General features: G+C 31.2%; 3 protein-coding genes across 4 annotated transcripts; all 3 read right to left on the reverse strand.

Annotated features, from left to right (window-relative positions):
* Window positions 1-1254: 1254 nt before the first annotated feature.
* Window positions 1255-3757, reverse strand: LOC133702260 (probable L-type lectin-domain containing receptor kinase S.7). The gene has a single exon (XM_062126574.1). It carries the CDS (start codon window positions 3480-3482, stop codon window positions 1488-1490), a length of 1995 nt encoding a protein of 664 aa, XP_061982558.1. The 5' UTR covers window positions 3483-3757; the 3' UTR covers window positions 1255-1487.
* A 9766-nt stretch (window positions 3758-13523) lies between these two features.
* On the reverse strand, window positions 13524-23409 carry LOC133678443 (uncharacterized). 2 transcript variants are annotated; one of them, XM_062100747.1, is made up of 10 exons: window positions 22996-23409; window positions 20225-22635; window positions 18227-19547; window positions 16935-17296; window positions 16669-16848; window positions 16020-16183; window positions 15652-15743; window positions 15469-15579; window positions 14342-14373; window positions 13524-13751 (listed from the first exon to the last, which is right to left on the reverse strand). In XM_062100747.1, the coding sequence occupies exons 1-8, from the start codon at window positions 23171-23173 to the stop codon at window positions 15533-15535; spliced, it is 4755 nt and encodes a 1584-aa protein (XP_061956731.1). In that variant the 5' UTR covers window positions 23174-23409; the 3' UTR covers window positions 13524-13751; window positions 14342-14373; window positions 15469-15532. The 2 variants fall into 2 exon arrangements, with proteins under 2 accessions (XP_061956731.1, XP_061956724.1); XM_062100740.1 differs by lacking the exon at window positions 13524-13751 and having other exon boundaries at window positions 13793-14373.
* An 8833-nt stretch (window positions 23410-32242) lies between these two features.
* On the reverse strand, window positions 32243-41893 carry LOC133676900 (NAD-dependent protein deacetylase SRT1). Its single transcript, XM_062098698.1, has 14 exons — window positions 41573-41893; window positions 40568-40597; window positions 40242-40334; window positions 39218-39337; window positions 38550-38650; window positions 38236-38344; window positions 37350-37429; window positions 36323-36401; window positions 34751-34804; window positions 34329-34425; window positions 33815-33897; window positions 33170-33237; window positions 32856-32958; window positions 32243-32748 (listed from the first exon to the last, which is right to left on the reverse strand). Exons 1-14 carry the CDS (start codon window positions 41669-41671, stop codon window positions 32470-32472), a joined length of 1395 nt encoding a protein of 464 aa, XP_061954682.1. The 5' UTR covers window positions 41672-41893; the 3' UTR covers window positions 32243-32469.
* Between the last annotated feature and the right edge of the window lie 21032 nt (window positions 41894-62925).

Below are 62925 nucleotides of genomic sequence, written 5' to 3' on the forward strand. Positions count from 1 at the left end.
ACTATCATTTCCTTTCTCCTCCTTTATTTTTTGACCTTTCTCATCTCAAAGTCTAGGGACTGAAATGTAAAATAAATAAAATTTAGTATTGAAACGTGAAACTAAAAAAAAGAGACTAAAAATGAAAAACTAAAAACTATAGGGATTAGATTCTAGTTTTCTGCATCATAACAAAATCGTACGAAAACAAAGTTTCACATAAACTGAAAAATATCTTTAAGTGTTCCAATCCTCTGAACATAACATTAAAGAATAAAATTATATATATAAAAAACTATACCCAACTTCATTAATTGTAGCAGTTCACAGAGGTGAGTCATAGCACCCCAACAACTACAACCGTGGAAGAACATCTTGCTTTACTTTATTTTGTAAACGTAATGTAATTATAATGCAACGTTGTTTGTGAAATGAAATGTCCGTGTATAATAATTTCCCTATAATGCCCCAGAAGATGGTCCTATCTCTTGCTCACAGCTTCACACTTCAACCCCTACTCTGCACATCATCAAACAGACCAGCTCTGCAAATCCAATGCGTGCCTTTTCCTTTGAGTTTAAATGTCCGGTATTTCAATGGAATCATGATGGATCTTGCTGCATATTTTGCAAGAAGAGAAAGAATGGATCAAGTGTTCTTGTATTGGAGAATACAATCTAAGCGTGTTGTATATCAATATATCTGGTTGCAGCCTAGAAGTGGTTACATTAACAAAGAAAAATATAAGTTCTGGAGATATAAATGAATCTATAGGCATGGAAAGCCAGCAGGTGGCCTTGTTGGTAAGGGAGTGTAAGAAGAAGGGAATTGTTCTACACTGTGTATATCATTCTGCATTGTTACAGTAGTATATATTACATGAGGAAGGAAACACGATCTTATATCTCAGCTAATAAATGCTGAATATCTGCTAATGATTCCAAAGATCAAGTTGAAATATATATGCTAATAAATGTACAATAATCTATGGATGGAATGTGAATATATGCTGCTAATAAGGAGGATGCTGATTACAATTAACCCTTTCCCACACTATTCAGGTCAGTGTAGCCATCAAAATCACCATCTGCCACCTTAAAAGTTCATGAAGTTTCCATGCAAACAATTTTGAAGATGGGTAACCTGTATTTGAATTGAAGCACGTAGAAAAACAGTTCTAAACTCATGGAACCGCAGCCCCAAAATGTCAAAGAGTTTTCTTTACCTTACCGTGTTGCTTTTTCTTAGGATATGATGCTAACGCGGGAGAGAAGATTTCAGGGCTGAAAAAACTTGTTTGATGATGGAAAAGATCAAATACACATTCAAAGTGTTACAAGATATAGCAGAGACTACATAGTTCAATACAATAGTTTTGAACTAAGGCCGAAAGAAACCCTACGGTCTCTGACCACTGAAAACAAACTAACAAATTTAACAAAAGGAGAAAAATTGAAGGAATCAAACAATCAGTAAGAATTGAGTTAGCTATAATGTCTCATATGAGACTAGTCACAATCAGAAACAATGTTCTCAAGCGTGAATGCCAAGCCGCAAGAGAATGTGAGGCTTGGTTTCTTCCTCGGCACAGCAATAGGCTCAGCCTCACCATTGAGGATCTGAAGGACTCTCCTCATGGTGGGCCTCCCCGTGTCATCCGGATTAGCACAACTCAAACCCACAAGTAACAGCTTCCTCATTTCTTCCTCCTCAAACTCTCCATTCAACCTGCTATCAGCTGCTTCAATGATCTTTCCTTCACCATACAATCCCCAAACCCAGTCAACCAAATTCACCATTTTTTGGCTATCTGGTTCTTTCTCAATGGGCCTCTTACCACAAGCCAGTTCAAGTATCACCACTCCGTAGCTAAAAACATCAGTTTTCTCAGTGGCTTTCCCACAATGAAGATACTCAGGAGCTAAGTACCCCATTGTTCCTGCAGTAAGCGTTGACACAGGACTCTTGTCGTGCTCCATTATCCTTGCCAATCCAAAATCACCCAGCCTTGCATTGAAGTTTCCATCCAGCATTATGTTACTAGTCTTTATATCTCTGTGAATGACTTTCTGCTCGCATTCGTGATGCAAATATGTTAACGAAGAGGCCAAGCCAACTGCTGTCTTTTGCCTATGTGCCCAATTTAAAAATATTCCACGCTCAGATCCTTCTTCATATAGCATCCTGTCAAGGCTCCCATAAGGCATAAATTCATATACAAGCAGCACTTCACCCTTCTCAACACACCAACCTTGTAGTGGAATCAAATTCTTGTGCCTCAGGCAGGCTATAATTGACAATTCAGCAAGGAATTCAGTTTTACCTTCATGGGAATGTTTTGATCTTTTCACTGCAGCAATGGTACCTGAAGATTTGAAGAAGGCCTTATAGACATTCCCAAATGCACCTCTACCTATTATTCTGCTTGACTGAAACCCTCTTGTGGCTAATTTCAGCTCTTTGTAACTGAATTCCTTTGGCCCTGTCATTAGCTCTGCTTTCAGGCTCTTAACTCTTTCAATCTTCTGCCACTTCCTGAAAGAAATATAACCAAAAGCCACCAGGAACGTACAAAAGATAGCCGGACCAGTAATCCCAAGACCGAAACCAAGGCTCTTGTGACGTTTATTGGCAGCATTTGATATAGGAATAACAGGTGTTGTTACCGTCACTGAACTATCAGATACATTATAAGGATCTGAATTTGGGCTCGGAGGAAGGAAACCTGAGATTCTAAAGCTCCAATTCGTAACCAAGTGAAGCTCAGTGCTTCCTTCTGTTGAGCCTGAAAACCCCACATACATATCACCTTTAAGATGCTCAGAGAGGTCAATGTGCACAGTTAGTAAGGAATTTATTGGTTTCAAACTTGAATAACTCATATAAACTTTCAAGACCCTCAAATCATTCTTGTAATCAATCCAAGCAGTGATCAAATCTCCACTCTTTAAATCAATATCTTGCAAGATTGGATCAGCAGTCTTGATTGAATTGAGGCTATCAATATCTAAACCAATATGGTGGTCATTTGGATCATTGAAATGGGCATCAAGCCTGGTGTCAAACTCAATAGCCACAAACTTGTTCTTGGTCAATTGAGAAGAATTAACAAGACCCAAGTACCCTCCAGGGCTCCCAAGAGTTTGGTTATCTTGTGAAAGAAAAAAAGACAAACCATCACCAAAAGAGTTTTCATTGGCACTACGGATAGAAAAACTGAACCTTGTTGAGAAAGAAGCTGTGGTATTGGATTCTTGATCAAAAAATGAAATCGGGTTGTTGTAGATTACAGTGCCTGAACTTGAAGAAGGCACTGTGACATCACGTGTGAGGCCAATCACACCATTTCGGAGATAAGAGTCACCGAGGAGAGTGAGATTACGGAGATTGAAAGAAGGGAACTCAAGGCTTACATTCCTACTACTTGCTAACACAAAAGGAGGGTCTTTGAAGCTAAAGAGAACGAAGAGGAAGATGCAAAAATGTATCTTTCTTGGACTCATACCCACTGAATCTTGATTCTCTATTGTTTTCCAAGTTTTAAGAGAGAGTTCAACGAAGAAACAAAATGAAGAATGGTAGACAGTAAAGACTTGTTTTGCTTTCTTGAAGGATAACAAGTTGGTTATGATGAAAGACTAGAGGACTTGACGAGGAGGAAGGAGGGTTCGTGGGAAAAGGGGGTTTAAACGGTTGAAAGACATGGGAGCGTGGGTGATCATCGAATGGCCAAACAAAATAATAATAATAACTGACAATTGGGTCTCAGTTTCTGGACCTTTTGTTTTAATGTCGAAGATGCTTTTGGTGATCATTGATTGTGGTTTTTCTACGAGAGGACTCTTACTACTGAATTGTTTGTTTGACTAACCTAACCCAGCCCAATTGGTCATTGCTGCAGCCTTTATGTAAGCCAGCAATTAAGTAAAAAACTAGCATCAATTCACTGTTAATCTTCTCATATTTTACGGTAGATTTTTCCAAAAAAAAAAAATAATTGCATTCTCAAATATTTTTTCAGATGTATTTGCATCTTTTTTTAATCAAATTTAAGAGCAATTGAATCAAATTTATTGGCTAGAGATGAAATTGAAAAATAAAAAATCAAAGCAGAAAAGACATCGCAAATGAATAATGGTTTCAAAGTTCACACAAAAAGTTTAATTTAGTCCTTATACTTTAAAAACAATAAATATTTGGTATCTCAATGTTTTTTCAATTTAATTTTGGTATAAAAATTTATTTATTTTTTAGTCCATAGTTTGAGAGATGAGAGAGAGTGGTCGCTGGATTCCTGCTTAGAGAGAAAAAAATATTGTTGACATCAATTTCGATCAACAAAACAGTTAATCCTTGTATCAAATGGTTCTATTTGATAAGAGAAGTTCATGTTAGGTGATTTTTTTTTATCTTGAACGTGCCTAGAAAAATAAATCTGAACTCGGGCTGATTTTAAGTTTTTGGATGGTTTCTAGAGTGTTTTCTAGATGTTTTTGGTAAAACAAATGGGTTGAAAATGAGTTTTTGGATTAAAAAATATTTTGCCCTGATTTTCCGGATACAATAATGGCTGGATTTTGAAAAAGTCTGATGACATGTCATCTATTTTTTTTTAATTTTCTAAAACAATTAGGGCAAATGACATGATAAAACATAAAAAAAAGAGCCTAGGCGCGGGCCCTAGTGAACCGGGCTAACCAGACTTAGTAACACTTGCATTTTCTCTTTTTTTTCTAAATTATTTTGTTCTACTTTTTAAAATTAACTTTTTATATATATTTCTTCTCAAAATTATTTTTATTTATATTTATATTAATACATCTTCTCTCTTTTATTTTATTTATAAATGATAGTTATTTTTGTTATTGTGTTTGCATTTAATTTTTTAAGAGATTTTTTCAATTCATCTATAATTTTTTTTAATCTTTTATATAGATGAATTTTATTTTTCAAATTAACAATATTTATTTTTAAAATAATATTTTTAATATGTGCAACCTTGAATGATATTTGTTTCTCCTTTTATTTTATTCATCTAATTTAATGTGTGTGTCTATTTCTTTTATTGTTTGATTGAATAAAAAATTTGTTTTAGTTAAAAAATCTAGCAAACAAAATTGGATAAATGTCCTATCTTGCGAGATTAAATATATTTATCTACACTTGTCTTTTGATTTTTCCTATTTTATTTTTGGTTATCGTTTATGATTTTTATTTATTTATTAACACATATAGTTTTTAATTTATTTGATTACAAATATATATAATTTTTTTAACTATAAAAACATGTCAAAAAATCCTATGTATATAATTATTTTGTTGAAAAAAAATAATTTTTTTATTTGATATTATTACCCCGTACCATTATAGAAGGCAACATTATGATACTATATTGGTGATGAGACAAAGGGATAAAATAGAGATCTAAGGTCATTATGGATATTTGCCGGTAAACTAAAACCATCATACAATAAAAAAAAATTCAATTAACTACAATATTGATTATAAAAATAAAGGTATTAAGTTATAATTGCTGCAAGTTTTACAGGTTAACTAGGTTGATCTAAGTTTTTTTTTTTTAATTGTTTTTTTTTTTCATTTTATCATTCAATATTAAGTTGAAAGGAGATTATATTTTATAATTTATTTTGGTTTGTTTTTTATGAAGTTATTCTAACTTCATGACTCGAGTAATAGATTTGGTTGGTTAACTCGAGTTAAATAGGGTGGTTTTTTCGTGTCCTTTTCGTAGTTGATCTTTTTTTTTCCATTTCATCATTGAACATTTAGTTGGTTGAGAATTAAGCAGTTATCCTAGTCTTATCACTAAGTTTTTGCAAATTAACTTAGGTTGACTCGATTTATTTTTCTAATTGGATTTATTTTCAATTTCATTCTTTAATATTGAATTGATTGAGAACTAGATTTAATGATTTTTTTTATTTACTTTCTATAAGGTTATTATGGTCTTATGACCTGGGTTAAAGATTTGATAGGTTAACTCGAATCCATCTAAGTAAATTCGAGTCCATCTGAGTAAATCCGAATAGATTTAATATGTTGTCGTCTTAATATTAAAAAAAAAAATATCGTCTTGATTTTTATAGTCAAATTATATTTTTATCGATTATTTGAGTTGTTTTCAAATTTGTAAAGTCAATTATATTATATCAGATTAATTTTTATATAATTTAATTTTTTTTAATAAAAAATATATTAACAAATCCTGAATTTTTTTCATATTCAACGAAAATATAATCGGCCAATTATCTAATAGATAACTTTTTTTTTGGAGGCACTAAACTCCACTTGTTGTACCTCGTAACGCAGCTTTTATTTAAAGTTGTTAATCATGGCTATGGGTGTTTGCATAAAGGAGTAGGGTATGGCTGTGGTTGAATCATACTTTTTTTTATTTATTTTTTAGTCATGGATTTAAAACATCTCCAATCCCAAAGTTTCAAATAGATTTGAGAACGTATTTAAGAGTATAGTTATAATTATTTTTTTATTTAAAAATATATTATAATAATATTTTTAATTTTTAATTTTTTTTAATAATATTATAAAATAACAGCGTTGGAATGCGAGTCACACTCAAAGCCGAAATGTGATTTTGGAGGCCTCGCTAACGCAGGAGGAGGCCGAGTGAGGTGTCCAAGACCAAGTTTATTAATTCATAATGGAAAATTGTTGCCTTACACGTCAGTTAGCCGTTGCATGGATCTAAATGTTGCCGGTAACTATATCCCTTTTAATCTCGTGAAAGAATTAGAATAATAATAATCAGCCATCTTGGACTTTTACTTTATCTATGAAAAGTGCAATTTTCAGAAGTTTAATTTGGTCCCTTGGACTTTACTATTGTTATGAATATTGCAATCTTCAAAAATTCATTTTGATTCTTAAAGTTTCTAAAAAAAATCAATTTGATCCCTTAATTTCTTTAATCTTACATTTTTAATCCTTATAGATTTAGGTATTTATGATTTGATCTCAAAACTTCATTTTTTATCACATATTAATCCCCATATGTTTAGAAAAGTTCAATTTGATCATTGAAATTTTTGCAAACGTTTGTTCTAGTACCTAAAGTTTTTTACTTTTATAGTTTATGGACTTTGTAGTTTTAGATATTTACATTTCATTACTAAAACTTCATTTCAATCCCTATATATTGATAAAGTTAACTTTGATCTCTAATTTTTTCATAAAAGTTTTGTCCATATGGTTTCAAGAGTTTATATTTTGATCTTAAGATTTTATTTTTCTCATGCTCGTCCCTTGTCATTATGAAAAGCTCAATTTAAACCCTTTTTTTTTTCTTGCAAAAGTTTAGTTTGATTTTAAAAGCTTAATCACATTAGTCCCTTGATGTTGTGTGGGGAGAGTGAAAGTCACTAGAAATGGGAGAGGAGAGAAAAATATTTTGATAAGCAACATTTCAACAATAAAAAAAATTAATTTTAATATCAATGAGTTCGTTTTGAAGAGAGAAATTCAATGGCGGTGGTTTTGCTCTTTAATCATGTCAAAAAAAGTAGATCAAAGCTGAAGTTTTTTTCTTATTTGATTTGATTTTTATTTTTATTTTTTAGATTGGTTAGATGGGTTAGATGGGTTTTAGGGTTGAAAATGAAATTATTGAGGTTTCTAAGATATTTTTAGCTGAAAACATGTTAGAATTCTGGTTTTGATGATCCAAAAACTTGAAACTTAATTTTCTAGGAAATGACACTTCGTCTATTTAGATGAACGATGTATCATCCATTATATTTATAAAAAAAAACTTTGAAACACAACATGATGTCTTCTTTTTGCTTAAAACAAAGTGCATAGGCTTGGCCTTCCACATCGAGCAGCGTCTAGTCTTTTTTTAAGACTAGGCTTGCAAGTTTGTCCTTGCAAGCTTGACACATTTAGGTCATTCTTTGAGTCCCGGATACATAGGACTTCATTCACTTAGCTCTTAATTCTTTTTATATTTAAAATAAAATCTTTTTTAAATAAATAATAATGATGATATTTAAAAAATTATCCAATTATGTTATTCTCTTTAAATAAGATTAAAGCTTTCATTTTAATATTTACAATTATTTTATGAATATTTATACATAAATTTAATATACAAATTTTCTTTAAGAATATAGCGCATGAATCTAGCATTTTTGTAAGACTAGGCTTGCAAGTTTGTCCTTACAAGCTTGACACATTTACGTCATTCTTTGAGTCCCGGACACAGAGGACTTCATTCACTTAGCTCTTAATTCTTTTTATATTTGAAATAAAATCTTTTTTAAATAAATAATAATGATGATATTTAAAAAATTATCCAATTATGTTATTCTCTTTAAATAAGATTAAAGCTTTCATTTTAATATTTACAATTATTTTATGAATATTTATACATAAATTTAATATACAAATTTTCTTTAAGAATATAGCGCATGAATATTCAATGAGAATAAAATATATATTTTGTTATTGTGAATTTTATATAGCGTTGAAAAATTAATTATATTTTTTTTCATGTAAGTGTATAAAAATTATCAAGATATCATTTTAAAAAAAAACTTTCTTTTCAAATCATGATAAGCTTTTACTTTTAAAAAATATGATCCTCGTAAAGAAGGCATGTTTTTATATATATATAAAAAAAACAAACTAAAAGAATAAGGAAAAAGGGCATTTTGACTATAGAAATATTTTTTTCTCATGAATTTAAATTATTAAATTTTTTGTGGATATTTATTTTAAATAGCTTAACGTTTTTATTAGAAAAATCATGTTATTAATAAAAAAAAAGAGACATGTTTGTCAAAACATAAAAAAATATATATAAATATGAAATGATGATTTTGACTAAAAAAATACAAATTTCTTTTCCATAATTTAGTTATATTTATCATAAATAAACAAGACTTTGGTATTTAGTTGAACCATTCTTTATATCCATGATTTCAGTTCCAACAAACAATTTGTACTACTTTGATGAGCTACCATGGATGGTCATATATATCCACAAGTTAGGTTTTAGTGTAATTCATAATTGAATCCAAACTCAAAACTACTATCCATACCCAACTCATTACCCTATAGTTTTTTATTATCTATAATTGACTATGGTTTTTTAATATCTAAACCCTATATGATCTAGTTCGGATAGTATCCATTACTCGACATTGTTTTCTAAAATAAAATAGTTTGTATATCTTCTTCATAGATATATAATAGTCTAAAAAACCTTCTTGACACTATAATTTGTTCATGCTTGATATAACAACTCTAAAATCTACTAACCTAGAAAAATTGAGGTCTCCTGTATGCTACAAATATTGAGAGAAAAACAAAAGTCTAAGTCAAAATTCGAAGAAAACAAAATAAAAAAAGAATTGAAGGAAGTCATCTTAGACCATAAGAAATTAATGGAAGAAATCCTTTAAAGAGGTTCTTTGAAGAAAATCCATCTGAACACAATAAAGTAATAACAAAATTTAAAAATATCATTTAAAGGATAAACCTTAAATGATATTTTCTACACATAAAAAAAAGGTTTAGGAGTTGATAAAAGAACAAGACACAAAGATAAGTGATAACGGTTGAGATGACATTTGAAAAAAACTAAAGATATATGGATGATGAAGATGTAAATAGATGTTGCATGACTAACACGTGGACTTATCAATTAATTATAAAGCAACAACTATATTTTGAATTGCAAACTTATGGGAAAACGATAGTGTTTTGGTACTAGGCAATTAGTGGAGGAAAATGACAATGTTTTAGAGAATAGTTTTGAAGACTTAGATAAACCAATTCAAGATCTTTTAAATTTTAGTTTAAAGCCTATTCAAACTTTAAATCCTAGTTATTTCCATTTTAAATTGAAAAAGGTAGAAGCATTTAGTATTAAAGAATGTTTTAGACAAGTTGTTCTAGATTAGAAGACCCAGGTTACCTCAAATCCGCCCATATATCTCCAATTCTTATTTTAATTTAGTTATTTTCTTGCTTTGTAATTAAGTCCCCAATTCAATAAATTTTAGAATGTACAAAATTCCTTTTCATTACTTTACTTGACTTTTACATTCTCACAGGAAAGTTATAATTGGTTTCTTACAACTTGGTATCAGAATCAACTTTTCTTAGCAGGGTATAATAGAGAAAACTCAAGTTTCTCAATTAGTGGAAGTTACAGTATCATGAAACAATAAAAAAAAGAACAAAAACAATAATAATAGACATAATAGAGAGTTTTAAAGGATTTTATTCATCAATTACAGAACATCCCAAACAAGGTAGACTAAATAGTCAAGGTACAAGGTAAATGACCCATAAAGTCTCCTCCAAATACCCTCACTATGTTTTTCAATAGCCACCATAGATATGAAACTAAAAACCAAAGCGATCAGCAAATCCAACTTAGGGTGATGAAACAAAATTTTCCTTGTTTTAATGGGGATAATTATGTTGTTTAGGTTTACAAGGCAACACAATTTCTTAACTATCATAACACCCCTTCTTAGTATCTATAAACACGCCCCTCCTCAACATTGATTAATCATAGCAATTTCTCATGTAAAAGGTAAGCCAATTGCTTGGTTTCAAGAGATGGTGGACACATGAATTATTACCGATTAGATTTCTTTAATGAAAGCCTTACAAATTAAATTTGGACAACAACCTATGATGATCTTACATAGGATTTAATCAACCTGAAGCAAATTGCTTTAATGAAAACTTACAAAACTCGGTTTGAATTGAAAGAAATTATCTTGGACCATAAGAAATTAATGGAAGAAATTCTTTAAAAAGGTTCTTTAAAGAAAATCCATGAATAGCAAAGAAAACCAAAATTGCTTTTTTTAGTGTTAGTTTTAGTTCTTATTGTTTTATTTTTTAAAACTATAAATAAAATTTATATCTTGTAATATTGACCTTTAACTTAAAGTCAAAATGTTTCATGTCATTATGAATATGATAGAGCACACAAATCAAAATAAATTATAAAAATTTAAACCATAACATCATAATATAAGAGAATGAAACTAAAAAGAAAAAAAATTTAGCTTCCTTAATTGTATAATATTTAAAGGAAAAAAAGGGCGTTTGTCTTAGTTACACTATAGCACTTCATCATACAATTGAGTGAGATAGCTCAATAAAAAAGAGTAAAAAATCTTTTTTCAAATACAACTACGACCCACGAGTATTGGTATATGAAAATTACCTTAAATTTATATAATTCGTACTCATTTTTCATTTAAGGTTCCTCACTTGACTAGACATTTCGAGTAATGACATCATTTTCTTAGGTTACATCAGATTCCAAGTACTATATAATCCATTTCTTGTTTGCTGCTTGTTATCTATCTACTTACCGATACCTAATAATATTAATAATAGTCATGACGGGATTAAAATTTATGGATATCTCCAATCTTGATGCAATGTATAGCTCTAAGATTTCTCAAGCCTTCAAATTATAACCTTAAACTATGGAAAAGCTCTAAACTAAAACGTTCTTAATAATCAATATCTTTTGATAAGAAATAACATATAAGGTTGTTTAAATAAGAGATAAAATTGACATCTATAAATAGAAGGAATAAGAGGTGGCAAAAAAGAACTTGAAATAGAGAGAAATGTCAAGAGAGAGAGAGAGAGAGAGAGAGAGAGAGAGAGAGAGAGAGTTTTGAGCTGAGTGGATAAAGATTGTTTGAGCTAAGAGGTAAAAAGGGAGAAAGAAAAAAAGAAGAAGAAATAAGACACAACAATTTGAGATGAAGAAGAGAAAGTTGTAGAGCGAGGTGAAATAATAAGCATAAAATTGACAATTTATATTTCTTCGGTCTCTATTATATTTGTTTTTTTTCACAGTCACCACTATCTTAATCTCTAACTTTTTTATTGCATAACACAGAAAAAAAAAAACAAAAACAAAAACACTATTGATTTGGTCTTGTTGTGTTGGTTTTTTGTTTTTAAAAGAAAAAAAAAGGAGAGAAACCCATTTAAAATTAAGGTTTGTTAATTACAGATCTAGTCTGCATTGCTTTTTTTTTTTTTTGAAAGTTTTGTCCTTTGATTTTTTTTCTATAGAAAATTTATGGGTGTTTTTTATACCATACATGTTTGAAATTTTCTTTGGGTAATAAGTGTCTTTTGGGTTTGTTTTATTTTTTTATTTGTTTTGTTATTGAGAAAATCTAGTGGCTTTTTTTAATTCTAATTAGTATGGAAGGTAATAGATGTTCATAGATCACTGAAACCATAACAGGTAGTGCTGAATTCTGATGAAGGAGAACTAATCACCGGTTCATACCGAAGTCTTTATGGCATGTAAAGATTACTAATCACTGAAATCATGTGTGCAGAATTCTAATGAGAGAGCACTCCTAAGATATTTGCAAAGTGGTATATAATAAAATCAAGCATTCTTCAGCAACTAAAAAATCCCTTTTATTTCTGAAAAAACACTCGGCCCAAGTGCAAGAATTGAGCTTGATTCTTCTAGTCACCAACTTAATAGAGAGAGAGGTTATCATAATTCAAACCTTTCAAAATCAAGAACTTTATGCACGTTGTCTACACTCTGTAAATTAGCTAGATTCATGAACAGCATAATGAGATCATATTATACATGGATCGCTGAAAGTCATATCAACAATAAAACAATTTCCACTCCAATTAATTTGAGAAATAGCCATAAATTTGATCCAATAGCCTCTTCGCTGAAATCACATCTTTTGTTGAGCTCCTGTTTTTCTTTTGTTGTTGTTTAGGCACATCCTTGGAGCTGGGAAAAGGATTGAGATTTTATTGAGTTGTTCTCTTTTGGCTTTGTGGTCATCTGTTTTGTCATTAGTTAGTGGTTTTTTTTTAAAAAAAAAACAATTAAAAATTATGTTCAATAAAGACAATTAGTGTTAGAAGTAGGGAAGCTGAAACTAATAAAGAAATAAGTCAGGACTCGATGGATTTTCCTATTGACCATGCATGTAATAAAGAATGATAATATAAAGGGTAGTTCAATTGGTCAAGTTTTGAGTTTGTTTTTCAATGATCACAAATTCAAGTCCTCTCAAAGTCATTGGAGGCTTACATGATCATTAACTTTAGGACCCGTAAGATTAATCAAGGTATACGCAAACTGATCCGGACATCCACGTTACAAAAAAAAATTGTGATGAAACCTTTTCTCACAAAATCTTACTGGGATTTAAATTGTCATTAAGAGATGTTTTTCACTTCTTGATTAAAAAATATTTGTGTTTGAGCCACATAAATTTACTGACGCAATAATTGAAACTTTTCATGTTTGCTTTTATCTGGTTGAACCAGATAGTTTTAGACAAACTTTAATCATAAGTTAGGACTTGATGGATTTTCCTATTGACCATGCATATAACAGCTTGTTTTTGTTAAAAATAAAAAACTGTTTGATGGGTCCGGAATTTTTCTTGAACCAGTACTTTTATTGCGTCCCTGTCAAAATTTATCTCTAATTTTCTGTTGCAGACTCATCATATATGCACATGGAAGATTGGGAAATGACAGCACTAAGCGCAACCATTGGTCAAGGTTAATCACAAGCTAGCCGTTGGGTTTCAAATCAAGAGCAAAAGCAACAAAAGAGATCATCATATGGATAAAAAGCAAATCGTGGGAACGACATAGAAATCAATGAACAACTAGTTTCTTTCTTTGAACTACTCAAGAAATTTTGCCTTGCGAAGTTAAAACTTTCTGGGTTGAATGCTGTACAGAGACTGCAGTAAGAACAAAAGATGGTCTAAGAAAACATGGAGTATTAATAAAGAAATCATGTTTTTACTCTATTACTTAAGTAAGCATGGCCTCAATATAGTCCACTGAGGACAAAATTAAACACACTTGACAATACTGTGAAACATACAGGATTTTAAGAACATTGAAATTAAAGGTAACAATATTAGAGCTACACTTGTTCTCAGTTGAAAGACAGCATTACAATAGGTTCTTGGTCTAGTCTAGGTTGACAGCATTACAATAGGTTCTTGGTCTAGTCTAGGTTTTATCACTTAACCTTCCGCTTGCACCTGGAAATGACAGCGGCAGGACGTTGAACAGTTTAAGACTCCTCTAAATCCTCGGTTAGAAAATGAAAACTTAACAATAATGCCCTGTTTTTGCAACTTCATGTCGATGAACATGAAGCTTTTGTCCGCTTTGACGGCTTACTGGACAACCAGAGGTCCATCAACACAACGAGATGGTTTGTTATGCGTGCTCGCTTTGCTAATCGAGACATGATAAAAGTGTTAACATGATAGCAAACCTAAGATTCTAAGCTACTTATGTGTGCTACGAATTCACCTACCCATGAATTACGAATGAAGTCTTCATCAAAACCTGACACAGAAGAGCAGAAACGAAATTACTTTTCAGTTTTTCATGATAATTAAAAATAAATGGTAAAACACATTACATTACCCACCAAAGTTTAGATTAAGTAAATTTGATTTTTGTGACCAAAATTTTAGGCAAGGTCAAGAATTATGCAATGTAAATCTCATTACAATAAATTTTGCTTGGGGATGGCTTCTGATAAATGATCTCTGATATGACAAATTCCATCAAAGGTGCACTTTGCATCAAAGCATGTCTTTAGTGCAATTGGGCATGCTCAGCATTGTTCTCTAGTTCCCTTACTACTATTTTCAAACAGGAGATTAACAGCATTACTTTTAGTACCAAAGTTGAAATTAAGAAGTCTTACTAAAGTGATGTGACTGTTAAATCCTTGTTGGAATTAGATCAAATTTATTGTTGATAATAAGTGCTAACTGAAGAATTACGTCTATGAAGTGAGTAAGATGAGAATGTTACGTATAAAAACATACATGTCTGTTTAAGTGGATGCGAAGACTGAAGACTTTGAAAACATAAGAAAGGATTAGATGAGAATGTTATTATAAAAATATACACGTTTGTTTAAGTGTATCCGAAGACTGAACTTTGAAAACACAAGAAAGGATTAGATGAGAAATAAGTGCATCTATTTGAAGGTGGAATGGCAACCATTAAGGAAAATAAGGGGAAGCAGATGGTTCTCGGTTTGCCATATTTAACATGGGCCTATCGAGGCACTAATGGGGAAGGATTGGATACAAGTAATGCAAGAAAAGAAACGAAAGTAGACTAAAACTTTTTATGTAGTCACAACAGCTAAGAATGTTTCAATATTATTAAGGCAATGGATCCAAATAATTGAGCCAGCCAAGTTTGAGACTGGGACGCTTTCTTTTTCTAAAAATGTTTGAGATTGAGCAGTTGAGGTGGAAAGCTAAACAAAGGGTGGTGAATTGTTACAGTAAACTGCCACAATGAAGGATTGAAGGTCACTGTCATAAGATATGCCTGGGGATGTTCACAGCAATATGCAATGCCAACGCATCAAAGCTAATACAGTCTTTCTATCTTCCAGAGGGAAAAAAGAAAGCAAACCTTTTACTGGACAAGGGTTTGAAGTTATGGCCGAAGGACCTAAGAAATACAATGCTGTCAAACTTCATTGGTGTGCCCGCTGTTTTTGCTGAAGTTTTCTGGGCAAAAGAACTACAAAGTAGCAATACAGTTTAGTTCAGAAACAAATATCAGAGTTGAAGATACCATACTATCTGAATATACCTTCAGATTTATCGGGAAAGCTGTCTGGGGTGAAAATGGTTCGTGGGTCTATGCTTTGCTGGGAAGAAGCAATCAAAGCTAAATGATTTTTACTGCAGAAAGCAAGAATAAGCTTGTGAATGTTTCATTAACGCATTGAGAAACATTGTAGTCTCAAAAGACAAAATTGGATATTATTTAACAATAAGTATAATATCAAAGGACAATGGCTATTGTCATCTCATCTATTGCAGTGGTTCCCAGAGCAGAAAGACCGATAGGCAAGAAACAGCACTGCTGCATGTGCAAGCATATAGTGTTCTATGTGAATTAAAAGCCTAATTTCATTAAAGGGATTTCTATCAAGATAACAAAATTGAATTGCATACCTGGCCCATGATGGAATAAATTTATTATTCTCTGTCTCATCATCCTCGTCATCTTCATCTTCATCATCCGAACCTTTGTATGGAGAAATCTCATATGCCTGTTCTTGGCTTATGTTAGACATTAAGTTGCCATTCTCAGCTGCCTTGGAAAAGACAGTCATTTCCTACAACAACACAGGAAGTCTGAGCAGGAGTACACCACACGAAGAACATAAACAGAACTATTTTTTATGAGATAACTTTCTACAAGTTGGCTAGTAGTGAGGAAAAGAGTCTTTTATTGTTGTTTCATCCAATCTCCCATGCAATGATCCATTATAAAAATGGCAACAGTAGTCATGCCAATGCTCCATTTGCAAGGAACGTTCTATGCACGTGAAGTTCAGTGAAACCATCAATTTTAAGAATCCTTCTTGATAGCACCAACTTCAACAAGGCAGAAAACAATAAATATGAGAGCAAAAGCACTCACCATTAATTGAAATTAGAAAACAGAAAACTTCTTCCTTCTGGTGAGAAAGGGACAACGATTTGCTTGTTGCCTATGTTCCAATTGGAATTATATGCAACTTTGACTTTATTTTTGAAAACATGAACTTCAAGGCATTATGGCTAAAATTTAAGTAAAAATGATGTTAAGAACAAGTACTTTTGAATTATCGCCACAATCACCCAACTCTGATTTTTCATCGTCAATTGTTGAAACCACAGAAGTCACAGGTTTACTCTCTGGCACCTTCTGAAGATTGTTGTCTCCCTTTTCTTTTTCCATCTTAACATGCTTTCCTGATTTGTCCTTAGATTTCTTGTTCTCGAATGCTCTTTCATCCTAAATTCATTTTCAAAATTAATAACATTCATAATACTGGCAGCTAACAGAAATTGTGAATTGCATTAAAGCATAAGAGATCATACTGCAGCTCGGTGTTTTTTTTCTCTCTCTTCTTTCTCAGCACGTAACTTTTCCTCGTGCACTAGCTGCTGCTTCTGCTGCTGCCTCCTTGCTTCCTCAACACGCTTTCTTTTCCTTTCCCTCTCTTTTTTTTCTTCTTCTTCCCTCTGTCTTTTCTTTGCTGCCATATCTGCCTCTTTTCTCTTATGTTCTTGGTCTTTCTTTTCCTTCTCTAGCTCCCACTGCCTCAAGTTTTGTTCCTCCATCTTTGCTCGCTCAAGTTTCAAGGCTTCCTTCCTCATCTTTCTTTCATTTTCTTTCTTTTCTGCAAGACGCTTTGCAACCTCAGCAGCCTCCAGGGCCTTCACTTTAACATCTCTTTTCCCTATATGGAAGCACCAGTATTTGAAAATCAATTATGGACTGAAACAGAGAAGATGTTGGGATGCTGTAACAAACATACACTATTTGTTCAATGAATAAGTAACATGATCGTAGTACGCCTCTTATTAGGCATGTTTACCATCCTAAGAAAACTGAATAGACACTGAAGTTTTACAGAGAAATGGAACCACTGAAGAAAGGGGAAACCATTTCCAAATAATAGCATGGGATTGCTGTGATATTACAATCAAATGCAAGAACTTAACCTAAAATGACCAAGTATATAAAATCAGCTACATAAAATGAGGCAGCTCATCAAGCATTTTCATTTTTTATAAACCATGACAACAGGTGTTAATAATCATAGTTTATAGCTCGATCCATATTGCCAGTAATATTTCAGTATGCGCAATCTGAACCAATAACATGTTAAATAGTTACAGAGCAACAACAAAAGCAAGCTGAAGTCTGAACAAACAGCAATCCATGTGTGTGTCAGGAGAAAAATACAGCCATATTGGATTCAAGGCTCAGCAAACTTATAATTGAACATGCCTTGACCAATTCTTCAGATTCAACTACATATGAATGCAAAATGATCAAATGTACTCATCCCATTGAAGGATTTTGAGCTGAAAACTGAGACTTCAGAATGGTGAAGGATTGTTCTTATAGGGCCACACTGCCAATTGCGCATTAAGTAATCTTTTCATAACCATGAAAAAATCAAACTGTGGGTCTAAACCTTGTAATGCGACACTGTGCTTTAAGCATATGGTAATACCAAAGCATATTCAAAGATTCACAAAATGCTGAATTTATCTTTTATGGTAGGCCTTTATGGAAGGAAGGGGAAAAAAGTAGTATTTTTAATAAATAATCAATTGATGGGAACAGACAGGACAAAAGAAAAAAAAGATTTAGATGATACCTGTAACAACTGCGGCTGCTTGTTTTTGTTGCACAAGTGGAATAAAAGAAGTAATGTTTGACACAATATTGTTAAGTTTAGACTTGGTCTCCGCAAGACTCAGACCTCCTTTTCTCAGACTGGTTTTTCCAGATAAGATTGGCTTACTCAATCTGTTATGGTGAGATTCGCTGGCTCTTTTGACACCATTTACACCCACTAGGTTCTGATTCTCCTTTGCCTTAATGTCATATTTTCTTCTGTTGCCCTTCTGGTTTCCATGGTTCAATTTGTCCCTTCTACAAGTGCCAGTGTAGCTACACTCTGTGCTCACAGAAGCAAGACTGTATCTATCACTGACTATCTCAGAATCATAAACTGATATTGGAGGATCAGGATTATTTGTAATATCAGCAAGCAACCCTCTTTTGACTGAGCTGATCATCTGTTCTGAACCAACAACATCCTTAAATGTTTCAGGTACCTCAATGACGTTCTCATTTTCTTCACTGATGCAGGGAAGATCTGGAATTGAGCTCACTCTCTTCTCTGAACTACCAGACCTCGATGTGATTCCTTCCCAGAGCTTCCCAACTGGAGACATTAAAGGTTTTCTGATTTCCCACGTGGATGGAGCATTAGAAAAAGCTGGGGAGTCAGAATGCAGCCTCCCATGCAAGGTGTCGTTGACTTTGTCATTGAAACACTTCAAACTGGCCTCAAGTTCCTTGCCAGTGTTACTGTTTGTGTTAACGGTGGTGCTCAGCTCCATCGCTTCTAACACTCCATTTGGGACAGACTGATATAAATTTAGTGTTTTATGTTTGTTATATGCAGTAGCAAAATGGGACAAAGGTGTTTCAAGGCAAACAGATTTGCAAAGCCGCTCCACAGCAATTGCACTTTCTAGTGCATTATCTGAAAGATCCAATTTCTCAAAGTCAATTTCCTCAGTTTCCATACCAAACCACTCATATACAGGCATACTTTGATCGGTACCAATCAAATCCATTGATTGACTATGTGGAGACCTAACTGAATTAGACAGTGATTTCCCATTCCTTCCTACATGAAATCTATTTTCCTGCATGACTGTTTCAGTACAAGTCAAAAGTTCAGAACTTCCCAGTTCAAATCTATCTTCAAGTTGCAGTGAAACCTGGTTCTTTTCTGCAGTGTGCTGCCTTGTTTCATCGAAGATCACAATAGTAGGGTTTTCCACTGGAACTTTTTCCAATGAACTAGCTTGAGAAACTCCAGTGGATAATTTTGTCAAACCTGATGGTGAGCGTGCTCCACATTTATTTGCACTTCCGCTCCTTCCTTCCAAGCCAGGTTCAACCTGTCAGACAACAATTAACCATATGCCCTGCATCAGAGTCCTTAACACAACCAGAAAAACAAATCCACCACAATCAAATTCCATTCAAGCTTAAAACCTATTATATGTATCAATTTTTGCACAATCTCTCAGCAGCACAAGTTAGTTGTAAAAATATTACTAAGTATTTCGATTCAGTTCCTCTAAAATGTCACGCTTTTTTGGTCAAATAAAGGGTTAATGATCACCCAGAACTATTCCACTGATTTGTTGAGAGAAAGTACAGGGTTTGTGTGAAGAGGGAGAGGGCAAATGCATCCAAGTATCTGGCAGCACGATTGTGTAGGATGTTGACATTACAAGCTTTTTATTAAATTTGATCTGGCATCTGTGGGCCATTAATTGGTTTTGTTTGCAGTTTAATTATTTGAACATATGCATAGGCTAATATGTTGCCAGCAACTGCACAAGCTGAAAATTAGTGGACAGATATGCCAATATAATCACATTCCACGGCATGTGGATAGATATTAAGTCATCTACTTGTAACTTACTTATCATCTAGACTGAAAATGAAACAGCAGACTAGCGGTTCATTATCCATTTTTTAATAAGAAAAATTTTCATGAAAGAGGGGAACCATATTCCAGATTTCATCGAAGACAAATTAAAAAGCTCCGCAGTGCAAAAAGGAATACCTTTTCAACTTGCAGTTTTGGTGATGAGAATTCAGGCCATGCCATATGGGGCCCTGAGTTCTGATGAATGTCTTCAACTGAGCTCTTGATAGCATTTGGTTGCATGTCATCCCCCATATGAGACATATAAAACCCTTTTGATATTTGGACAGTATCTGAATCTTCCATAGTATTAATATTTCCATTTACATGATCCGTAACAATAGGCTGAAACGGCTTTCTCATCAAACATGAAGAAGCATAAAAGGAATTAGTCAGTTGACCCGCTATCTTTCTCCTCTTATGCTGAGGCCATGAACCCATGACGTAGCAATCTCCATTCTGGTTTTCAGAAATGGCTGAATTAATTTTCTTATGCACAGAGTTGGTATTTTCATCAACAAAAAGAGCAGTCTCATTAACAAAAGCTTCAGATGAATCATTCCAAGGTTTATCTTCTTTACTAAAAACTGCCTGGTCCTCAAGCAACGGCATCTCAACGGACAGGATGGGCTTTTCTTGGGAGTTAACAGATACTTTATCCAATATAATTGTTGAATGCAACAAGGTAGAAGCCCGTCTCTCTGATGATAGAGACTGTTGTTTGTTCTCTGATGCAGGATCACCAATTTCATTCCAACCGCAGTCTTCCACATCATCAAAATCAAGTTGCTTGGGCTTCACTAGCATAACACAGTCAGTGGCTGGCCTTGAGACTGGAACTTCCATTCCACGACTGGGACCATCTGAGTTAGACCTGGAAGTAACAGAACAAGCTTCAACTATCCCATCAGAATCTATATCAGTTTCTGCAACAACTGCGTCACATATACCCAGGTCAACCATGTCCTTTCTTTCAATACAGGGCAGGGCATTTGCTTGAGTACCCAACACTTCCTGGAGGTCAACACCTTCTTCTCTAACCTGATTCAATGTTTGATGAGGTTGTGATGATCTGCCGAAGGACTGTGAGAGTGAACCATCATTATCCTTTGCTATATTAGATGAAGTATCCAGTATTGGAAGCCCATCAACTCCAAGTTGCTGATTGGAATTTCTGGATCTTGTTATTTTTCCATAATAAGAATCAGTTCTCTCTTCACTGTTCTGGTAGTTCAACATTTTTTCATTCACTCCACAACTTTCATCAGTGATGTTGAAAGGTTTAACCAATTCCCTAAAGTCATCAACAGGGTTGGAAAGCTGCCTTGGTTCTTCCTCAGCTTTACCGCAAGAGCCGTCCAGCTTCAAAGATTCATTCACAAAGTTAGCTCGTTGGCTGGAACTTCTAGATCTTGTTATTCTCCCAAAATAAAGGCCGCTTCCCTTTTCCTTGCTCCAGTTATCACTTACTTTTGCTTTCACCCTTCCATAACTGTCATTGGAGATAACAGATGAAGGTTTGGCCATTTCTGATATCTCATTGACACAATTGGGCTGCAGTGATGGATCATCAATAGACTCTCTAATCCTGCTGTCTTTGTTGTCGATATAGGAAGAATTATTCATGTCCAGAGGCTTCCTTGTAGAGTTGGGTTGAGGGCTTGAACTCGTACATCTTGGAACTCCAACAGAGTACATGACGCTAGCCATTTCATTGCCCCTGTGATTGTCTTCATTTTCCATTTGTGCTTCAGAACTTGCATGACCAACAACAGAAACAAGTTCTGTCAAATCAACTTGGTTACGCTGTCGTTTTGAAATAGACTCTCTAGGATCATCTTCTTTGGCAAGGCAAGTAGAGGCGCACACATTCCCGGACTCATTCACATAGCTGGCTTTAAGTCTAGAACTTACATAGCTGGCTCTGAGTCTAGAACTTCTAGATCTTGTACTTCTGTCATGGTAAACATCACTAGAGTTTTCCTTTACCATGCATTCACCTGCTTTCACCTCTTCTCCGACGCAACTTTTATTACTTGCCTTGACAAGTTTGAGCGACTCTGACTGATCAACATGGTCAAACTGTAGAGAAGTAACCCCAGACCCTCTAAATCGACTAGTACAAGAACCAACATTATTTTCAGCTCGTGGACAGGTTTTACCCGTTTTCACGCTATTGCGAAGCTCCAGAGCCTTTTGCCTTGATTTGGATCTATGAATCCTCGCCAATGATTGGCTGTGATCAGGTACAATGTCTGGCATTCTTGCATCTCTACAATCTTGTGGAGACGCATCATTAAATTCCAGCTCAGGAACTCCATTTAAGTTACATTGAACGCCATCAATAACAGGTAACTGTGACAAAACAGACAGTCTATCACCTGAATCGAATCTTTTGTTGACAAGGCCAAGTTCTGTGTGTAAACCACTTGGCAGGTCACTGATATTGGTAGTAATAACAGGCTGTACTGAGTAGGAACTAGTGGAATAAGGGTTTGCAGGGTGAGGACGCGGCAGCAAGAGTCCTGATATGAGATCCTCTTTATTTTCTGTAATAACACAGCAGTTTGCAGATAATTGAGAAACGATATAAACCACAAGCAACTCATTTATGAAATTTACAAGGAAAAAACATTTTAAAAAATATATATCTATAACCTAGGCACCATTCCATTCCATTAGTCCATAGAAAAAAAAGATTACTCTTTGAAAACTCTAATCCAACTATCATGTGTAAACCAAAAGTTGTCCATAAATTAATTTGACTTTAATTAACAGCCACAGAACTATCTCCACTATAATTGAAAACCCCGAAAACCCTAATATGGAAAACATTCATAAAAATTGGAATTAAAACAGAAATTTAAACCCTAGTATCCCGTAAGCCGATTCCGTGAGAGTGAAATTACCATTTGGAAGGGAGGAGAGAGACGGGGAGAGGAGCCAGGGAGGAGGGGTAGTTCCATCAAGAACACATTTGGAGGCGAGGCGGTGATCGAAGAGATCGGCTTGGTGCTTGACTTGTTCGAAAATCGATAACTTCCTTTCAAAGATCTGAAGAAACAGCTTCTCTATCGTAGTCGTCATTTTCTCCTTCTCCTTCTTCTTCTCCTCCTCCTCCTCCTTAATGAATCGACGCCATTAATTAATAATCAAGAAATTCACTGATGAGTTATAAAAATTAAGAGAAGACTGCGAATATTCTGTTCTGTGAGGAAGCCGGAGGGAGAGAGATGGGATTTGATTATTGACGGTGAAGATTTGATTGCAATGAGCGCGGATTTGGATTTCAAATTTTTAGATTTTGTTTTTTTTTGGTGACTGTTGTGTTGCATTTATTTTAAAGGGATGAGGTTAAAAAATGAGGATAAGTTATTACACGAATAGATATTACTGGTCTGTGTATGTATGCCCCGCAATATTTTTTGAAATTTATTTTTATTTATTTTTATTATAATTAAAATAAATATTTATAAAAACAACCCAAGAAAAATGTACCTTTTTACCCCAAATTTTCATTTTCTTACTTTTTTAACTTTAATAAAACATATATTTTAATTAGTAGTATAGGTTTTTAATTAAAAAGTAAAGATGATTAAAATAAATATTCATAAATTTTTTTAATAATTTTAATTAAAGATAAAAAAATTTAATTGTTAATCAAAATTCTCTTTCTTAATTTTTTATTATTATTATTTTAATGAAAACAATTTTTTTATTATAAGAACTTTTTAAAAAAATAAAAACATATCATGATTTCAAAAACTATTTTTAGTAAGAAAAATAAAAACAATTACGACTTCATGATTTTTAAGCAAATTTTTAAAAAAAGTAATTAATTTTATAAAATTAAATAATTAAAAAATAATAAAATACAACTTTTAATCTTATTAAGTATTTATAATCAAATTCATAAAATCAGTTCATATATAATTATTCATAAAATAATTATCAATATTATCATCAAAACTTCTAATCTTATTTGAAAAACTATGTTATAAATAGATAAAAAATAAAAAAAAATATTTAATAATTTTATTTAAAATAATTGTATTCTAAAAAAAAGAAATCGATTGGTTATTTAAAAAAAACAGGTGTGTCGAGTAGAAGGACAAACCCACATACTTGGGTTTTGTTATCATATGTTGAAGTTTCTAAAAAAACAAATTGAATGAATAATGTGTTATTTATTAGAAAAAAAATTCAGATATTAAAGTTTTCAAGTGAAACCCTCAAAAACTAATTTTCAACCTATTTTAATCTTAAAAAGTCATCTTATAAAGTATAAACATTAATAACTTTATTTTTAATTTCAAAACACTTTCTAATCAGTTTGAAAATAAAATAAACAAATTAAATAAAAAAATTCAGATTATAATATACTTTTTTAGCATGGGTGAATATCATACTACCTACTACATCAGTAATTTTTTATGTTTGAAATGTGAAAAGTCCAAAGTTTTTCTTTCCTCCTATTTTTCAATGATTTTCTCATTTTCATGTAACTAATAGGGACTGAAACGTAAAAAAATAAAATTTAGAATTTAAATGTAAACATTTAAAATTATAGGGATAAAAACTATAATTTTCAAAAAATATAGGGATGGAAACACCTAAAAAGAGTCAAACGAGATTTTCAAAAGATTTAATGACCATAACGTATTTTTTGCAAAAATAAATTGATAATAGTTCAATAATAAAAAGGTTTTGCTTTTCATTAATTTTTAAAATATAATAACACTATTCTTTGAACAATAAAACCACGTTATATAATATAATATAGTAATAGTAGATTTTTTTTAATGTAAACATTATTTTCTTAATTTCTTAAGATATTTACTAATTCAAGGATCAAACTTGTTGTGTACCAAAACAAATGTTTAAATAAGTTCAATTAAAATTAATTTTGAAATATATGGATACGTGTAAAAAAGTAAATAAATAGTAAATTATAAGAATAATTTATTTTAAATTTCCATATGTAATTTTTAATAAGAACAAAATAAATTTCAAACATATATAATTGACAAATAATCAAAAAATAAAATACTATTAAAAAATCAATGTAAATTTAGACTATTTGTAGCAAAGAAAATGTTTTTGAAAATAAATTTTAGTACATATTTAAATTCCAATGATCTATTATATAAAGATTTTTAAAATCATACATCATAAATTGATAATTTTTAAAAATTAAAAAAAATCATTATTATCATCCATCTATAATTTTATTATTTTTTACATGTCCTTAACACTCTTCAATAAAAAAAAATAAAAAACTATCATATGTATATTTGATAATATATTTTGAGATGTGTGAAAAATCAACATAATTACAAACACAGAAAATATAATGTCATAAATTTATATAAAAAAAATAAAGCGTATCAATTAATTATAGAATCTCGCAAAAACTTTAGTCACAAAGAAAAAGAAGCTTTTAGAAAAAATAATTAAAAACTAAATCTATTAAAAAGAAAGAAAATCTAACCTAGTGTCTTTAACTAGATGTGCCTAGGCTAAGCTCAATGAGTGTTTGTTTTTATAGATGGAGTTGTTTTTTAAGTTGTTTTATGCTTGAAAATTATTAAATTAATATTTTTTATATATTTTTCAATTGTTTTTATATGTTTATATAGAAAAAATATGAAAAAATATCATTTTAATATGTTTTCAATTAAAAAACATTATGCACCACATTATTAAACACATATATAGACCTAAACGCTTATTTGAAAAAAAAACAGTGAAAGACGTGTAACTCCCTTGTGTTTTCTTCAACTATTAGATTGTTCTCGTAAAATCAAGGGCAACCACTTAAATGTTTTCAAAACATATTTTTTTTCACTATTTGCAAAAAAAACAACTCCATGTTCATCTCCACAATACCTATGAACATGTTTTCAACTCTCAAACATATCTCAATCCACCTTAAGTAACTCAAAAATGAAATCAAAATCTTAAAATGAAAATAGATCTTGGTTTTGAACTTCATCCTCTTACCATGAAAGTATTTTTATGGATGTTAAACAACTTTATCTTATCGAGGCGACCTCTTAGATATCTTTTTTTTTCTCTGCAAATGTGGTTGATAATATCACACTACTTACTTTTCACTCCTACCTCTTCTCTTTTCAATTTATGTTCCCCTCTTTATACCAATTGTGTCAGGGACCAAAACACATAACTAAAATAAATTTTAGGATCAAAATAAACAAATTTGTGGCGAACAACCATGATAGTCATAGAAATAACAAAAAAAGCCACTAAATAATTAGTGTTTTGTGTCTCTACGAACAATATATAATAGTGAAAATCATTGTTACTTTTAATGTATTGGTAAATAAATTAAAAGTAAATTGCTAGTAGAAAAAGAGAAAAAAATAAAAAGAATTATTGATATTAAGTGGATATAAGAAAATAATGATTAATTAAAAAAAATTAACAAAAGCATTGAATGAAGGATAAATTTTATCCTTCATCTAAAAACACTAATTTAGGAATTGTACCATCAAAAATTCATATTTCCAAGTAAATCAAATTTAAATTTCACAATAAGATAAATTGTATAAATCTCTTTTAACTAGTGGTCAAAGCATAAATAAGTCTTTCCATACATTATTGGGTGTTAGTACTCCATCTCTAAATAAAATTAGAGATTTAATAAGATCTTTTTGATAGTTAAACTAAGATTTCCATACTCAAAACATGTGACATGCACATGTGTGTAGTGTTAACATAGGATAATTACATTATTTCTAACATTAATTTAATATATATTTTTTAAATTGCATCGATTTTTTAAAGCTTTATGTTTATTGGTCTTCCATATGTATTCTTCTTTGCTTTATTATTAAAAGGATTGAGGGTATTTTGGATGCTTTTCTTTGGAAAGAATGTTCTCTCTTCCACTTGAGGGCTAAGGTCAAATGGGCTTCTGTTTGTTATCCCTTGAAAGAGAATGACCTGGAAATTAAGAGGGTTCAGACTTGTAATAGAGCAGTTATTCTCAAACACGTTTAAAGACTTCTTTTAGAGAGATCATAAGTTTTGTTGGGATGGGTCCACAGTGTCCTGTTTAGAGGTACATCTTTCTAGCATGTCAGGCCTTCTTCAGTGTCCTCTTGGTCATGAAAGAAGATTCTTCTCAACAAAGATTGGTGTAAAGGAAAGTTTGTCTCCTGTATTGGCGATGAAACTATTACTAATTTGTGGTTAGATCATTAGTTACTAGATGGACAACAATTCTACAACCTCTTTCCTTTTAAGATGCTAACCTCTATTGGGCTACCCTGGGATGCCATGTTCTCAACATCATTAAGGAGGGTAATTGAGCATTTCCATCTAATAGTCTGAAGTATCAACCTACTTGGGACTCAATTTATTTTCACCCCAAGAGTGCCTTACCAGACCATTACGTATTAAAATGTTATTTTTCAGGGAGATTCTCCATTGTCTTAGCATGAGAGATTCTTAGAAATTCTAGACCCATAGACTCTATGTACCATCTACTCTAATTCTCAAGATTCATTGTGAGGCATTCATTTATCCTTTAGCATACTTATATAGGTCATCTTCAAACTATGGACAAACTGCATGCTTTTTTCATACCATTCCCTCTTCAATGTGTATCCTTTATTGGTCGCAAGTTAAGACACATGACCATTTGTTCTTTTAGTGCCCCTTTTCTGATGCAGTTTGGGGTGTTATCATGAGTAGGACCCTATTAGGCTAGCTTTCTATGATATGGCGACCTCTGCATCAGTGAACATACACACAATTGAAAAAGAAGTTCATGCATTTACTTGCTCGGTTAGTTCTTTTAGCCATGATTTAGTTCATCTGGTATGAGAAGAATAATCGAGTCTTTCACCAATTTTACCGATCTTATAAGGATGTTTGCAATGATATTTTTTAGCTTATCTGGTCTCAATTAGTTGAGTTTAAACCAAGGTATCAGATTTTAATTGCTCTTAGGTCCATCTAACGAATCTCATAGTCATAAGGCATCATTATTCTTGCTGCTTTCCAGGTTCTTCTTACCTCCTATACTATTCTACAAAGTCGGACATCCGGTTATATTATTTTCAAGAACTAGTGGATTGGTTTCTAGGCTTTTGATTTCCTAGGTTTCTATTTTAACCATCGGTCGACCGATCATGGGTTTTCCAAAAACTAGTTAACCAGATATTTGTATAGGTAGTCTGTTTTCGTACATTTGAGCTTCTTATAACACTTATTGGGAAAAAAATAACTTTGATCTCTTGTTTCGGAGAAATAAATGGCTCTTGAGGAATGATAAGTTTTGCTTTCTTTTCCTGTTGCTTTTAGTAAGTTTGACTTGGGTAACAAACCTTTTTACTTCTTGGGGTATGCTCATCATACTTTTATACAAATTTTCCCTTTAATATAATTACTTTTACAAAAAAAAGAAGTTTAATTTATATTAATTGCTTAATTTTTTAATGACGTGGCCTTTGACCTTAACAACTATATATCACTTCTATCTTAATCGGGTGGATGGATTTTGATTTTTTTTCATTTTGATACATGACTTTTTTTTTATTGTTTCAACTAAACACTTCCATTAATTTTCATTTTCTAATGTTAGTTTTTTTTTCTTTTTTTTTTTGAGTAAAAATGCCCTTAAAAACAATATTATATTAATAAAAAATATTTTAAATTAAAATAATTTATTTTATATATATAAACAACTCTTTTAATTAATGGCAAAATATCTAAATAGAGGCTAAAAGTTATTTTACAATTAATTAAAACTAAAAAAATTATTAATATAATTAAAATATTATTTATTTTAACCAAATAAATGGATAGCATGTGATAATAAAATAAATTGAAATATTAATGGATTTTTTTAATGGAAGTACTTGCTCAGAAAAATTGAAAAAGTTTGTGTACCAAAACAAAACAAAAAAATTTAAAGTCTTCCACTCTATTAAAAAAAAAACTCGGTGTACCAATATTGTAATTTCCCCTAATTAATGATAAAAAATAATAGTAGAGAAAATGAAGCAATTAACATAAATTAAATTAAGGTACTTGATTAAAATTTTTTAAAAAATAGTGTTCTCAAGTCGAGAAAAATTAAAGTTCATACCCTTGATTGAGAAAAAAAAATATAAAGTTGATGTTGATAATGTAATTATCATGTATCAACTCTCTAATAATTAAGGTTGATACATGGTTGTTAAGATATATCGGTTGAAAAAAATGAGTGGCTTATATATAAAAATTGATCCATAACATAATAATACAAGCATTTAGGTTAAATGTGATATATATTCATGTACATGAACCCTTGTATATACAAGTCCATGTTCACTCCTAAGTGACTTTCGAATGTCAATCTCTTTATCAAGTGATAGTGGACAACCAATGGCCTAGTATTGGTTAGAGCAAGTATAAAGATAATATAGATTGACTCTTATGCTTGCTGCCCCATCCCTTGTAATAGACTAAAAAGCTAGTTGGATTCTTAGAGAAAGAGCTGCAAATGATTTGTATAGTAATAAAACATCGCTCCAAAGTTAGGAGCATAATGTAAAAGGTGTGATCTCTTTATAAACCAAGCTTTTAGAAGAATGAAGAGCTCTCGATATTATTATGGTATTTGTATTGTGACTGTCAAACTTGAAACATTAAAGATGTTTTTGTTGGAGAAAGAGTGTTCAATAAGGATGAAACTTATATGAGAAGGGAAGATTGTTGATATACATGCATATGTTATGAAAACTATTACACATTGTTTAAGAATAAGAAAAATGCACACTTATATACAAGAATGGATCCATAACCAATAGTCTAGACTTTTGAATTAAGTATAATGCTCATTTATATATGTAATCCATTATATGTATGGGTCTAAGTGACTCCTTAATGTAAATATTTTCCTAACATGTGGACTTGTTAACCCTACGGTTTCATAACAATTATGGTTATGGTGTTAAAGATAACAAATATTAATGGTACAAATTTGTGCTCTAGTATTTGTGTTTTATAGATATATTAAGAAGAAAAAAAGATTGGATTGAACATTCATTTGAAGACATTTTTATCCAAGATACAAAAGAGAACTTGAAGAGTTTTATTGGAAGATATTTATTCAAGTTCAAATATTTAAAGAGTCTTTGAAGTTTAAGGATTTGCATATATTTATTAAGAATACAAAAGAACTTAAAATGGATGATGGTAATGAAAATCAAGTCTTCAAGATAAAACAACTTGGGTATGCTATTTTGATATCTTGTTTAAACTTTTTATGATATATTTAAAATTTAGCTTTAAATAGGTGCATCAAACATGGTACGCATGCATATCATATATCATTTAGTTAGCAATCAGTAAAATAGTGTTTATAAGTTTAGCTGAAAAGTGGTCACTATCCCTTACTCAAACGCACGTTTTATTTTGCTTAGTCGATCACTTCAAATCTATAGTTGAATATTTTTTATAACTGTCAATTTTTTTAAAAAAAAATTATTGTTTTTTGTCCAGTGTTTCACTTATGCTTTATATATTACAAAATTTCTTAATTTACGAGACAATAACTAATGTCCTTGGTGGGCACATATGCAAGCATTTCTTTTGTATATTTTCAATCTTTCTCTTATAAGTTGTTGATTTTATGCTAATCAATTTTTAGGTTCTTGTTATTTCTTTCTAATAGTTAGTTTCATAAACTAGTTTTTTTTTTCTTTTTTGTCTATTTGGTTAACTAATTAGAAGTCTTGATAAAAATAAACAAAAAGATCTAAACATTTAGTTTTTTAGGCTTTTTCCTTATTCATGTGTGCTCCTTGTTTTTTTTATGTAACAATTCATTCATTCTTCACAAATAATCTTGATTATTCTTATTTTCTCAATTATTTATAACTCAATCATTCTTTTATGGAGAAACTAAACTTTAATTAAGAAATCAATGTTTTGAGTGAGCTTTAAAGGTTTAGATTTTTCTTTTCTTTCAATGTTCTTATTCTTATTCTTTTTTTTCTTACACCATTTATTGAGAATATTTGAAGCCAAATCTGTACATCACAAAAGCTTGTGCCTTTCATTTATAAATTTACTTATTTAGTGAGTTTGTGAGATAAACTTTAAGTGAATAAATTGTGAAAGTATGAACAAGGCTTCAACCATTTAAGATTTAGAAAGTGAAATTTTAAGAGCTTGTGAGCATAAGAGTTATGATCTTCAACTAGTGAAAAGAATTGCTATATGTAAATAGATGAGGTCTCATTCTTAAAGAAGGCTATCATGGTTAAGTAGAATACCCAAGTCTATGACTAGAGGAATGGAGTGTATGTTAAAGTGGAACCATTATAAATCAAGATGTTTTTATTTCTATTACTTATTTCTTTATTTTAATTTATATTTGTGATATGTATAGTTTATTAAGTGGTTATTTATATTGGCCATTAAAGTAGTTTAAGGTTTCAAACTAGAAGGGAAAAAATATTTATATTCAATCACCTAATTCACCTTTTCTTTTATGTACTTCAGAATTACAATGACAAATATTATAATTGGATTTTTTAAAATCAAAATTAACCATTGAAAATAGATTTAAAAGGTTTTTTTTTAAGTTAACATAGAAATAACTTAAATAATTTATTAATTTTTTATTACCACCAATTAAAGGAAAACCTAAGTTTAGTTCACAAAAGGACGTAATTCAATTTTAAGATTTGTTCAGGGACTCCTAGTATTTTGTACTTTGACCATTCAAGGAGGTTTGCACATTTTATCACAGATTTCAACCTCTATCAACCTTGTCAAAGATAATGTAAAAGATAAAATAAAATAAAATGATTAAATCTCTTAGAACTTGCCTTCCATGTATCTAGATAAAAGGAGAGTGCCTCGATTGATTCTACTTAAGCTTATTTTAAAACAACATATCTTCAGAAAAATCCACTAATAGCTAATTAGTGGATTTTTTATCCTAAATCATCATGTTTTAAACCGAGAAAATCAAAAAATTAATTAAACCAAGAAAACTAGAAAAAAATAATTAAAAAAACCTAACAAAAAATCTATTCTCCATTCGTAAGAGTTATTAGACCGAATAGGCATTTGAAAACCATGAATCAACCAGAAAAACGATTGGCAATTACAAACTAGTTTTTCACCAGCTACTGCAAGAAGAGAATATTTAGCTGCCATTGAGAAACCTACTATGGAGCAGTATAGGATATGAAAAGGTTACATGACTAGGTCAAATCTAACTGATTTCGCTACCTTCCTATTCGTAGCTGGGAAGACCGAGTGTCGCATCTAACAAAATTCACCCAGTCCCTACATATCATACTACTTTCTATTAGTAATCAAGCACATTTATACATCCAGATCACAAGCCTTGCTCTCTAAAATCTCGATTTACGCTTGCGACCAAACGATCGCTTCCGAGATGTTTTGGTCCCATTAACCCCTCTTGGATGTTTCACATCACCATTACTCCAAGAATCAGAATTGAAAGCTTTAATGTTGGTTACTAAAGCATGGTTTGCAACCTCGGTTTTTGGCTCTAAAATGACCTTTCTTTCGATCAGTGCATTCTGACCACAGCACAAATCTTGAATTGCCCTCTCCTTCAGATTTTGTATGGCCGACTCCTTGTCAAGGTTAAAGCAGTCACTTGAAACCTGCACAGAGAGGGGAGAGAATTTCCTTACACCCCTGTTCATTTGCAAAGCAAGAGTGGTATAAACTTCCAATAAACAGCTCTCACATCCTTCATTAAGCTTCTTACCTTAAAATTGACAGGGACATTAATTTGGATGGAGGGACAACCACATCCATCACTGAAGTTGAGTTTCAAGAGGATTTCAAATGCTTCTGCTGGTGCAGTCCTCCTGATGTATATAAACCAGAAGAATTGTGAGGCCAAGAAGGCTGAGTAACACTTGTGGGCCAACAATTCAGCCTATTTATATGCAACAGAAGCATGGCCAACAAATTGCATCTTTGCAGAAAACAAAGTATACAGCTCAACAAAATGTTCTCACGATAAGTTCTCAATTTTTGAAGCAGTATACTTTACATACAGGATGGGATTAGACCAACCTTTTTAGGTTAAATGGCTGGTCATGTAGCACAGCCGCTTTGTATTTTTGAGCATCTGTGAAGGACACCTAAAATGCAAGTAAAACAGGAGGATTAGAAGCAGCATAGTAGTTTGGTAACAAAATAAGAAATTGCCTCGTCCAAAGATGGATCAGACCAAAGTAGTGTAACTTGGCACAAGAAGTAACTATGTAATAATGTAATGTAAATTAAATCAAAGTTAGTCAGTTTGCTAGCAACTAGCAGACAAACCCTGGTCATGGAATGGATACCACAACTATAAATAAAATGGTGGGACTTCTTGAAAGCAAAATGCCCCTGTTAACTTTTAATGAAAGCAGGAACAACTAAAGGAGACTAATTAAATCCTGATCATTGCATCATATAAATTTTATATTTTTAAGTGAAAAGTGCTGAAGTTTCTTGCTTTCTTTTTTTCTTTCCTTCCTTCTTTGTGTTTTTTTTTTTTGGTAACTAAAAGTTCTCTCCAACATGCATTGCGTCTGCCACTTTAACACAGTAACCTTAAACAATCAGCTATCCAAGGCCATAGCAGCCCAACTTTTAGAAAAAGAACACTGCAACATGCAAAAGCAAAGCATGATTAAAGGCATCAAGCAGAATGGCTCTCTGAAAAAAATTCACCTCAATGGACTTGATGAATGGCAACGGTGCTTTCAGTGCATGTACACTTGCCACCCGGAGGTTCCAGTTCACATATCTTTCATCTATCAAATGCCACACCACATAAGAAATCTATAAACCATAGCGTCAAATAGTTACCAAATGCTACAAATGAATTTCCAGTAGATGTCTCATATGAGGCCACTAGCGATAAGACTGATGTCTTTCAAAACAATAGTGAGACAAACTTCATTCTCATGTAGTAAACACATTCAACAGAAATTAAAAAAGAGAAATAGAAAAACTAAATTTAGTCTTTAGAAAAGATATCAAGCCCAGACTATATGGAAGCAAAAATTTATTCTAGAGCCTATGGAAAAAATAAGATTGTCAGGCCCAAAACATCAGGGTTTGTTGCTTGAAGGATTGCTAACATTTAGGATAGTCCAATAGATGGATGATAGCATTACATTAAATGCATGTTTCACAGGCATGACATTTAAATGTAGTTCTCTGTGCATCGGCAGAAGATTACCTAAACTCAATGACTGAGTTATGATAACTTGAAGAAGATCAATCCTGACATATGGAGCAATCCTCAAATTGAGCAAGTTCATGACCCCTGCAATAACCTGTTCTGGATCAAATCATTAAATTGGAATAGCAAATAACACAGTTTTTCAGGATCTATATGACAATGAGAAATTCTGATCTACAATCTACACATACTTTATGCACACATGTTAAAGCCTAATAAATTTTAAAAAATTACATAACAGAAAAAAAAAAGAATAGGAAAGTAGATGCCCATTACCCTCTATATGCCAGCTTGTACAACAACAACTGGTCCATGTAAAAAGTTAATCTCAAAAGAAAAAAAAAGGGGGGGGGGGGGGGGGGTGGGTAACAAATCACAGGAAGGATCACTTTTGCACTTGTAAGCAGAAATATCGGTACCTTGTCTACAAATCCATGGATCACCAAACTTGCCTTCTTATCCTTTGGAGTTTTCTGTATAGTGGGTAAGAAAAAAGTATGTGAAGTCATATATATAACATGCAAACCTTACTATAATAAATTACAGTTTTGTTTTACTGTTATTCTTTGACATTGTGGTCATGTCAACCCAATAGTGATAGTCCCCTCAATGAATTATGCATGCTTTTCATAAATCTTTGATAAAGTAAAATATTCTATGCGTGTTTATGACTTTGTGTCTGCGTTTTCTGATTAAAGTAAGAGATACTATCTTTTCATCACAAAGTACAGTTAATTCCCTCATGAATTCATCATCTACCGTAAAGATGTTCATACCCACAAGGGAACCCGTGTCTTAAGAGTTGGAGTTCAAGAGCAGAGCTATAGAAACAAGGAAATATGGTAATTTCAATATGATTCCAAAATTAACACCAGAGTAAATCAGTACAAAAATACTACAAGTAAAAGAGAACATGTCAATTGACCCAGCAATACGATTTCCACGAGGGAACCCATGTCTTAAGAGTTGGAGTTCAAGAGCAGAGCTATAGAAACAAGGAAATACGGTAATTTCAATATGATTCCAAAATTAACACTAGAGTAAACCAGTACAAAAATAATTCAAGCAAAATAGAACATGTCAATTGACCCAGCAATACGATTTCCATCCGCAAAGCCAAGATAAAAATAATAAAGCAACAATCAGATTTTTTAGTGGAAGTTTTCCAAGTCCAAACCTGAAATCATTGCTTTGATTGCATTTCATAATTGTGATTGCAGGGTCCTGCAATCACAATTCCTACTTGAAGAGAAATCCTTTCAATGATGCCTTGGTGAATTCAAGCAGAAACCATTTCCTCGTCACAATTTCCTTTCCTTCTTGGTAGTTTGATTTTTGCAAAGGTGGTTCTGTTTTATGCTATCCTAATCCTATATATCTAGATTTTTATTTCATTTTCTATCAAAAGTATATGAAAAAGAAAAGCTACTGCAATTCCTACGCCACCCAAACGCTCAAGATCTCAGACACAACAAAATATCTGCTGTTAGTACAACACTGACCACACTGTTCTCTCAGAGGCTTTTGGCTGGAGCAATATTTAGGACTGCCAAATTTTCAAAGCATCACCAACAAATTATTAGGAAATGGAGAATCTACTTATTTCAGTCACCTACTATAAGTTAGTGTTTTGCTACATTTATGAGTATTTAACACAAGTGATTGCTAACTGAAAGGAAAGAGGAAAGCAAACAAGTAGAAATAAAGAGGATTCACATCGAAATGACACCAGTCATCCTTAAACAGATCAAAATTTACTGCTCATAAGTGGTAAGAACCCTTTTCCAATTTTATTACAAAAATCTGGTTCCCTCTCATGTTAGCAAAACTAGTGATTTGGGAACAAATATTTTAGGGCAACCTATAAAGATCCATCCATAATAAGCGGGTGATATAATACATGATTCCACCCACATATCAGTTTACTATGTAATCTCAATCAACTTGCAGTTACAAACACATACATCATTAGAAAGAAACTGTGAAAATACCTGAAGATTCACAATTATAATCTTTCCCCCACCTCGGAGACATTTTAAAGGCAGATTGCATGCAGGAGTGATTTGCAAACTGCACAGGGTAAATCATGTTGGTAATGAGATGTATTAAAAAAAAACATTCAGGAATATGTAATCCAATTGGAAAAAGTACTGAGCAACAAATGGTAGTAGGTTTAAGTTTCATAAGTTACTCACATCACACATGCCAGCATTAAAATTTAACACTTAGTTATTAGATGCATGTGTGTCAACTGGATCCTATGTATTCCTTTTCCTCTGATACATGACTGTGCTTAAACATTTATTGGGATTGTTATAATTATTTTGTTAAAAGTCTCGTTTTCGGTATCTTTACTTTATTTATGACACTTTAAGAAACCTAAGGCTTGAAATCCATCTGAAAGCTGAGATTGTAATATGGACACAAAGGATAGTAAATTTCTTTTTCATGGGGTACAAAGCAATACGCAATACCTTCTTACTTGCGTAGATGGCTTTGTCTACTTAGAATGTAAAACACACTCAATTTTTTAGTTTTGTTAAAATCTTGAAGCAGCATAGAGAGTAGGGAGAAGAGAGAGATAGGGGGGGGGAGAGAGAGAACAGCTTGCTAGGAGGTTGCAGGAATGCAAGGATATTGTTTGTAACTTAGGAGCGGCCAATTCAATCATGCATTTCCACAGAATCAATGTAATATTGAGAAGCAATCTAGCATGCTTTGGTAATTCGAGAAATCTACATGAATTTCCAACAAAGAAGCTACCTGCTTTTTTCCTTTTTTATCAAAGGGTATGACGGTAGAGAATATATGCCAAGGTATGCTAGTTTAGATTTTGAAAGAATTTAATGAGCATTTTCTTTCTTTTTTTCAAGTGTATATCCAAAGCAGCTGGGTAGGCCTGTTGTCAGTGATTCATTAAGGTGGTTTATTATGTTGAGAAAATAGCACACCATTAACGAATAGAATGAAAATTAGAAACAAAGGTACATTACTGTAAACTAGCAAATCTCTCGTTACCTTGTCCCCAAACATAATACAACATCAGCCATCCTGCAGTGTTTCTCAGCTGGAAGCATTTCCTTTGTGGGCAATGCATCCTGCACATGCACATTGGCGCATGCACACACAGATTCTCAGCAGCATGTGCTTTCAATTGAATTGTAGTTATAGTTCAAAAATTAAGTTGTAGAAAAAAAATGTGGAAACAAAGGCATCAGATTAAATTTATCCAACTTTTATTCCCGGGGCTATTTAAAGCCTAATTAAAGCACTGAATTCAATCAAAAAGTCAGTGATCATCTTTGTGAATTAGCAGGATTTGTAACCTTGTCTATCTATCTGAATACCATAGAACAGTGTCTTTCAATTTTCACAAGATGCATGTGCCATGCCTCATCTCAAACAAATTGATCTAGAGTCAACCTTAACCCATCCATTCAAGACAATCTTTCAACTGCAGCAGAAACTTTCTACATGATATTTCACATCACCCGAGCATCTAATCCAGTGCCTTTTGAATTACACTTCACCATCCACTAACCAAGTTGTTTAAAATGCCATTACAAACAAATGGATTAGTTTGAGAAGGTAAGATATCATTTTTTTTTATTTGATGGTCAGGTGGTATCCTCGGCCAACTTGTGCACCCCAAAACTAACTCTACCTTCCAGGTGAGGTCAAAAGGCATCTATCTACCCCGGGACTACTGGCTTCATGACAAAACAGATTCTCACATCCTGGACTCAGAATTGAACCCTGGCTGATGAGGGGAGTTTACCCACTTTCCAACTTGGCCAACCCTCAAGGTTGAGGATAAGATATCAAGAATATATATATATATATATATATATATATATTTCTTGAGCCCTAACTAATAGCAACCCAGAAAATAAACAAAATATACCTCCCAGTCAAGAACTGTATCTTTTAGCTTTGCTCCACATTTGACATCAGAGCAGCGTCTTGATGTCTCCTTCAACCCAATAGTTTCAACCTCAAAATCCCGAAAATACCTTCACAGGTTTGACAACAACAATAAACTTCGATTTGGAAAGCAATTTCTAAATGGAAACGATAATTGTACAAACAAAAACTATTATATAACCACACTAATCAGTGTTGATACTTGAAATGCAAACAATTGAAAGGAAAAAAAGTAAAAAGAGATACATATTACAATATTACAAAAACAGGAGTGGCTTTAGGAATGAATCTTACTCAACACCACATGAAGGGCAAACTTCCATGAAGGAATTCCCATGTAATTCAGCAAGTTTCTCCCTTGGTATTCCAGACCGAAGATGGAGGCCATCGACATTCTGGCATATGAATATAATAAGTGATCCAAATCAGTATCTGGAAAGCAAGCAGATTTGTTTATATGGTAAAATAACCAGAGGCCTCTTTGAGAGATAAATGTCAAAATGATGCAAAAAACATATAGATTTTAGCATCATTCTGTTGAGGAAAGCATTATTGCAAAAGGAATCATGAGTGTCATTGAGGTTCCGAGTAATCTAGAAAGCATAAATGATAGTAGTATGAACAGTTACATTTCCAATGTACCAAGTTACTGAGGGACTGTTGAAAAGTGATTGTGGACCTCAAATGTCTAATTTTGTTGACCCGACAACAAGAAAATTACTTGAATCAAAGGATAGTATCTCTCTCACACCCATCTCAGAAAAAGCAACCCCCCCTCACCAGCAAAATAATAATAAATAAATAAAACACATACATCCAAGGCACCTACACAAACTAAAAGGCACTTGATGACTTGCATCATCCTATTCTAGAAGCAGGCTTTATATGGAAGCTAACACATTCGCCACGAGTAGAAAGTATATGGCACATTGCTAAAGAAGAATGAGTCACTAAAGCCATACCTGGCTAATAATAAACTTTAAAATGCCAGCCTTCTCTAGCTCAACCAAAGCCATGTGTGTCATGCTTGGCATTGCCCGATGAAATGGTAGCGATGCTTCAGGTAATGGTTTTCCCTCGCGCTGCATTCAGTTGATGAGAATCAAAGAAATAACCCAATAAAACTTATAGATAATCATAAAACTCAGCTTGTTTACTTCTGAGCTAAGCTTCCAGAAAGATGAAATTTTTAATAGATAAATAAACCATTAATTAAAGAAAAAGGAAAAGGAACAAGATTGCTGGAAGTCCAATAAGATTTTAACATCCAAACTATGAATTTTCCTATAACTTGATCATACTACAATGAACCTCACAGGATGGCATGATGGTCCTTGCTCATGCACACACAAACTCATGTTAGTGCCTTTCTTGTTTGTCTAAGGCAGCTTTGGATGACTGCGAGCCTTCCAGCAGCAACTAGATTGCCTTCTAATTACCTTTTTGAGTCTTGGAGATACTGAAGCTTCACAAAAGTGCTTAAAGCTTAGATTTTCTTCTAATTTCTTTAGTCATCATTGAAGGGAAAACTTTTCCTTTCTTTGATTTTTTTTTTAAAAAAAAAGCTGACCAGAGCCCTGCCATCTCTTTCATACTCCCTGTTGTCAGAACTCAATACTAAAGTAATTTCCTAGCACATAGTGAAACATTGCTGGATTACTTCTCACCCCAGACAAGGCATGGAAATCGAGATGTGTTCCTCATTGGCTTTTGTGAGACATTCCATGAGTAAAGGAAACAACTTATGTTCATAAATTTATCTAAAGTTTAGGAAACTATTTATATACACACAAAAAAACACTAAGTTCCATCACAGGTCATAATAGTGAAGAAGGCCCACCATCTACCTCTCCCTTGAAATGAAATGTAATTATAAGTTTGTACAAAGTTCTTCAGGTAAAGGACAAAGTACTATTAGATAGAGTTCTTCTCAAAAAGTAGATTCATTAAATTCCATTTCTCCCAAGTAAGAAATAGAATTTTCACCTGTAACGTCCAAATTCCCTTGGGACCTCGAAAATCAGGTATGCCACAAGATGTTGATATTCCTGCACCTGTAAACACAACTAGATGCTTGCTCTGCAAGTGCAAAGAAACAACTTAAAGGGTTGATTGGACAAACATATCTACAAATCATTAAGTATAAGAAACATAAAATGCAAAAATATTTTTAACAATGAAGATTGTGGGAGTGGTATTTTCTTTTTCTTTTTCTTTTTTTTCTTTCTTTTCTTTAATTTTTTGAGTGGTGAATTCAATTGGATGACGTAAAATTATAGACACCATTTATAACAAATTTTGTAGGTCCAAACCTTTTGTATCATCTCGGCAAGTCTTTCAATCTGCCAATTAAAAAGCAAATCAAAATTAAATAAGCAATGGATGCAAATGTGAGTAATGATGAAAAGAGCTCTGTTATTTGAAAAGGAGAAACAAAAACAAAAAATCAGCAACTTAACTAATACAAATGTTATCACATAACCAAATCAGTAAATGCTTGGTAAAAGCCTGTATATGCATAAACATAGCATCCAATAAAAAGTAAAACTTGAAATGAATCTACTCATATTGAATGAACTGATAACACGGTAGTCTATCTACTGACTGCCACACTATAATGAAACCTAATTTAAAAGAACAAAAAAGTTCTCTCCAGGATTCTCAAAATTATCCACCTCCCCTCCCCTTTTTGATTGCTTAAAAGACAATGTCAAGTCGAAAGGAAACTTTAAATCCAACAATCTAATGACTATCAGCAAATGATGCATCTGCTCGAGTCTAAAATCCTTACTTTTCATTTTCCAATTCCTCCGTCCTCTTACAAACCAATCAGACAATAACAAAATTCAACGTAAAACCAAATGAGCCGCATTGCAGCGATATTTGATCTGAAACAAAATATCAGTTTATTTTATTTTTAAAACTCCCTTAATATCCTTCAACCCCACAAATAAACAAACATTATTGCCCATTTACATTACCATGATGCCTAGTGATTAAAAGACATCTGCATGATTAATAAGTACCAAAAATGAGTAAAATCAGTGATACAGAAGCTAAATTCTATTGAAACAAAATGAAATACCCAGAAATCAGATCCCATCGAACAACAACCACTATTATAGAACAATCCAAACTCGCTCGCTCGCTCGCGCTCCAAGCTTATGGAAAAAACCCGAGTAAAGTAACACTAAAGTTTCAGTCTTACAGATAGATGATCACTATAAGCAATTAACAACTAGAAGCAATTAACAAAGTCGAAGAAAGAAAGAAACCCATGCAATAATAATAACAAAATGTGATAGAAAAAGCTTTACTTTTTCTTGCAAAACATGAGATGAGTCGAAGAATTCTGACATTCCAACGTTGCCCACATCTTCAATGTAAGAAAGCTTTTCCGCATAACCCAGAGACATGGTGATCAGAGCTGTAAAGAAGAAGAGAGTTTTCTATTTGTTCTCAAGGAAAAAGCATTCCAACAATAAAAAAAAGTTTTTCTTTTGCTTCTTTTAAGGAGACCCCTCAAAAGCCAAAACAGCTTGCTCCATATTAATATCAAGCAAGCATTCTGAAACAAAAAAAAAAATTGAATAAAAATTATATTGATGCCCCTTTTTGCAAAATTGCACGGTGGATCCTCTCCCAAACACTGTGCATTCACTGGTTATAGAGTTTTTATTTTTTTCCAATTCTTTTTATTTTTTATTGTCATTTCTAAACTAAATTAATGCCAATTTAAGTAAGATTGGTAAGAGATAATAAAAAAAAAAACAGAGATCCAAAGTAAAAAATATAGAGAAAATAAGTGGTGATTGCAAAGTTTGTAAAATAAGTTAATTTGGTCCTCTTATTTTTTAATAATATATTTTTGTTTTTATAGATTTGTAAAATTCACTTTTGATATGAAACTTCAGTTGTATTATTTTTCAATCAATGTGGTAAAGAGAAAACAGAGGAAGTCATTCGATTCTAGCTGAAAAAAGATAAAATCATGATTGACACCAATTCTTGTTATGAAAAGAAATTGAATTTGGTACCAACGAGTTCCATTTAATAAGAAAAGTTTGATGATGTATGTTTTAAGTCTTAATGTTGTTTGAAAAAAATAGATCTAGATTGAGAAATAAAACTCTTTTCTGGTTTGATTTGGTGTTTCAAATTGTTTTTGGTGTTGTTTGGGTTGATAAATGGAATTTTGATGTTGTAGGGTGTTTAGTAGGTATTTTTAAGTGAAAATAAGTTGAGAAATAGGTTTTTATGAAAAAATATTTTATGGTCTAATTTTTCAATTACCATAGTGATGGCTGAATTCTGGGCTAGCAAACACATTCTCTCCTGTAATAGATGATGTGTCGTTTATCTTATTTTATTTATAAAAAATGATCATCCACCATTCATAAATTTTTTAAAAAATAAATAGGCTTGAGCTCACTAAGCCTGGTCCTTTTTCCCTTTGTTTTAATTTTTTTTCATTTTGTTATTATAAATTTAGCAAAAAAAATAACAATATCATTAAACCCAATAGAGTCCATGACTCAAGTCGTAGGTTTGACGGGTTAATTATTAAAAAGAATCTAGAGGAGTTCCATGTTTCACATGCTATTATGGATTCACCTAGTAACATGTTTTTTTTTTTCAATCCTTCAATTTTTTTATCATTTTTTTTTTCAATTTAATCCTTTGACATTGTGTTTTTTTATTGAGTTTCATTTTTTTTTATTTCATTTATAATGAGTTATCACGATCTTAAAAAAAGTCATAAATGTCGATAGGTGCTCAATTTTGTGAAGAAAAAAAAATCAATTTTGTTGTTTGCAAGAGATTTAGAGTCGAGGATGAAAATTGTAAAAGAAAAAATATGGTCACCCCTTAAAAAAATAGTTTAAGCTCCTTATAACCTTAAAAATTATTCAAAAACCCTTTTTGGTCCTTCTATTTTACAATTATATGTTTTGGAGTAAAAATTCATTTTATTCACTTTTTAGTCTCTAAGTTTGAGAGAGAAGAGAAAGTCATCAGTTAATAGCAAAGAAAAGAGAAAAAAGTTGATTGGTCGGATTCCGATGATGAAAATGGCCAAATTTAGTGTTAAAGTATTCCTTTTGATGAAAAGAATGTGATTTGAGTTTTTTGCGGTTCTATGTTGCTTGAAAAGGTAGATTGAGGTAGAAGGAGCTCTTTGTTTCTGAAAATTGATTTTATGACCTTTTTTTTATCGATTTTATGTTTTTTTATTGGGTATCAAGTTTGTTTTAAAGTTATAAGGTTTTTTTTAGGTGAAGATAAGTTAAAAATTGAGGTTTTATTTTGTTAAAAAATAACTCAGATCAAGTAACTGAAGTTTGATGAGAATGTAATACAAAGATAAAAGATTGATTTGATGCAATATAGGATTAAAAGCTTTTCGAAAGGATACCAAGATGAATGGAAGTTTTTTATAATAAAAGAAATTCAAAACATCGATTTAAGATTATAAGTTATTGAAAAGATGAAAAGTTGATAAAGATCTTATATGAAATTATTTAGGTATTTATAGTAAAAAAACTCATTCCTAAATGTTACAAATGAGAGGAAAGAAGAGAAGAATTTTTTTTGTTCTTCCAAGTGTTTTTCCTAAGTGTGAGAAATGGTTAAAAGATAATTTTAGAAATAAAAAAGTTGATGTAAAAGCATGCTAAAAATATGACTTGACATCTCGAGTGAAAATAGCTCTTGTATTTTTTTTTTTAAATTGCAACATTGCCATTTAGCTAAAAACAACTCTTGCATTTCTTTTAAAAATACAATATTGTCACTTAGCTAAAAACATATAGTAGGTGTAAGAACCATGTGATAGAATATTTTAGCTACAAATGGACATTAAAAATATTTTAAAATTAAAGAGAACATAATAAAGATCATGCTCTTCATTTAAGTGAAAATATCAAAATATATGATGACATAATTTTTCATGAGGTGTTTTTTATTATGTGATATTTTTTGCACTTAAAGCATGTTTGAATGGAAATTCAACAATAAAATATTTTATGATAAAAATCATTGTTGTGATGTCAAATTGAATTCCATAAAGACTTGATTACATATACTGAGCTTAGGTGTCTTTAAGTTATATAGCATCTAAGAAGTTCATATAACATCTAAGAGATATGTAAAAATTCTTATAATATTAAATTCTTGGACAAGAATATTAAATTCATTAATTCTTGTTATCATCAATATAAATAAGCCATATCTGATTAAAAATCTTTGGGCTAACATTTATGTCTTGAAAAAAAGGCATGAAACTTTCATAGAAAATAGTGATATAAAAAATATCCATTTAATTTTTAAGTATTCTTACATGAAAATTTTATAAGAATTTGGACTTTTTTAGAAGTATTTATGTTATATATATATGTGGTATTTTCTTAATCTATTAACTATCCAAACAATACATGAAAAATTAGTAGACTGATATTAAATTTATAGTTGAATAATATAATACAAGTCCAAAGCATGTTGTAAAACAAATAATAAAATAAATAACTCTAAGGGTTTGACTTAGGGAGGTATGCTCATTTCCTTAACTTCATAATTTCTAACCTTCAAACTAATAAGAATTTATTAAATTTATTTAAATTTACTAATTTATGTAAGAGATGTGCTCAAGGATACTCTTTATCATCAAATTAAAAAAATATATAATATATATATAAAAATATGAACTCTATATTAAAACATTTGATTAAACCAAAATACTCTTAAATATTAATAATCATCACATGTGTTAAGAAGGCTTATTAGTAAATATCAAATATATTGGATTATTTTAAAAAACTTATCCATGCCAAAATTAAAAAGACATTTAATTTATATAAAAGAAAAATATTTATCTTTCATTAAAAAAATACAAAATATATTTCTATATAAATTCAGCTCTCTAAAATATAATATAAGTCCTAAAAAAATAGGTTACCTTGTTTTTCCATCACATACCTATTTATAAAACTTTATATAATATAATATAAGCTCATTCACTTTAGTTTGATTATTAAAATTTTTTTATTTTTTTTAATTTTAATTACTTCTATTTAGTAATGTATATAATTGAGAACTCTTGAAAAAACTTCAAGAAAAATAAAATGCGATAGAAAATTGAATTTCATATAATAATATTTATATTTTAATATTATAAAATTAAAATATTAAGATAATTATTATATTATAAAACTTTTGAATTACTTTTGTCTAAAGTTGTCTTTTGTTACAATAAATTTTATGGATAATGTTAGAGTAAAAGAATTTTTTACTAAAACTCTTTACTAAGTGATAGGCATCATGTAATTAATATTTTATCAATTATTTAATTTTATAATTGTAATTATCTCATTAAAGTTATCTCCTTTTATTCTAAAGTTAGCGTCCCATTTGATTTTTTTATATATATTAAAAAGTGTAGTTAATTCATGCCATCTATTTTGAAATTACGTTTTAGTATTTCCATTTTAAATAATGGAGAGAGAAATTGGATTAAAATTTTTTAAAGGAATAATAATTGTGGATATAATTGAAGAAATTAACATTTTGATTTTTTTTATATCTTACAGTAGTTTTGAGACATATCAAAATGAAAACATGATCATTGGGACATAAGAAGCACATTTCTGTGTATACTAAATATAAACAATCACATATCGTTTGATCAAGAGTAATGGTTGTTCACTTTACGTTTTAAGCAAAAATATATAGATAATTATTGAAATCAACCATAGACTAAGGAGATAAGAGTTCATGTTATTCATCGATAATTAAGTCCTATTTAAAGTAGAAGCCTTTAATAGTTAATGGTTATGAAAGTTACAGTATAATGAGAGTATTAACACATATAACTATTTGGAGGAGGCACACGAATATAATATACAAATCTTATTATAATTCAATTGTAAAATCCTCATTTACTATAAGACAGTTTATATAAGACTAGAGTTTATAGGTTATGTGAAATTCAATGTTTATAACATTAAAAATAGGTCATCTAGCAGTTGAAAACTCAACCTTATAAATAAGATTTCTTTACAAGCTTTCTATAATTTATCATTTTATTTTATTTATCATAATTTACAACTTTCTTTTATCTTTATTGCTTTACTATTTTTATTTAGTTTGTAGTTTTCTTGACATCACAAATATTTACCGTTTAACCTGTTAGATCAATTTGAGAATTCCACACTCTATTTATGTAAGGTTGTTACTTGTCTCCACTCATGATTAAGTTTCTAAGTGTAGTTTCTTCTCATTGAAAGCAAGGAATGAATAAAAAGTAACATATTGATCAATTTAGAGAATCCATCAATCAATCATAACACTGACATGTTTTGGGGGGGCTAATTTTTTTATATATAATAAAAAATTAGTATCACTGCTAAAAAACTAAACTGCTTAATATATATATATATATATATTCTTTTGTTTTTTAATTTCATTCGAAAAGTCTTTTTGTTTTATTTCCATGTCTTAGCAAAAAAAAAAAAAAACTTAACAACATAAAGGACAATAAAACAACCTTCATTAGACGTGCTATAAGATGACTCTTCAACATCTAATTTCTTATATCAATAAAAACAACTATATTTGGACACAACCATACTGTCTCAATGTCTCATAAGTCTATAATAGTGTCATCTTTCCTAACATCATTGCCTCTAACAATTTATAGTGGATACTTTGGTATTTATATGCCTCAATCAAAACCTTAGAGCTATCCTTTTTGGGAGCCTGATGATATGATCTAATGGTCATGACCAGTTTGGCCTAGTTACAGTTAGCCAACAATTGCTCATTCTAAAGGTGCATCATTTTATTAGACTTAAATCCATCTAATGTTAATTTAAGGGTTATCTAGCTTGAAATGAAAAATAAGGTTAACACAACTTTCCTTAAATATATTAGGGTAGTTAACAAGACTATAAAGACTATGGTCAATCAACTCAATCAAATCTAGAATGAGCTTAAACAAAGTTGATCAAGCATTTTTTTGGTTAGTTTCCTAAATGTAAGTCTCGGGATATACTTTGATAATAAGAACTCTAATAGGTATTAGATGCTCACATAAATACACTATAACAAGTTTAACCCAATTCAAGCATGATCATTTATGAGGTATCACCTACCTCACAAGAGTGTAGGTAACCTTAGGCCAATCATCTATAACCAATTCAACTTGTACTTTGATAGTTTAATGCATTATAGGGCTATATTCTAGCAATGTAAAGAATTGATAGGGTTGTATTAGCCTAACACTCAAGGGAAATAGGGATAGATATTGGACATATAGTTAAGCCTGTATATAATTATCCATATCATAAATGGATTAACAAGTTATATCCACAAGAATTAAGATAACTAATTTCAAATAGATTTTTAGGGAGATAACTAGTCAACAAGGAAACACATTGTAAAGTTTACTGATCATAATGATAATGATGTTGCTAATAATTTTGATAACTAAAGCTCTTTAGTTCATTAATGACCAAAACTACTATTAATTGGTTTTCTACACTACTAAGACATGTATTCAAATATCTAAACCTTTATACATGATGTTGATCCATATGAAAAGATGGGTAAGAAAGTAAACAAAAAAAAGTCATTTAAGAGAACATACTCAACCCAATTGGCTACTTTAAAAAGGTTATCGTTGTTTATTCAATAATCGATTTATATTCTGTTGAGGAGTTTGAAGAAGTTTAGCAGAAACTAATATTGATAATTTGATAGTATAACTTAAAAAGAAAAAACCATTTGAGATCACAACATTAGAAAAGCTTAAAGAGAGGTTAATAAACCTATTGCTAAAGAAATAAAAATGACTAAAGTAATCAAAGAAAATTAAAAATACTCATTCAATATTAAGATAACCAAAGAGATATTCGACCACTTGATGTAGGGAGGATAACTTAAACTCTTAGAATATCACACAATCCCTACTACCAAGAAAATAAAAGGAAAGAAATATTATAACTGACATGACTCATAAAGACATAATAATAATAGTTGTGTTATATTAATGAATCAAATCTAAAAGGCATTAGAACTTAGTTGCATTTGCTTCTTAGAAAATAAGATAAAAGTGGATAATGACTTATTCCTTAAGGTAATACAATAATGTCTGCTTCTAATTCAAAATGATTTCTTAGCAAATGAGAAATACAATAGACCGAGTCTGATTAAATATGACAAAAACTGGAGTTAGTCATTAATATAGTCACAAGTAAGAAGTATATTGATTATAGTAAGGCCTAAGAATTAGCACAAGAAAATCATAAAAAATCTCTATGAAGTATATAGCTACCCTATTTTTCATACAATTCTACCTAAGGTAAAAGACTTGCGGCTAAAGCTAAAAAAATCAAATAATAAAATTTTAAGGCTTTTAAGCCTAAAAGGTTTGCTAATAATAAATGGCTCTTGCTAGTGCTGATCTCTCTTACTAGGTCCGTGCCCTCGCATAATCCCGTCCTTTCATAGGAGGATGATTTATAAGAGGGATGATAAAGCCGATCTGTTGGTTAAGTTATATTTGTCTTTCTTCTCACTTAGTAAATTGATTAAGTTGTGTCCAAAGATAAGTAAGAAGACTGAAAAGTCTATAACCCAACCGGATCAAGTTTTATTGGTATTATTAAGGAGAAAATACCTAATCTCGTCAACCGATACCTGCCCGGAGTCTCCACCATTCCCTTAAACCAAGGGATGAAGTGGGTTCCGACCTGGAAGTCATTACCAACATTCAAACAAATGAATGACCTGCTGAGACAGAACGCCAGAGAGCAAGGAATTGGTTTCCCTTTCAGGGGTAGTATCAAGTCTTGCTTTCCTGTCGTATTCTTTGAATTATCAACTTATACTTTCCTCCTTGAGTTTATACTTTCCTCCTTGAGTCGGGGGGAGCAGTGGTCATCAGGTATTCTCTGGCCTGAGAGAACTAGGTTCGCATTGGACCGTCAGAATATCTCAGGATCTGATTTAGATCAGTTTAAGAAGACATGCGGTCTGCAACTGCCTAGCTATCGAGACCTGAGGATACCTCCTATTACAGAAAGGTTGGGTTGTACTTTTGAGGAAGGGGGTAAAAGGCGGATTTTCGCCATTGGGAACTATATCAATCAACAGTTGTTGAAGCCAGTCCATGACTGGTTGATGGATATCTTAAGGGGGTGCCCATGGATGGATGATACTTTCCAAGCTCCTCTTGATAGGTTGGCTGGCAAACAGGATTGTTATTCATTTGACCTAAAATCAGCTACCGATCGGTGGCCGATTTGATGGTTCTTTTAGATTATACAATACATGTTTGAAAACTCAAGGAAAGCTTTTATATGTATTCTTACGCTCAAGCATGCGATTCGAAAAAAGCAACAAGCGAGAAAAACCCTTTCTATTCTTGCTTGTTTAGTAAAGTCACGCTTTTCATTTTGTTAGGAGTAGGTGCTATTTGGGGCAGGGCACTCCTTATTCTTCATTCGCAACTAATGAATGTTCTGTCAGGGGTTTCTGCCTTATTATCAAAAAGGGAGTTGGGTAAAGCAAACTCCCTCCTTGGACGAGCACGAGGCTTAGTCAAGTAGAACCGGGTTGCGCTGCTTTATGCTCCGATCGAAAACAAATCAATGGGGCCATGCTGGTACGACTGAATATGCATTAGAAAGGTCAATCCCTCCCCTACGACACCAAAAAAAACCTGGCCGAACTTCTAACAAGCTCGCCCGCTTACATAGAACAATATCGTGGCAACGTAGACCTAAGTGGTATCATATTGGATCCTTGGGAACCATTACAAGGACGACCGACCTATATTTGAACGAGAATGACGTGTCGTCCAGTGGAGCCTAGAAGAAGGTGACTCGCGCAGACAGCTGACTCTTTTTCAATAGAAAGGAATAGCCAAACCAAGTCAGCTGTCTGGTCAATCTTAGAGATCTTATCGGCCGGCAAACTGGATATGGACAACCACGATCCCGACCTTACCAGCACTAGAGGTGTACTAATCAATGAACCCCCGAAACCTACTTCATAAGCCACAATAGAAGTCATCCAAACTCAGTAATGAGGGTGATGAATTTGCTAAAGATCGTCAACATCTTCTAAACCTAAAAAAAAGTGGACAAGGTCGATTAACCAAGACCTAGTTTAAGAGAATGCAATGTCTAAGCACACAAATATAGAAGGATGATAGACCGTGTACCATACTAAAAGAGCATGTTATATGATCATAAAATATTGATTATTTGGTTGATAATTAATAGTGACAAACACTTACTAAATTACTAATATATGGTGTCGAAGATCAACCACACAGATGATTAATGATAGACAAGATCAAACCTAATCTTGTACTAGAACAACCTAATAATACCTTGTAATGGAAATTTTTTGATAAGGAGATACTAATTCTATAATACTTGGTAAAAAAGGTGAGGAAGGTTCTAATCCAAACACCATCTTTATTTACTTAAAAGGATGATTTAGATCTCGAATAAATTAAAAGGCATATTTCTAAGGATATTTATAAGAAAATGGAAAAAGGACTTCATAAAGATGATAAGGAAGTTTGAATAAAGCAACAAACCATGAGCTGAAAAGGCAAAGGTAAGGACTAAATTCATAAGTAAGTTATATTAAACAAGAGAGAAAACCTGGTAAAGTTGTCTTACACACTAAGCCAATACTAAAAAACTAGAGCAAAGGAAATGAGCATTACATCAATGGTAAAAAACCATGCCACCTAAGTAATAGGGTCAGAAACCAACCCCAATTATTCAGTAGGAACATCAAGGGGCATTGCGTTTACACACACACACACACACACACACTTCTAGTAATCATGTTTGAATTTCATAAAGGTTCTTCGTTAATTTTATCTTGGTGTACTTACATGCTCATATTCTTTTCATAGGATCACTTGTATTCCAATTTCATGTCTTCTTTATAAAATATGGGTTTTCAAGAATAAAACCCATATTGATTTTAAAGAAAATAAATAAATAAACCAGGGAAAAGAGTAAGGAAAGTTACCAAGAGAGAAAAATCACATCTCTTTGCTCTTGAAGTTGATCAACCTATAAAAGAAAAGACGATGTAAAGAGATTTTATTTTTTTAGAAGGTGCAACTTTGATGATGAAAGCCTAAAAAGTTTTATTTATCTTATATGAGCCAAGTGGAAAGTTGAAGAATGAAGAGTGAAAGGTGCCAAACAACTTTAACCCTTTTCTTTTTTTATTTACCAAAGATCAATTTTAATAAGGATGAAAATGGAAGAACATTTTGTTTTCTCTTTCCTTGTATTCTTTATTTTGTTTGGTGTAGTCTTTTATCTTATATTTTAATCTTACAAAATTTCTTATGACTCACTAAAAAATTATGTTTAAATATTTTGTTTCTTCTAGATAAAAAAGTAACAAGAATTGATTTTGAATTTAGAGTAAATTCAAGAAGACTGTGTATAGCATAGAGGAATCTTTCAAGCAAAATTCTTCAAACATGGAGCTAATATGAGAACATGAATTTTTTTAGGCTTAAGAGTCACAAAAATTTATAAGACAATCCTAAAAGTAGTAAGATATGCCTAGAGAAAGTAAAATAGAAAGAAAAGAACAGGAAAAATATAAGCTCTCATAAGAAGAATGTGCACCCTTTTAAAGATAAAATTACCTCCGTAAAATTTTCCTCCTCTTTCTCACAAGTACTAGTGTGTGTGTGTGTGTGTGTGTGTGTGTGTGTGTGTATATATTGAATTTAACAAGTGTTATTTTTATTTCATAATTTTCCATGGTTGAATATTAGTTTACGCTTCTTCAAACAGGGAGCTAATATGAGAACATGAATTTTTTTTAGCCTTAAGAGTCACAAAAATTTATAAGACAATCCTAAAAGTAGTAAGATATGCCTAAAGGAAGTAAAATAGAAAGAAAATAACAGGAAATATATAAGCTCTCATAAGAAGAATGTGCACCCTTATATAGATAAAATTACCTCCGTAAAATTTTCCTCCTCTTTCTCACAAGTACTAATATATATATATATATATATATATATATATATATATATATATATATATATATATATATTGTGAATTTAACAAGTGTTATTTTTATTTCATAATTTTCCATGGTTGAATATTAGTTTATGCACAAACAATTTCATGAAAAATATCCAAGAAAATCATCAATAGAGGAATTATTTCACATTAAACAATTTTATATCATGATTAAAAACAATTTCTTTGGTAGTCTATGAAGTATAATATACTCTTTAAAGAATATTTTAGTGGCATGGACAACATTGGAAGTTTTTTAACAAGGGCTAAAATGATAATGATCAAGATCTTTTAATAATATATGTAACATTTCTTTTCAAATTTGACCAACAAAATCGATCCTAGGCTCCCTAATTTTTCCCCAACAATAAAATCAATCCTAATGAAAAATTGGCTAAATTTGCAAGTCAATAACCCCTTAAATCCATTCATGTAAGACCATGCCATTATAAGCTATAAAAGCCAGCCATATAAGATCATGCCTTTCTACCTTTCTAGGTCATACAAAGCAAGCCATACAAGGTCATGCCATTCTAGGCCAACTCCAAGCCATATACTTTTTCTCTTTATATTTTTTTTCATACATTTCTTTTCACACACACACACACACCATACCCATTATATATTTGTTGACTTGAGCATTGAAGTGTCATTTGTTCCAATAATAGACTTATTTTGTATGAAAGTTCATGGACTCGTGGTTAAGCTTAATCATACCAACAACTTAAGATGTACCTGTGGAAAATTCAATTTTTGTCTAATGTTTTTTAATGGCTTTATTAGTGGCATTGTTTATGAGAAATTGAAAATAAGCTAGCATTTCCTTTCACCCATAATACTTTTCCATAACTAACGAGACTCTAGGACATGAAAGAGTAACTAATCCCCCTACCATAAAAACTTCAGTTCCTTGAGCTCTCCAACAACTCTCCCATCAAGTGCAAGTGCTGAACAATGTTGTTCAATCTATACAAGAACAACTTTGCACTTTTCTATTAAATCAACAAAAAAAAATACAATATAAAGCTCTATTAAATGCACCAGAGGTATAAAGACAACTTCAATTCCATGAAGAAATAAGATAAAATGGCGTGTAAAGTATGCATGATACTCTCACTTTACAAAGAAGATGTTCTTGCTATGAAGAACAATATTCTATAAATCCTAGTTATAAACATAAGTATCTCTATCAGTCCTTCTTTAACCATCGCTCACATGCTCTTTGATGAAAAAGTAATAGATATGAGATGAGATTAGTGATTGTATAACCTTAAAAGAACGAACAACATTCCCATCAGGTGCAAGACTCTTCACTTTATCACAAAGTGTTGCAAACTTATCTCTCTAAAGATCGTATCGTCATGAAGTCTAATTTGGACAGCAATGACCTTACAAATCCTAGAAAGTGTCATAACCCATGTTTACCCCTAAATAATTTTTAAAAATAGTCAAATGTTTTCAAAACAAAATTTCAAAGTTATTTTCAGATCAATTTTTTTAAAAAAAAATTCTTGGGGTTTAAGATGCATAAGACAAGATTTCCAAAATTATTTAAGATGCATTTTAAGAGGTAAAATTGAAAAGAAATTGGCTAAAGTTATAAGAATTAAAGGATTAAAGATCAAAATATTAAATTAACATGGCTTATGAGGTCCTATTAATTCAATAAAGGGCCTAATTGAAAGAAAATTCTTACTTAATAGCCAATCTAATTAAATTTAAATAATTTAAAGATCTATGTACAATAATGTAAAAAGCAGAGAACTAGGAAGAGCTTTTTGGTCTCGAATAAGGACCAAATTGAAGAGAAATTTTATGGTTTGATTGGATTTGTCTTTAATTAAATAAATCAAAAGTCTAAGATGATTAAATGTATAACGCACCAAACTCTAAAGACTCCTTTGATGTTTTAGCCCCAAGACATTATCGCTTTAAACATAGGGTATATAAACTTTTTTTTTCCTTTTCGTTTTCTTTACTTGAGATAAACCTTAACCCTCACAACATATAATTTGTTCTCTTTTTCTATTCCACCAAAGCATTACCGTTTCTATTGATTTTGGCATCGTCGAACCTAATTTAGGTGTTGATGGCTTTAATTATAGCATTGTTCATGGTCTTTTAACTAAGACAAAAATCATAGCCTATGCCATCTCATTTTACCCTCTCTTTCAATGATTAATTTGCTTTGTACTCTTATAAAAGCAATGCATATGCCTTGTATAGCCTTGATTGGCTACCATTTTTTCTTTGCTACCTGAATGGTTTATATAGATTTGTCCTGATGTTTGTGTTGTGCTACATGTCTTGCGTCTCAATCTTTTTATCTTCCCTATAAGGTAGGTGGGTTAGGGTTTCATCATTCATAGAAAAAAAATAGAGAAAAAAAGGGCAAGAACATAGAGAAAATAGTAGAATAGAAAGTGATTGAGAGGGTTAAAATTAGGGTGTGAGGTTTTTTAAATTCAAGTTAGATTGAAAAAGAGAGTGACAAAGAGGTTTAGGAAGAAAGCTAGAAAAGGTGGGGTTGATCTTGAAACCCTAGGAGTGTAGCAATTTAATCAGGTTTTTATTTTACAAGCTTAGGTATACCCCTCTCCATTTCTTTTCCTATTATTTTGTTCATGTATTCGAATGTGTGATTTATGCTCGTATATAAAAGCATTATGGCTATGGGTTTTTTTATATATGAAGCTACACTTCAAATGTTTCTATATGTTCTAATTTATAATAAAATATCCTATTTTTTTGTTCTCAATATGAATGAGATGAGATAAGTTTGTATTGGTGTTTATGTTTGTGAACGTTATTGGACATTTTGTGACCATATATAGTTAAAAAATTGAAACTTTAGATACTCTAGTTGCTAAACATCTTGTTTGAGCGGTTGGTTTCTTTTATCTTATGTGGTTTGACTATTTTATAATAATCCTGATTGTCTGAATTCAAATAAATGCTATAAGTACATAAAGATCCTTGATTTACAAGAATGAATTTTGTATTACGAGAAAAAGATATTGTCTATTGATAGTTGGTATTGAGAGCGAAAAGGCTTAGCAATAACTATTATTCATTCTCCTTGTTAGAGCATTACTTCAAGTCTAACTTAAGAAAAGGAAGTAAAACAAACCACTAATTATGATATTTCCTCATCTTTAATGTCGCTAAAAAGTATCAATTGAGGGTATTCAATTGGTCATTTCATTTCCTTTATTAATCTTTATTTCTTTTCAAATAATATTGACTAATGATCATGTAATAATAAGAAGAATCATGTTGGTTTTAAATAAATAATATTGACTAATGTCCTTACTAATTGATATGCATAGGCATTGGTTAAGGGTAATATTCCAAAAAATAAAATAATAAATGTGATTATTAATACAATAACATACCTTAGGATAAATGAGGGACATCTAGTTTTAGACCATAAAAATACAACTTGTATTTCAATAAAAGACATCTAATTTTAAATACCTCTAGATTCTATTTCCAAATAGATGAACCATCAATGATCACTATTTGAACATTTGGGATTGAGGTATTAAACATCTTTCAACAAAATAAGAAGGATTTTTTTACCATAGTTAATGCTTATACGACCTAAAAGATGTAGGGACAAAGAATTTTCATTACCTTGAAACATATATGAAAAACCCTAATTTTAATTTCTAGGGTCCATATTGGGAATTTAGGAAAAATGGAAAGTAATGCGAAAATTGATCAATAGGCTTAAAAAGGGAGTAGTATTAAGTAAGGAGTTGGTTAAAATTGAAGACAAATCTCTAAGAGGAGAGAGGGATAAGTTCAACCAATTAGGAAAATTTCTTAGATGTAATCTTTATTTGAAATTATACATGGTTATGGTGATATAAACATCAAGAATGTGATAAAGTTAGTTTATGCTTGAAAAATTATAAGGAAATATGAGTTAATTGAATTCTTGAATGCTAGAATTCATGGTAATTGAGTGTTATTCTTTTTTAAAAAATCATCTTTTGGTGTGTTATGTATGTAACTTGTATGATGCAAGGATTAATCTTAAAGATAAAACTCAAATTTTTTTGCAAGGGTAAAGATTTTGGCTTGAAAATAAAGAGAGGGAAATTTTCCGATAGCAAATATGGCTATACTGATTCAAGAAATGGTGAGACCGTTTTGGCTACCATTTAAGCAATATAGGTGATTATTATGTGGAGAAGAAAAACATAATATACGTGTATGCATGAAATAAGCTTACATGTTAGTATTGTTTATATTAGAATGTTAAGGATTGGAAACTTTAAGTTTAATGTGTGATAATATAAGAGTACGTGTATTCATGAGTAAAAAGTACTCAAATTTTTAAAGGAATATTGAGATGTACAATCTTGATATTTAAATACTGAAGTTGATGTAAGACTTTAAGTGATGCAAGAGAGGCATCTACTATTGGACCCCAGGCAAACAGGACAAGACCAATAAGAGGAATAAATAGGTGTTCGTCACCTCATCCTTTTAAGTTTTCAATATTATATTTATAATGAATTTCAAGTTGTATGGTAACACATTGGTAAAAGATTGATAAAATATTATTGTGATATGTATCATAAGAATTGCATTACGGTATGGTAGTCGGCCACATGAGTAGGGTTGTGATTGATGTCTAATAATGGTTATGCTGAATGAAATGTTGTGTGGAAGCTAACCCAAAGGAGGAGCTCAGTTGTAAATAGGTATTAAAGATACAAGTAGGCATAAGTTATAATTATGGAAGTTAGCCATATGAGTCGGGCTAGAATTGAGGTCCCTAGAAAGACATATGGGATGCGTATTTACATATAGTTAGCCACATGAGTGGGACTCTAAATGATTATTTTTTGTCGGACATAATGAATGAGGGCTTGATTTAAATTTTCTTATACCGACCATAAGTCCGGGGGTAGTTTTTGAACAATAGTCAATCGTATGAACAGAGACCAATAAAATGTTGGGTATACATCTTTGGAATAGATGTGGGTGGACAAGGACTACTTGTTAAGTATGTTATCAGACCTCTAAGGGATGCTAAAAAAGGGTCTCGAAATGGAGACATTTATGTTCAAGGCTATTCATCGGTAATAGTGTAAGAAATAACATTATAGGTGTTGCACGTATGCGGCATCATGACGATCATCCTCCCGGGTTAGGATCCTTGTAGTGATGAGAGGAATAACAAGGAATTCTTGTTTCTTATCAATAATAAAGGAATGGAGTCACCACTTCGTATTTTGATCACTGAAAACCTTAACTAGCCTCAAAGTCTAGATAAAGAGATTGATTGTGTATTGGAAGACATATCATCCTTAGTACACTTTACCTAAGGTAAAATGCATTATTTGTGTTCGATATAAATTAATGTATTGTTGTGTTTTTTAATCATTGATCTGTTTAAGGTTTAAAAAAGTCCTACTCGGTAAGTAGGTTTTTATCTTATCAGGTTAAAATTTAACCATTCTAATGTCAAAACATATAAATAAAAAAACGTGTCTTTTTATTCATTATCGGGAATATGTCTTATGTATAACTTCATAATCTTATACATTAAAATAAAACAAAAAAAATAAAATATTTTGGTGTTATTGAAATGTAGGTCAAATTCTCGTGACTTTAATAAATTGGTTATTAAATCCAAAAATATCAACAAAAATAATTTTTTTTTTAATTTTTAAAGATGATAAATCATGCTATATTATTTTATTTTTATTATGCAAATATGATTTTTTATTTTTGAAATATTTAGCCATATATAATTTAAAACATAAATATATTTTTTTAAAGAAAGGTTTTTGCTTTTTTTTTTATTGAGATTATGAACCAAAAATGTCTAACAACACATTAACCATTCTTAATGGCAAGGCCACTTTAGATTGCACTTGAGAATAACATTATAAATAAGAAAATGAAAAAAAGTTTGTATATGTTATCTATCATATACATCATCATAACGTTCATTCTTTTTCTAAAAATAGTTCTTTTTAGAGGGAAAAAAAAGGTCTGGAACATATATTAGTTTAAAATGAGTCACCATATAGTATTATGGTCACTAAGAACTTTAATTGGTCTTTCATAATTCTAGATAAGAGACTGATTATGCTAAAGATAAGATACTATCATCCTAAAGCGTTTTACTTAAGATAAGTTGCAATGTTATTTGTTTTTTTCTTTTTCTTTTTCTAAAGGGTTCGTTATGCCTAATATGCTAATGGTCTATCTATAAAGAAATATATGGTCAAAAATGGATCCACTACAATGAGTTACACCCAAGGTATAAGGTGGATAGTCATACTAAAATCTATTCATTCTAAGGTCTAAGTCATTTTGCATTCTTGATTGTTGTCAGAATAATGACCATCAAAGGTTTATTTATTCTAAAAATAACTAGTGAATAAGCGTATTTAATAAAGACTAGTTATTCCCAATTGAGACATGTAACCAATAACAATATTTTTAGGTAACATTAGTAAATAACTAAAATGAGCCCATGTAGAGGCTCATTAGCCTAGCGTTAAACCTAGAAGGTATGGTTCTAAACATCTATTTATGCAACCAAGGTTAATGAACAATGACCTTTAATCTCTATAAGATACATTCAATAATTTATGAAGAAGAAGATACAACCTGAACAAACAGGAAAAAATCCTTATGATGCAATACTCGAGATCATATAATTTTTAAAATTGCATCTTCTTTTTTTGAACTTTTTAAGTAAAAACAATAACTTTCTCAATGTCTTTAGTGACTCCATGCAAAATCTTCATGGTGAGATTTCTCTGTCTTTGCCATAATCTAATTTTAGGTTCCCTAAAAATTATCATTTTCTTTAAAAGAAATCAATTCAAATAAAAAATGAAAAATGGATAAAGAGACTTAATTAAAGGTTGAAGGATCAAATTGAACCAAGTGACCAAGGTTAGGAGCCCAATTGCAACAATGAAGGGTCTAATTAAAGAAGACAATGAAAATTTAGGATCAAATCTTGCTTGCAAGTTATCAAATTCATTGAGAGCAATATGTTAATTTTGATTATTATCAAGAACAACATAGAGAGTAGGGAGAGAAAAGGAAACTGCAACAAAGAAGAAAAGAAAGAAAAAGAAAGGCGGTGAAGGGGATAGGATGAAACTTTGGTTGGAAAATAGATCATAGAAAAAAAAAGGTGATCCTTTCTCCTAGTGTTCTTGGGCACCCAAATATAAGACAGTGGGCAAGGCCTTCAATAGTTTTTTCAAACCGTAGCGCCAGCTCTAAATCTATCAAGGCAGAATGGTTAGAACCAACAACATCAATTAACTTAGTTATAGTCCTTCTTCTTGGTAGGAGTAACTGTAGATTTGCCTATTCATGTTTGTGGTTACGTAAAAGCAACTCTATTGGGTTGTCAAAATGTTTACAATGCCAAAACTATAACTTATGCTTTTTATATATGCTTAGGACATAGTTCCTTTGATTTTATTTTCAATATATATAAACCATATAGCATGCCATTTTCATGATGTATCCTAAAGCCATTCACATGCTCAAACTTATTATTTTTTCATCTGTAAGCATAAAGTCAATTTCTTTAATATTAAGTTGGTTTCTTGTTTGAATGGTTCTTCTAAAAAAAATTAATTAATCAAATGTTTTAATTGCATATGTCAAAGTTTTCTCCAAAATATCACAATTTGTATTTTTTTAATGAAAAAATTATTTTTATGATTTAGCATTTTTAAAAAATATCAAAAATTAAAAAAAAAACATAGTTTTATATTTTTGTATGCATTATGGATTTAATAACAAGTTTAATAAGTCCATGGTGTAAGTTGGCCTAAACTTCAAAAACATCACAAAAATTTGTTTAATTAATATTTAGGGCATGAGTTTTGCAACATAATGCATATTCAAGGTATTAAATTAAATGAATTAACAAAAATAAAACGTTAGGAATTAATTGTAGACTTTAACATTTAGGGGTATAATTTTACACTGTAAAGTATATTCCTTGATATTAAAGATACAAAGTAGAAATAAATTCACCATTAAAATATGGACTTTAGAGTGGTTAGGTTATAGCTTGATAAAATAGAGACATCCTTACTGAAGATGACCTTTCTTAGACATTAGATGGACCAACGAATAAAAACATGACTTGGAGAAAAAAAAAATCAATCGACAATGCAGTTTACCATAGGTAGGATGCACTAGGGGTGATGTGTCTTCCTCATGCACAACTAGTCCCTTTACCCAGACTCTTACAGACCATTAGCTTTCTAGTGACCATAATACTAGGTGGTGACTCCTGAACCTTTCAAATCATGCACATCCAAAACCCCCTCGATCCAGGAGGAAAGCCAGTCATTCAAGGTCGTGCACGCTACGACAGTCTCCATGAAAATCATTATGGAGAGATCTTCATATCTCCTTTACATTCTCCATATCTCTAAATGTATCCCCTTGAAAAATTAATCTTCATGATGAGATCTTCTTGTCTCCATTGAAATCTCTATATCTTCATGAAAAACCTCCACGATAAGATCTTCATGTCTTAATTGAAATATCAATGGCTTCATAAAAAATCTCCATCGGGGATCTCTATTCAAATTTCTACATCTCCATAAAACATCTCCTTACATAACTTTTATTTATGATCACAAAACATTTTCTATTTTCTAGACAATAATGTCATCTATAAAAATTTATAGAATCTCATTTTCCTTGTAGTAAAAACTCTCATGTTAACAAAAGCCATAAAAAGGCAAGCATTCGTTTCTCATGAAGGTATATTCATAAAAGCATAGCTACAAATGTAACATTTTTCATACAAATACAACCACAAAAGTAATGTTTATACAATGATTATTTTTCTCCCTCATTTTTGCTGGTTAAATTCTTCCAAACATGATTGTTCAAAAGATTTTGAGGGGGTAAATGATAATGCCTACCAAATTTTTCTTTCTATAGGTTTGGGCGAAGCCTAAATAACATGTATGACATGACATAATAATCAACAAGATGACATGCCTGTGCGCTGCCGCGGGCTTATTAAACAAATGCACTTGATAGTGTTATAATTATGAACCAACACTAAATAAGTAATATAAACTAAAGATATGATGGAGAAAATATTTTATGATGGAAAAAAAAAGTTATGTTGGTGATCAAAAACTTAGAGACTGAACAGAATGATTTGTAGCAATTTACAGTGTTTTGTGAAGAAAGATACAGTGTTTTCGCCATATAATTTAGCTTTTCTGTTAATAAAAAGTAAAAAAAATTACAAAGCTAAATTCCTTATCAACTTAATATTAAAAAAAAACCAACAGATAATTTTGGAAGGAAAAAAACCCATGAGGAAAAATCTTGCAGCAATTGACAATGTTTTGTGAGGAAAACTATAATGCTTTCCCTAATAAAATAAAAATAAAAAAACCATTTAGAGAAATATTGTAGTAATCCACAATGTTTTGTGAGAAAAACTACAACGCTTTCCTCAAATGATTTAGCTTTATTGTAATTATAATTTTTAACCAACTCAATATTAAAAAAAAAATCGACAAAGATAATTTTGGAAAAAATCATAAAAAAATCATATGGGAAAACACTACAAAAATTCACAGTGTTTTAAAGAAAACAATTACAAAAAAATTCTTAATCAGCTCAATATTAAAAAAATAAATTGACAGAGACAATTTTAGAAAACAAATAACAAAACAAACACCAAAAAAAGAGAAACAAATCATGTTGGAAACACTGTAACAATTCATAGTGTTTTGTGATGAAAGCTATAATGCTTCCCCACATGATTTAGTCTTATTTGTCATGACTTGTAATTGTAATTATCAAACAACTCAATATTAAAAAAATAAAATTGACAATGATAATTTGGAAAAAATTATAAGAAAAAAAAACCATACAAAGAGACACTGTAGCAATCTAAAATGTTTTGTGAGGAAAGCTAAAGTGCTTTCTGCACATGATTAAGTTTTATTACAAAGTTAAATTCTAACCAACTCAATATTAAAAAAAATTGACGAAGATAATTTTGGAAAAAAATATTACAAAAAAGAAAATACAAAAGAAACTGGAAAAAACCATATGAGGAAAAACTGTATCAATCCACAGTGTTTTGTGAGAAAAACATTGTATTTACTTGTAATTACAATTCTTAACTAGCTTAATATTTAAAAAATAAAATTGACAAAGATAACTTTAGAGAAAAACATAACAAAAACAAAAAAAAAAACATGTGAGAAAAAACACTGGAGCAATCCACAGTAATTTTCGAGGAAAGTTACAATGCTTTCCTCACATATTGTAACTGTAATTTTTAACCAGCTCAATATTAAAAAATAAAATAAAAAAGATAATTTTGGAGAAAATCATAAAAAAAATTATGCGGAGAAACACTGTAGCAATCAACAATGTTTTAAAGAAAAATTACAAAACTAAATTATCAATCAGCTCATTATTAAAAAAAAATCGACAAATATAATTTTGAAAAATAAAAAAAATAAAATAGAAAATCTATGTGGGAAAACACCACAGCAATCCACAGTATTTTAAAGAAAAAAAATTATAAAGCAAAATTTTTAACC

This window comes from Populus nigra, chromosome 1 (assembly GCF_951802175.1).
Source record: "Populus nigra chromosome 1, ddPopNigr1.1, whole genome shotgun sequence".
Classification (NCBI taxonomy): Eukaryota; Viridiplantae; Streptophyta; class Magnoliopsida; order Malpighiales; family Salicaceae; genus Populus; species Populus nigra.

What these genes read in the sequence shown, in the direction of transcription:
- LOC133702260 (XM_062126574.1), bottom strand. Translation starts at nt 3,482, where the DNA reads ATGAGTCCAAGAAAGATACATTTTTGCATCTTCCTCTTCGTTCTCTTT.
- LOC133678443 (XM_062100747.1), bottom strand. Translation starts at nt 23,173, where the DNA reads ATGACGACTACGATAGAGAAGCTGTTTCTTCAGATCTTTGAAAGGAAG. An exon ending in AAAAAAAACACCGAGCTGCA is followed by an intron (nt 16,849 to 16,934) that starts GTATGATCTCTT and finishes AAATGAATTTAG; the next exon opens with GATGAAAGAGCATTCGAGAA. An exon ending in CTTTCCCGATAAATCTGAAG is followed by an intron (nt 15,580 to 15,651) that starts GTATATTCAGAT and finishes GCTACTTTGTAG; the next exon opens with TTCTTTTGCCCAGAAAACTT.
- LOC133676900 (XM_062098698.1), bottom strand. Translation starts at nt 41,671, where the DNA reads ATGTCTCTGGGTTATGCGGAAAAGCTTTCTTACATTGAAGATGTGGGC. An exon ending in CTCATGTTTTGCAAGAAAAA is followed by an intron (nt 40,598 to 41,572) that starts GTAAAGCTTTTT and finishes TTTAATTGGCAG; the next exon opens with ATTGAAAGACTTGCCGAGAT. An exon ending in GTATTATGTTTGGGGACAAG is followed by an intron (nt 36,402 to 37,349) that starts GTAACGAGAGAT and finishes TACCCTGTGCAG; the next exon opens with TTTGCAAATCACTCCTGCAT.